The sequence below is a fragment of the Sciurus carolinensis genome, chromosome 9, assembly GCF_902686445.1.
Source record: "Sciurus carolinensis chromosome 9, mSciCar1.2, whole genome shotgun sequence".
Taxonomy (NCBI): domain Eukaryota; kingdom Metazoa; phylum Chordata; class Mammalia; order Rodentia; family Sciuridae; genus Sciurus; species Sciurus carolinensis.
The window spans coordinates 120,700,027-120,772,115 of record NC_062221.1 but is presented as its reverse complement, the minus strand read 5'-3'; positions in this window follow the sequence as shown (position 1 = coordinate 120,772,115).

Below are 72,089 nucleotides of genomic sequence, written 5' to 3'. Positions count from 1 at the left end.
AATGTAAGGTAAAAATCCCTTTTCAAATTTAGCAAAATAGGAAAACAGAATGTTCTATTTAATTTTTTTTAAAGTTGTTCTGATATATTGATACTACATAAATTACCTTTCAACGCTATGTAAAATTAGCCTGGTGCCTGGTGCAGTGGTGCACACCTGTAATCCCAGCAGATCCGGAGGCTAAGGCAAGAGGATCAGGAGTTCAAAGCCAGCCTCAGCAACAGTTAAGTAACTCAGTGAGACCATGTCTCTAAATAAAATACAAAATAGGACTGGGAATGTGGCTCAGTGGTTGAGTGCCAATGAGTTTAATCCCTATACCAAAAAAAAAAAAAAAAAAACAAGTAAAATTAAAATATGATTATTCTAAAATATTGTATGATTCTGGATAGTGCCTTATTTCTTTATCTTTTTTCTTTGCTAATCAAACTCGTGCTTTAAAAGTATTGCTTTTTCAAGGTATACTCATACATTGCTGGTGGGATTGTGAATTGTTGCAGCCACTGTGGAAAGCATTAGGGAACTTCCTTAGAAAACTGAAATGGAACCACCATTTGACCGCACTATCTCATTCCTTGGCCTATACCCAAAGCATTTAAAATCAGCATATTACAGTGACACAGCCACATCAATGTGGCTTAATTCTCAATAACTAGATTGTGGAACCAAATTAAATGCCCTTCAATAGATGAATGCATAAGGAAACTGTGGTATATATGTACAATGGCGTATTACTCAGCCATAAAGAAGAATAAAATGATAGCATTTACAGGTAAATGGATGGAGTTGGAAAAAATCACGCTAAGTGAGGAAGCCAATCCAAAAAAAACCAAAGGTCAAATGTTTTCTCTGAGAAGTGGATACTAATACATAATGGCGAGTGACAGGGTTAAGGGAAGAATGGGGGATCTTTGGATTGAGGGAAATAAGGGGAGTGGAGGGGGCGGGTGAAGGAAAGTTGGTGTAATGAGAAAAACATCATTTCCCTTCGTACATGTATGATTACACAAATGTTGTGACTCTACATCATATACAACCAGAGAAATGAAGTTGTATTTCATTTGTGTACAATGAATCAAAATATGCTCTGCTGTCATGTATAATTAAAAAGAATGAACAATAAAACAATAAAAAATAAAATTATTATTTTTTCAATCAGAATAGCACCAACTCATAATTCTGCAACAAATTGTACTTATTGTGGTTTTTGCTATGTTCTGTGACCCTTTGATAATACTTGTGTGTCTTGAAATACTTAGTTTCATTATTTATACTGCAGAAGAACAGAAATTCGATTCTTTAGTCTGAACTTAAGCTCGGAGAATATTTGGCATACAAGTGCTTTCAGAGTATATTTGTAGAAAAAAGAGATTAATGGCACTTTTCTAGGTTTCCTATGTCATGTATATATATTACTGGACAATGATTATACTAATTTTTTAAAAAATTCTTGTATTACCAATGCAATACTTCCTAGCCATATTAATTCATGAAATCATGTTTTATTATTGTTAAATTAATCTCTCCTTAGAATCTTTCTTAAAATTATTGAATATTAAATGGTTTAATTTGTTTAAATTACGAATGTGCTTGATTTAGAGATAAACTAATTCAGAGAAGTTATGTTGTAATTACATATGTATTAATAGGACTATACAGATAGAATGTGGTCATATAACTTGACAAAAAATATATGAGGCTTTTAATTTTCCTCTTTGATATTCTATTGTACATTACAGACACTGAGCATTCAGTATTATATTACTATCTAGTAATGTGAATTTTTAAATCAAGTATCGTCTCCATATATTTATGAAAAATAGCTTTTGATTAAAGACTGAGGTTAAAAAGTTTTTAACACTGTACTATGAAGCAAATGATGTGAAAAAGATTTGTACAATGATGAAAGAGTAATTAACCACATTTTCATATTCCACAAATAAGGGAAAAGGTAATTGATTTACTTATAATGATCTAGTACCTTCTTAATAGACATCAATTAGGTGTATTTTATTTCACATGCAGAAAAGTGTTATAATCTTATCTCTTCAACTCAAGACCTATATTTTCATATAGCTACCAAGAACACGGGCAACTTGCTATATAAATTAAGCCAAACAAGTTCCAGTAATTCAATGATTTGAATTTAATATTTTTAAAATTTTCTTCCCAGGAAACACAGTTTCTAATGGACACAATAATTAAAGAAATAAAAATCAAATATTAGTGACATGAATACATTTATTTCATAATTTGATGATAGTAATTTATTTAAGATTTAATAATCAGTGTGACAATGTAGAAATAGCAATATGTTATGCTGAGTAATATTCCTTCCTCTAAATTCATTTATTCACTCATTCACATTTTCATTCCACAAATATTGAACACATGTCATGTACTAGTACATTGCAATGATTTCCATATTTGTATAATAAATTAGTCAATCAGTGTAAAAATAAAACATAACAGTAAATTGTCATGTAATACATTTCATCATATTCTTTGTAAGCTGTTATGAGATTTTTCTTTCCATGCTTAGTTAGTTACCATTATAATTTATTTCAATATTTATATATTTAAATAGTCCACCTTTATACAATTAAAGTGTTATAAACTTTCAAAACTCAAACAGGTTTACCTTTTGTCTATATTACATTTACACACTTATTACATATTACACACTTCACTTAATGTACTGTCTGATGAAATTTTTGGTTCATCATTTATTTTGATAACAAAAGTAAATAAGTAAGGCAACAAAAGGGTTTTGGAATAAGGTGTCCTAAAACTTGTATACAGGTATTATTCATGGTTAACACTAAATTTTTTTCAAATATTAAAAATATAAATCAACTCAATGCTTACAGATGCTAATAAGATGTATGCTATAAATGGAAAATGTAGTCTCTCAAAAATTATTTCAACATAAATATTATGCATGCGTTAAAATTTATTTTATTTAGTACTCATATAAGGGGACAAATAGATGAGGATGGTGGGAACAAGAGGCTAAGGGAATAGTTCTATAAAATGAGCCCACTTTCCTGATTCCCCACGTTTTCTTTGTCAAAAAGTAATCTGTCTGCAGCTCTCCCTGCCCTGAGGGGACAGAATATATCACATTCCTCAACAAACTAAGTTGGGGGCAGAAGGCCTGGCAGTCAGTGTAGATAATAAGAGATGGGCGTACAGAGAGGATGATGGCTGGTTTTCCCTGGGTTGCTAACCACTAACTTCCTGGTTCACACTTTCCAGGTCCAGAATCACATTTCCCAACATAAGCAATTACCCACTGTGCTACTCCTCCCAGTCCTTAGGCACATAGACAAAGAAGAAAGAGAAGGTATGAGGTTCTGGGATCTGCAAAAGAGCAGGAGACACCCACTCCGACAGGCACCCAACTCTGGGCTCCCTTTTCTCTGGAGAAGTCTACCTCTTCCTCTGTTCCTCTCTTAAATAAAACTTGCTTTCCAGACTTACCTCTGTGCTTCTTGGAAGTTAATCTTCAACACTAGGGAAGGAGGACCCATTCCTGATCTTATTACTATATTTATACACATCAAAACATACTTTTTAAAAATTATTTGTTGTATTGTGGATTTATCCAGGGGCACTACGTCCCCAACCTTTCTTTTCTCTTTTTCCTTTTCTTATCTTTTTTTTTTTTTTTTTCCAATTCAGACAGTCTCTTGCTAAGTTGCTTAGGGACTCCCTAATTTGCTGAAGTTGGCCTCACACTTCAGATCCTTTTGTCTCAGACTCCTGAGGTTATAGATATGTATTATTGCACCTGGCTAAACCATTCTTTTAAAAGAAAAACTTTAATCAATGTTTAGAAGATCATATACAAAAAGCAAGTGCCAATCTTTCTTCAGGCTTTGCAAGTAAAGGGTTAATGGTTTTAAAAGTCATTAATGTACTAATGTAATGGTTTCTAATTAATAAGCTACATTTCACTATTATAGAATGTATTTATGAAGTGAGCTTATTGGTAATTTTATATTTACTTTACTGTAAACAGTCTTATAGAAACACTTCTGTCATATTTATTTACATAACAAATTTACTGAAATAAATATGGCAATCTCTGTACATTTCATTTGAATGAATCCAGTTACATGGCAGTAACAGTCTGGTTGTAATATAATTTAAGAGTGGTTTAAGTTTATGAGTGAACAATTCAAAATACCTTGGTAAATATTTGATATTGTGATTTGACTAATTTTAAATATCTATAATTTAAAATTAAATTTAAAATTTAATTGATATTACTCTATCAAAAAACATCTGGGCATTGAGGGTAAGAAAGAGTCAACTAGGGCAGAGGGATTCTGTGATTTGCCAATTAGCATCCCACCTAAAGACCTTTACCTGAGACTAGATAATAAGCCAAAAATTCCAAAATTTACTTTTTGCTTTTCCCTTCTGATCAAAAATCTAAATGTTACTCTCTATACCTGTATTTGACTCTGGCATAAATTACTAGTAATGACAATTTCTCAAGTATCCCATAATAAAGCACACTGTCCCCAATATGCAACTTTCAATGAACAAATACTATATTAGCAAAGAGAAGCAAATATGCCTTGGAATATTATCATTACTTCAGTTACTGGAAGAGTAAGAAATCTTTAAACTGTACCAGTGTCTCTCAAAAACACTTTATGACTGAAGTTATCATGTATGAATTAAATTTTTTGACAATATTAAATATGTGCATATTTACTTCTCTTGCTTTGAAATTGAGGGTTAAAACATTCAACATTTCTTTGGTCTTTTTCAGAAAGCCAACCCAATCCATTCCCATTGAGAAGCATCATATGCTACTTTTCTTTTCATGAAGTATTGATGAGTTTTTATTTTTGTAGAACAGAGTAGAACATACATACCACTTAAGTCGTCATGTCTTTCATATATTTATTTCTGCATTCTGTTTGGCACATACCTCCATATCTATGTGTTAAGGAGGAAACACTTGCCAAATATGACAGCATAAAGCTCGAATTATGTGGGGGAATTCACTTGGTGACAAGGACAAATGACACCAAAATGAAGACTGGGAAATCCAAGCCCTAGAGTTTATAATTATTTTAATGTGTGACTATAGAATATTTCTACATTTAAAAAATGACTTTAATACTATATAAACCAATGTAATTTATGTAGCAAATTATGATCAATGTGCAATTGTTGCTGTTCATATTTTATAATGATCTATAATTAGATCTGAGTCATTAGTATCAAAGAAGTAAAATATAGATAGGGCATCACAGTGGAATCATAAACTTTGAGCATATAAAATATATTGTAAGGAAAACATATTAATGAAAATAATACAAACCTGCAGAAGAAAAATAAAAGAATGTGTGTGATGGTGTGTGTGTGTGCGCACTTGGGTGTGTGATCAACCTCGTGCATTTGCATTACAATATGTCTATGTATCATATCTATAATATACCTAGTATTTACATCTCTGTGGATGATTATAGCTTAAGGCAGGCATAGGGAAAGAAACTGGAATCTATTAATCATTTTGAGTCAGATGGAAGATGTAGTATAAATTATTAACAGCTATCAATGCTTTTGAATGTTACTGAGTTGTCCAATGTTAAAAAAACTTCATCTAACATTCTTTCTCTCTAAATACATACATATATATACATATGCATATATATACATATATATATATAATTTTTTTCAAATTATTAAGTTTTCTGAGAAAATTCTTATCTGGTCTCTGTGAATGTGTTAAAACTACATATGAGAAGAGACTTGAAATCACAGAGAATTGCTTTCTTTAGCATATGCCATAAATAATACTGTAAGCTATCTTAATTTACTTACATTACCTACAGATTTAAATCTTTAATTTAATATCTAAAAGTACATTAATCACTTTTATTTACTCCCTCATGCCCACTTGATATAACTGAAAGTCCTGGACATTTCCTTTAATCTTATCTAAATTGTGGCTCAATCTTAGACATTTTTGTGTTAGCATTTAAAGTGCACCTACCTACATCTTTCAATCCAAATAGACAAATCTAATGTCTGCTAAAAATTGTGTACGTTTTAAATGGTTGTTTTCTCCATTACTAAAATTAGCCTGACTTATTCATCTACTCATCCTTCAATTTACTTTTTTATTCAGCAAACATCTAATGATTAAGAATATAACCAATACTGCATCTTGATCTTAAAAAGTTAAATAAAAGACTTCCCTTGTAGGATTTGGCCTCCTCATATCCTTCCTACTAAAATGCCTCAACTTCATGTCTTATGAAGTCCTCAAATGTAGTCATAAATCAAAGACATTCATTTGGAGTTTATTCCGTGTTCAGTCTATAATTTCCATGAATTAGGAATAAGTCAATGTAACATGCCTTTTATGTTTGCATTTTGGTAAAATTTTGATTAACTATCTATACTATCGTAATTGACCTCTACATCTATATCACTAAGTTATTAAGACTGTAACTTCTAATCCCCATGCACTCGTGTTGTAGTAATCTTATATTAAGCATATTTTCAATGCTAGTCTACTAAACAGGAATCTTTTGTGCAAATAATAAAAAATGACTCTGCCTTATTAAAACATAAAACTAAATATATCAAAAGAATAGTACAGGAGTTAATATTTGTGTGGGTAACTTCATATAGAAACTTAAACATCAGAAATTAACAAAAAACAAAACAAAGAACTGAATTTAAAACACAACATAAAAGCACAAAAGTTGAGTAGGAGGATTTTGAACACCAACACCAAAAATGTAAGATGCAGTCAGAATTTGGAGGAAACTGAAGATAAGTTTTTAAATAGTCACACTATGCATTTGCAAGGGACAAGGTACACCAACACTGATACCCTAGTACTGCTCCTCTTATAATTAGTTGCTGCCTTGAAATTACTATTTGTGTGTGCCCTTTTGTTATCATTGTTATATTAGGTCTGAATTTTAAGTATAAGTTATGTACATCGACTGTCTAAGCCTTTATATAGTTCCAGTATTCTAGCTCCAAGCAACTCAAGATAATGAATATTTTCCATATCTATAATGAGTACATTTTTAAGACCAAGAGTCATGAGATGAAAAAATATCTAAGAGAACTTGATTTAGGGAAAGTGCAATGGCCAGTGTTAATTAGGATTTTGAATAGAACTTTCTCTTCTTTATTTTTCTTGAATATGCCCTATTATAACTATCTTGCATAACTTGATGCCCAGTGCTGCCAAAAAAATTAAAAAACAAATTAAAAATACATATATGTATATATATTTTTTACTTTGATTATATATATGAAATTTTATATATATATATGCACATACATATATATATGTATTTTGTGTATATATGTGTATATGTATGCATTTTATTTTGTTTTTATATATAATATAAAACTTTATATATATAAAACTCTTTTTATACATTTTACTTTGTTTTTATATGCATATATGTATATGTGTATATGTGTATGTGTATATATATGTGTGTGTGTGTATATACATAGAAAGAGAAAATTTTAAAAAACACCCAAAGTAAAGAGAAACCCAAAAATTATTCTGATAAACTTGTTTCCACTGTAAGAATATGTTCTGCTTTCATTAACATGATAGACTTAATTTTTAGGCTTTTAAAATTTAACTTAAGCTGGGCAAGATGGGGCATGCTTGTAATCAGGAGACTAAGGCAGGAGGATTGCAAATTCTAAGCCAGTCTGAGGGCCTTAGCAAGACCCTGTCTGCAAATAAAATATAAAAAGATATAGGGTTGTAACTCAGTGATAAAGCATCCCTGATTCTCATTCCCCATACAAAAAGTTTTAGCTTAATACAGAAGAATTTTCTCAAATGAATAAAGAATATCTATAAAAAATTATAGCTGATATTCTACCTAATAGTAAGAAACTAGATTTTTTTTTTCCTACTAAGAGGACAATTGAAGTAAATATGTTCCTCTGACCATTTATGTTGAACATTGTACTGAAAATCCTACCTCCTGCAATAGGACAAGAAGAGAAAATAAAATGTACACAGATAGAAAAGGAAGAAATTTTCTTTCTGCATGTATGACATACTTATCTAGGGAGAAAAATCTCCAAGAATCAACAATAGCAAAAACAAAAACTCCACATTGGAACTAAAAGATTATAGGTAGCATTGCAATGTTGAAGACACACACACAAAAAACAAAGTGTTTTAAGTGGGTGGGATGGCATATGACTTTAATTGCAGCAGCTCAGGAGGCTGAGGCAGGAGAATCAAAAGTTCAAAGCCAGCCTCAATAATTTAGCAATTATTTGCTTCTAAATAAAACATAAAAAATCTGGGGATGTGGTTCAGTTGTTAAACATTCTTGGGCTTAATTAATCCTTGGTAACAAATCAAAAACAAACAAACAAAAAAATTCAACTGTTTTTCCATATAACATCAATGAACAGTTGGAGTTCAAAATTAAAATCACAGTGTCATTTCCAGTAGCATCAAGAAAATGTAATACTTAGGTATATATCTAAAAATGTATGTATAAGATTTATATAAAACTTTAAGATGTGAAAAAGAACTAAATAAATGGGGATATATTATTCTACTTGCATAGATAGGAAAACTCAATATTTTCAAGATGTCAGTTCTTCCAACTTGATGCATTGATTCAAAAGAATTTAAAAAAATCCTCAACAAGTTATTCTGTGGCTTTCAACAAATTGAAGAACAAGACCTAGAAGAGTCAATATTGACACAGAAGAACAATGTCTGGACTTACAATACCTAACTTCAAGAATTCTGTATCCCTACAAGTTTATAAAGAATGTACTCTTAGAGAAATAATAGGTTTTGCATGTATTTTCCCACAATGTTTTGTGATATATTTCCTAATGCTAAGTCAAAATTATAATTTAAGTGATTACTAATGTTAAAATAATTTGGTTTTACATTTCTATCATATTAAATGTTCACATATATCCTCAAGCTTTTTTTATGTTACTAAAATGAAATAAACATCTGAATAGCCAAGTAATCTATTATAGATAAACTACAGTTCACTTCTACAAAGATCCCTTCATGATTCTAATCGGTGAGCAGTTAATTTTTCTTAATTTTTACTAAAACCACCTCAAGACATTCTATTACTCAAGATGTTTCAATTTAAGTTATTTGTACTAATATTTTTTGTATTGATAGTTATAAAACTAACTTGTCTATTTTTCTTTTCTTCAATTTATTTCCCCAAGTTTTTAAATTTTTTCACAATTTTGGAAAGAAAAAAAAATTCTTCTTGACATTGCTTTTTTTTTAATAACTTTTTTTGTTAAGTAATACAAACTGGTCTTGCAAAGACTCATAAAATCATTTGAAAATTCAAGGTCAGATTTAAAATACTTTATATATCTATCAATAAATTTACTAACAACAATCTATATTTTTAAAGAATCATGGATCTTTATCTTTGCTGGCCAATCAGGACATAAGCAATGAGTAAAAGAGGGAGAGTGAAAATTTGAAAGTCCCATACTGGCTATTTACCCCTAGATCTTGGGTAAAGACCCATGATGGTCATGGGTGATACCTGGCTTAACCTGTCTTCTGAGATACATTTATAATCATTTTGTGATGGAACAGAATAATCTCTATTCATCTTGCCTCTCTTTAGGGGCCGAATAGTAGAGTATCTGTCAGGGCCACTCCAACTTTTTATGGTCATGAAAGTAATTCTTAGTACTTTCAGATTCACATCCAATTTTGTCTTACCTGATATTCCTTACATACCATTGCAGTGTTTAAAAGAATAACAGTAAGTGAGAATCACTAGGTGGTAAAAGTAAGAGAATAGAATATTGGTTGCTAGAGGTTAGCAACGGCAGGAGGAAGGAACCAAAAAAGGTGGGGTAATGGGGTGCCAAAGTGCAGTTGAAAGGACAGGAGAAATAAGTTATATGTCTTACAACACCACAGGTTACCTATGTCTTATAATGCATTATACATAATTTAGAGAACTAGGAGAGAGGAACATAAAGGTTCTCAGCACAAAGAAATGAAAAGTGTGTAAGGAGAGATAAATACTGCTGACCCTGATTTGATCATTAAACAGAGTATGCTTGCATGAAATTATCACACTTTACCCAACACATATGTGCACTTAAAAATGTAATCAATAATTTAAAATTTTTTTAAAAAATCAGGGAAAGGGAAAGACATTTAGAAATCACTTTAGCAAAGTGAAAATCAGGTCAGCCTCAGGAACAGGATATATCCAATGGCACAGGAAGGAAGAGTAAGATGTTATTTAACTCTCCTTTTTATTTTTGTTAGTGGAAAAATCGATCCTGACAATTCTTTGATTCAATACAGCACTTTCTATTCTGATACGTGGATTCCTAAATGACTATCTCCATGGGAATCTAAGGGTATATTGGTTTGCTCGGGCTGCCATAACACAGAGAGGGTGGCTTAACAATAGACATGATTTTCCCACATTTCTGGAAGCTGAAAATCCAAAGTCAAAGTAGGAGTACTTTTGATTTCTTCTGTAGTCTTTCTTTGCTTATTGATGTATAGTTGCCTTGCTTTTCCTCTCTGCACTCCTCTCTCTAGTGTTTATATGATTCAATTTCCTCTTCTTTTAGGGACACCTGTCACATTGGATGACCCCAATTTAAATGTCCTTCTTAAAGACACTATATCTAAATAGGGCGACATTCTCCTGTATAGGAGGGACAGTAGCACTGCCACAAGTGATTCAGCCAATAACAAGAAATAACTTTGAAATTTACCAGCATTTTTAATTACCATATTTTCCCCCTGCCATCTGTACCTTTTTATGGCCACCTTGGATTCGGATACTGTATCAGAAAATCAAGCAGGGCTTAGTTTCAAAAACTCATTTTCATACATTGCCATAATCTTGGCATTCTCCCTCTTTCCTGTAGCTTTATCAGTGTCTGCAGAAAGCCATTTCTTCCCCACTAAGCCTCATTAGCAAGGTTTTAAAAAACCATCAGATAGAGGAAATCAGACTGCATCTGAGCCTCTTTATGAGGCAAAACAATTCCTCATTTGAAACTTAGATGAGATAATTTTTAGATCAGAAACAATCACTGAAATGTTAAGAAACACATTCATCTGTTAAATTTTTTTCAAGATCCCGAATCTGTTTAAATCAGCTTACAAGTCTTCCTGTGTAAGATATGAACCTTACGATTTGTTATGAATAAGTGAAAAATCTATGGGACATAAGGAAGTAAAACAAGTTCATTAAATTTATTAAAAATATCCCAATTTCACTGGTTCTATAGTAAGTGTTTGTGTTCAATTTGGCACCTGATGTTTACAAATGGATGAAGAGTGATGTTTATTGGCAATACAAAATTAATTAAACCTAAGGCAATAATGGCAGATCCCAAGCCTTTCAAAAGAGAAAAAGTGGAGGACAGAGTAATTAGAAAACTCAGTAAACTGTGATTCAAACCGGCTATCATTGTAAATATAAATCACCACCTAAAACAGCACCTTAGGCTAACATTTTAAGTTAATGGTCTGCTATAGTTGATGGATTACTTTTCCTATTCTTAAGTCTCTTTTCTTTTTTCTCTTTTTCTCCCCTTTTCCTGATCTACTGTTTTTGTTTTTCAAATCCTTTTAAAAGATAATTATTTTGATCTCCAAGGTAATTTCCTTCTGCTCTTTAGAGTTCACCTTTTGGCAAGTAGTAAATTGGTGACTCATCTTCACAATAACATTAGACAATAACGCTACCATTAGTGAATTTTCAGCTTGTTTCAGAATTGCTGATAAGGCATTTGGCAAGCTTTGTCATGACCTTGGCGGATAATGTGGCAGTCTCAAAACCAATACTTTTATAAAAAAGAAAAAGTAGTTCTAAAGGAAGTTGTTTTATTCCCTGGAGAAAGAGAAAGAAATCAAACTGCATATATCGAACTTCAGGTTTTCTAATTAAATAATTAGTGTCCACCTACACTTCATGTTGTTTTCATGAAGATTCTTAATTATATTATTTCTAATATTGTATTACAGTCTTTATCATCACTATGAATATGGAACATTCAACCTTTCAAAAAAGGATAATTCTTGCTGTCAATATCTAAATATGAAATTTTCACTATATCATTACATGTCAAAATATTATCATTAGAGTCCAACTTTTGATCTTTTGTAGACACTCCAATATGTTGATTGCTTTACTTTGAGATTTCCAGGGTGATATTAAACACAATGTTTAACCAACAAGAACATCTTAGGAAATATTCTCTCAAAAATTAACAGATCTATTCCAGAGATAGCAGAAATAGGAACTCCTCCTCCTCGTGCATTCTTTGTATTTTATCATTTTATTGAGAATTTACTTTCAGTTGTTATCCATTTGTTTGGGTATTTGTTTTCCTATGTGAAAAAGTGGCAGTATTTTTATAGACTCTGTCTTGGTTTTAGTAGCAGTCACTCAAAATATGCTAGTTAGTTGAATAAATTATACATTTTTTTCTCAAGGTTTTGGGAAGCTAATTTCAGCAATTTGAGAAGACTTGATAGTACTCTTTTACGAGAGAGGTTTCCTACCATCTTGTTTTCCTGCCATCCTCAAAGACAGCCTCACAGACTTCTGATACAGCACATCAATGAAAGAAGAAGGGAAGATAAAAAACAACCCACTATCTGCCTCCTCACTTGTGTCCTATGTGGGGCACTGTCTGTTCAGCACAATGGGACATTTTTCCTTGATCCAACAAAAGGACATGCCTTTATTTTAATCATGTCTGGTGAGAGGAACAATGGTTCTCATTTCTATAGGACTGATCAGTGCAACCAGTGTCTGCTACCATGATGGTTTTATGTCTTTTATCAAGGGGTCACAAAAATCTTTATTCTACCTCTATTTCAGTTGATCTTGAAGATCACTGTTCATTCCCTATGGTCTACCCCAGGGTTTTACAAAGTTAATGAACAAGAAAGTCTTTTTTTATGAAAGTCAATTTTGGGAGCTTTTTTGGAATTTTCTAGAAAAAAAAATGTTTTCTAATAAAATTTCCAACTTTATTTTAAAGATTAAATCTAAAAAAATTAAATTAATGTATTGATGTATATTATATTCTGGAGCAACTTCATAATTCATATAAAACTTCAATAATTTTCAGAATTTAGAGGACAATACTTTATAACATACTTATAATGCAAAACTCAAAGCTCCCTGAGTCTCATTAATACTGAATCAAATTAGCAAATTTTGATTAATGTTTATAAATAATTTTACTCTTTTGAATTACACCAAATTCTGTTGATTTAATCTTTCTAATTTAGAATGAAACTTATGTTAACTTTCTCATTGAAAGTGTTTGCTTTTAAAAATTCATTAATTTTATATATAGAGTACATGTAAATATGCAATTATTTGAATATTCAGAAATGGACCAAATTACATAAATTGTCTCCTGATCAAGAAGCGGAAAGTTACTTCATTCCAGAACTTTCACTTTGCCTTTTTCTAGTCACTGGCCCAACTGTAACCAATATTTGAACTGTGATGCCTTTAAGAATACTTTTCTGATAAAAACCAAAATAATCATACAAGATATGTTTTAAAAATTAATATTTTATTGCTATTGTAATCATAAATAAAAGTGAGATCAATTGTGATATATTTGTACATGCACATAATTTGGTTGATTGATTCATCTTTCTTCCTTCTTTCTTCTCCCCTCCACCCTCACCAGCTTTCTCTATTCTACTGGTCTCGCTACTATTGTATGCAATCCTCATTTATTTCTATTTTCTCTGTAGTTTCCATGTATTAAAGAAAACATATGACTATTGAATTTCTGAGTTTGACTTCTTTCATTGAGCATGGTGCTTTGCAGTTCCATTTATTTACCAGCAAATGACATAATTTCATTCTTCTTCATGGGTGAGTAAAAATCCATTTCTTTGCCACATTTTTTATCACATTGTCTTTATCCATTCATCTATTGATGGATATCTAGGCTGGTTCTATAACTTGGTTGTTGTAAACTGTAATGTTACAAACATAAGTATGCATGTATTACTGTTGTATGCTAATTTTATTTCTTTGGGTTAAACAGCAAGGAGTGGTACATCTGGGTCATGTGGTAAGTCCATTTTTAGTCTTTTGAGGAATCCCCATACTGATTTCCATAGTGCTTGTACTCATATGCATTCCCACCAACAAGATATAAGTGTTCCTTTTTTCCCACATCCTGACAGCATTTATCATTATATTTATTCTTGATAATTGCCTATTCAAATGGAGTGAGATGAAATCTCACTGTACTTATGATTTGCAGTTCCATGATTGCTAAATGCATTGTATTGTTATTATATTTTGGTACTGAAGATTAAACCATAGTCACATTATCACCGTGTTACATCCCCAGAGTTTTAAAATTTTTGTTTTGATACAGGGTCTCACTAAGTTGCCAGTGCTAGCCTCAAGCTTGTAATCTTCCTGTCCCAGCTTCCTGAGGTGGTGGGAATAGAGGAGTGCAAAGTTGAACCTGGATGAACATATTTTTTTTCTATATCTATTGGCCGTTTGTATTTCTTCTTGTGAGTACTTTATTTTTAGATTGTTTTTCCATTTATTGATTGGGTTGTTTTGTTTTGGGTGTTAAGATTTGTGGGTTCTTTATATATTCTGAATATTAGTTATTTGTCAGAAGAGCAGATGGTAAAGATTTTCTCCTATAATGTACACTTTCTGTATGTACTCACATGTTTCTTTCTCCATGCAGAAATTTTTAAATGCAATGCCTGTCAATTTATTATTCTTGGCTTTACTTCTGAGCTGTGGGAATCATTAAGGAAGTGAATAGCTGTTTTGGAGTGTTAACCCCGTATTTTCTTCTGGCAGTTTCAGTGTTTCTGGCCTAATTTCCAGGTGTTTGAGCCACTTTGAATTAATTTTTGTGCATGGTAAGAGAGTATCTGGTTTCATTCTTCTACATACTAATACCCAATTTTCCCACCATTATTTGTTAAAAAGGTTATCTTTTCCCCAATGTATGTTTTAAACAGCTTTATTCAGGATCAGATAATTATTTATGTGTGTTTGTCTCTATATCTTGTGTTTTATTTCAGCGGTCTATGGTTCTGGTTTTATGTCAATACCATACTGTTTTTGTTAGTACAGGTCTATAGTATGATATATGATCATGTATTGTGGTAGCTTGAACATTGCTCTCACTGTTCAGAATTGCTTTGGATATCCTGATCTTTTATTCTTCCATATATATTTTAGGACTTCTTTTTCCTAGCTCTATGAAGAAAGCTATTCATATTTCAAGATGTACCTTTCTGTAACAAGTTTTTTATTCTACTTTACATTAGTATGACTCATTCATATTCTATATAGTTTATTAATTTATTCTAATTGTTGTAAGACAATCCATTGTGTGACTATACAACAACTTGTGTATCCGTATTGTGTTACTATATATTAGTTTTGTTTCTCAGGAGATCTTAAAATAATTATACAAAATTTGATTTTTAAATTTATTTTTAAAACTTAGCTTTAACTGATACATAAAAACACAAAAATTATACATATTAATAGAATATTATTTTAGTCAGTTTTATTATTGAGTCTAAAATATACTACAAAAACAAATTAGAGGAGAAAAAGTTTATTTGGTGTGCATGGTTTCAGAGGACACAGTCCAAAGACAGTCTAATCTGTTGATCTGGTCATAAGGTGAGGCAGTACACCATGGTTGAAGGGTGAAGTGGAAGAATACTCCTCCATTCATGGGAGCCAGGAAGTAGAGTGGGAAGGGGAAGGGGCCACATTGAAGGTCACCTTTTACAGTACATACCCCCAGTGACCTCTGGCTGTGCTCCCCAACCCAAGGCCATAGTTATTACCCAGTCAGTCAATTAATCAATCTTAGATGGACTGATTTGGTTAATGCTTCAACAATCTTATCAGTTTAACTCTGAACATTTATGCATTAACATAGGAGCTTTGGGGACACCTCATATGCATTTTACACTTGGTCCCCAAAAGCTCTTGTTCATCTATCAATGAAAAATGAATTTAGTTCATCTCTAAGAGTACCATAGTTTAATAGTGCCAGCATTGCCCAAAAGTTGAAGTCCAAAATCTCCTCTGAGACTCAGTGCAAACTCTTGGTGATGAGCCCCTCTAAAAATCAAAAACGGGTTACACCTTTTCAGTATACTGTGGAACATAGTAAATATTCCCATTCCAAAAGGGAGGAATAGGGATGTAGAAAGAAGAGATAAGGCCAAAGCAAGACTGAAATTCAACAGGCAATGAGGTAACATAACTACATTTGTAACTCTGCATTTAACATGTAGGACATGTGGCAGTGAGATGTTATTTATCAGAGACCTGGGAGGCCTTATCTCTTTGGCTTTGCCAAAGGATTCTCTCTTAGCCTGACTCTCTCCACAGCCAGATTTCCTCAGCAGACAGTCCATGTTACTGACATCTCTTAATTCCTGGGTTCTCCTTTTCTGCTCATTTTCATCTTCACAGATTCATGTATTGCCCTTTCAGGGACAACTCACAGGGACTTATACCCTGATATATTTTACCTTGACTCTTCCTTTAAAATCTTGGTGGAAGTCTCTCTGATCCCTTAACTCTAACTTCTTGCATTCCTGCAGAACCAGAAACACATGAATGACACTGTGGTCTACTGCCAGATCATGCCATGGTGAGATCCTGTTGTCATGGCTGCTCTGGTCTCTTTGCCTAGGTGACTGAGTATGAGATAACCTCCTAGGCATCCCTGTGAAAGCAGGGTTCCCCATGATTTTTCTAATGTAAGTTTTCTTCTACACCTTTGAGCCTACAATGGATGTGGTTTTACAAATTTGAGGTTCCCTCAAGCATCTTTCCTATTGTCTCTGTGAAAAGTATTTAGAATTTGATATTTAGCCTGAAATATTTAATAAAATTTTAGTAATTAATCAGGGTTATGACTTAAGTTCTAGATATTTATTGTCTGTACACTGTTTTCAATGAGTGCTGTAACATACTGGGTGGCTTAAAACCCCTTTTATCAAAATATTTGAGGTTAGAAGTCCAAGAGGAAAGTGCTATGAGGGTTGGTTCATTCTAAAAACGGTTAAAGAGAAATGTCTATTCTTCTCTCCTGGAATCTTGTGGTTTGCTGATAATTTTTGGTAGTCGTTTATTGCTGTTGAATCATCCCAATCTCTGCTGGCATCTTTGCATGGTGTGCTCCCTGTTTGCATGTCTGTCTTCAAATTTCTACCTTATATAACAGCATTGGCTATGTTTTTTAGGGTGAATTCTACTCTCCTGTGACCTTGTATTAAACTGCAAATAACTAATAGAATAGAGAATGACCTTTTTCCAAAAACACTTATAGTGTGAGGGACTGGGTGTTATAAGTTTACCACATGAATTTGAGGAATGTAAAATTCCAACCCATAAGTAATTACAACTCTTAAATACTTTTCATGCTATTTTAGAGTTGAAAATGATTGATCACATAATATGAGGAATGATTTTGAAAGGTGATAATAGCTGCAATTTACAAAGTGGATGGAAGTGCAGCAGGATTCCCATGTGAGTAAAAAATGAACTTAGTTATCTTGGGTCAGGATAGTGAAACAAGAAATGAATAAAAATGGATTGTGTGATGAACAGAATTTACTAACTATGAACCTCCTGATGAGAAGTTCCAGACCTGGAAAGTTAAACTGAAGTAAAGACAACAACTTACAAGTTTTGTGGAGGTGGTCACAGTGGTTTGTTCATTTGAACTTTCTTGCTTTTTTTTTTTTTTCTTTTTTTCTCTTTGGTTCCCTCCTCCTTCTCCTCCTCCCCTTCTTCTTCTTTCTCCTCCTCCCTCTCCTTCTCCTCCTCCCCTTCTTCTTCTTTCTCCTCCTCCCTCTCCTCCTCCTACTCCCTCTTCTTCTTCCTCCTCCTTTCCTCCTCCTCCTCCTCCTCCTCCTCCTCCTCCTCCTCCTCCTCCTCCTCCTCCTCCTCCTCCTCCTTCTTCTTCTTCTTCTTCTTCTTCTTCTTCTTCTTCTTCTTCTTCTTCTCTCTCTCTCTCTCTCTCCCCCTACCCTCTCTAAGTGGAATCAAAACTATTCACATTAAGAAAAATCTGGCCTGAAATATCAAGTTGGAGAAAGTGAAAATAAAATGACAATGAAGTGATGAAAATGAGGAACTTTGTTGAGAAATTCTGGATAAACTAGAAAGCCTGTGAGAGAACTCTGTAAAATGGGAAATATTTCAAATGGATGACTAAAGTGGCAAACCCCAAATCATGATATCACAGTGTAACAAAATGGAAAGTTTGATTTTCAGAAAGGAATGAGTGTGCAGTAGAATAATTCCTGAAAAGAATCCAAGAAAAGTAAGAACTATGATATGACTACTAGATTTAGAAATAAGAAGTGACATTTCATTCATTGTAAATGCAGGAAAGAGAAAGGATGAAAAGCACAGAAGAACTTTTTGGAAAATCATTCCTATAGTTTCTAACATATTCATGAAGAAGGAATTGAGATTATCTAAATAGAGCTTAACAAGGTGTGGTAGGGTAATAATTTGAAAGAGCTGACTTGGGAAGGATGAAAGATTTTCCTTGTAGTCTTACCAACTTAATGCAGCTTTGAGACCATAAACTTATAAAATGTTTGAAGGGTTTGTGTTCTTTTCTTTAAATATGAGCTTTTTTATTTTTTACAGATTGCATTTTGATTCATTATACACAAATGGGTATGAACTTTTTATGTTGCAAATATTGTAGAGAAATTTTGGATTGATATAGGCTAGTGTTTTCACCACCTCAGTGTGATTAAAGACCAATGAGATAAATGTTAACACATACTTTGTAAATAGTTGAAATCACTTATGTCCCATCTCAGCTAAACAAAGAAGAAAATTTAAATAGATTTGGCAGAGTGTGATAGAAAATATAGTCAGGAACTGGATATCTCTACAAAGTGAAATTGTAGAGAAAGAATCAAAATGAAGGAATTAAATAGTAGAAAATATTGATCAGAGAAATGGGTATCTCCATATACTATTTCGTAGGTTCAGTGCTCAAGATATTCATTGGTTTCTATGTATTCGGAACACTCGGGGACTTTTTTGAACTCATGTTTGATTTCTATTTCAAAAGCATGCATGTTGTAGTAGGACACTTTCATGAAGATTCACAAATGAAAAAGCTATTCTTATAGTAGCTGCTTTTAATATGTAATAAGTTCACTTCAGATTTTGGGCTTCAGAAATGATCGTGAGTTGCTGATGTGAATAACTATTACAGATATTGGTCTCTTTGTGTCCCTTTCTTCTCCCTCTTATTTTTTTTTAATTTGAGTTTATGTTTTTAAGATAAATAGCAAAAATACATTTACACATTTGCATTTAAGAAAAAGTAATGAAGCTTTCATTATTTATGGTGAACTAAAAGATTGGCAGAACAAATGCATATAAACGAGCTTATAAATAAACAAAATGAATAGAATGGCGACTGCTATTGTGAATGTCTGACAGGTTAATATTTTCATCTATATAAGTTCTGCTTACTGAGAAGACTGACTCCTGTTTTTGCACATCTCATGGAAAGAAACATAGAATATACCTTGTATACTAGAAATTGCAATCTTCAACAGGATCTGTGAAGAAAAATAAATAAAGGAAGGAAGAGAAGTATCCACCAATGCTATGAACCCTTGGGAAAGCTTTCAGTGATTAAATTTATGCAAACTCTTAAGCAAAACAAAAGCATAAAAGTTGATGGCCTGGGACACATTATTTAAAGTTAATGGGTATTATAAAGTAGGAAAAAAAACAGTAAAGATGAGATTAATTAAAAGCTACTACATTTTGAAACCAATTCAAGAGAATTCAACTGAAATACATTGCTTGGCATCAGCAAAGTGCATGAAAATGATTGTGAGTATCTTAGAGACATGCTCTTAAGTATAGCAAAAAAATAACATGGTTACAAATTCTATTCATTTCCAGATTTGTATTAAAAATAAATAGAAGAATAGCAGGATGAAAATGTTACCAATATGTGAAAATATTCAATAATATATTGAGAGGAAATGTGGTGGAAATGATAAAGAGCACAGTCTTTGCCAAGAGAAAGAACTGGTTTTATTCCCAGGTGCACTGCATGATAACTAGGTAAACCTCTGCTTCTTGGGTATTGCATTTGCAAAACTGCACAATGATGTTTGCCTGCTGTTCAAGAAAGCTGATCTAAATGAGGTATTTCCCGGAAAGCATTTGGCTAATGATATGTCAGGCCTGCAAACAGCAAACTTTCCTTAGATAAAACATGAAGAATAAAGTCTATTTATTAGCTATTTTTATCTGATTTCTTTTCAGTTACCATTGCTTATTTCATAACAATCAAATGATACATATGTGAAAAAAAGAGCAAGTCGATCAGGTATTTTATAGTGTTCATATATTCTAATATAATTTTTAACCATTGTCTCCAATGAGGCTCTACAACTGTTCAATATGTATTTTTTACTTCCTTGGACTTGAAATCTCATTGCTGTTGAATAACTGTTATACAAATGTAAACATCAATTCTATGAATATTTCACGAGAATACCTGGAAATATATTTATGCCTATGTAGAAACCAATACTTTAATAACTATTCATTCTATGCCTTCAATGCATAGAATATATTAGAATAAAAAATTAATAGCTAGAATAGGAAAGATGGCAAACTAACCAGCTTTCAGTGTAGCACAACCAATTTCTTTGAACTTCATTAGAAGAACAAATGTTATCAGGTATTTATACATTGCAAAGGAAAGATAGAAAGGTAGGAACGAAGAAATGAACAAAGTGTGGGAGTTAGAGCTTAGAAAAGAGAGCATGCTGAAATAGAGAACCCAATGAATAACTGATAAAAAACTGTCCTGGAATTTTGGAATCTAATAAGGATGGGAAGTTGAGACCCTTATTATTTCTTTTTGAGAACAAAATTTTCCCATTCACAAAGATAGTTATTTTCTCTAGATAAAAAACATATATAGATATATCATTATTTTAAATAATTTTAACTAAAAATTTAAACCCTCAAAAAATAGTCCTTTAAAGGTAATTGCTTGTGTGTATGCAGGCGTGGTCCAACAAACCACGATATCTCTTGTTGAAAAGTATGTTAACTATCACCCTTCACACATATGTATTATTATTGTAAGTTGGCATGTTAACTTCTTCTGAAATAATAGAAGATTGGAGGAAGTCAATTGGGGAATGGTCTTGTGATCAGTAACTACGAGACAAGTAAACGAAACAAAACTGGGCACAGAGAAAGGTGGAGGTGAGAGGAAATCCTTTGCAAAACCTGGAGACCATTCTGGAGCTGAGGTGTCCTTTCACGGTCTCCTGAAGTTGGAGAGAGTGGCCTGGATCTTTACAACTGAATGTCATCCTGGTAGTCATTATAATGTGCTCTTACGAAAGGAGATGTGGGTTTGGTTGTTAGTGGGCTATTCCAAAAGCTGAAGGAACAGCTCCTTCAGTTGCAGAAGGAGGATTAGAGCAGTGTAACACAGCACAAGTGAAGACTAAATAGACAAAGAAGAATGAGGAGATTATATGTGATGTAATCCCCAACCTCTGTAGCAACAAGCCTAAGAAGCCAAACCCTGACCTCTGCAGTTACTTGCTTAAAGATTCAGAACTTGGTTAACATAGTTAGGTTGCCATTGTTGTTTTGTTTTGCTTTTTGTTCTAGAACAAAAGAAAAAGGTACAAATACTACACCAGGCAAATAAAATAACCACTTCCTATTAGTCCACTTCAACTTCCCTATGCCTACATTCTCTAATGAGATCATGCCTGCCTTTTCCCTTTCTTTCCACTATAAAGCTTTTGCTTTCCTGACCCTGCTTCTCTGCAAAAAGGAAGTGATGGTGATCACTGACTGTAATGTTACAGCAAACTCTGAATACATACTCTTTATTTTAATTTAGGTGGTGTTTATTTGTATCTATGCTAAAAACTGCAATAGAGCATCCCTGAATTCTTTTATTCCTCCTTAAAAAATGTTCTCACACCTTGCCTGCCTTAGCGTCTTCAGCACACACAAATGATGGTAGCTGAATTACTTGCTATAGCAAGCTCTAAATAAAGTAGTTTCCACCTGTCCTTTTTCAGATGGTCTTTGTTTATCTCCTGTAGTTAATTTTGAATGGAGGTCACACTGAGGGTGAGGACAATGATATCACCCAAAGAACACAGACATCGGAGACCAGGCTCGGAAGGCACAGATCCAATTTTGTTTAGGCTTGTACAAGACATTATATAGGCATATTATCCAATCAGGTTAAGATACTTGTTAAAACATAACAGAATCAACCTATAGGTAAGCTATACTTCATACTAATATAAACAAACCAAGTATCCCTAAGTGATTCTGTCTAGCAACAAGTCTGAGACAAAGTACTGGGGAAGGGTAAGCTCCAGCACACAGCATGAGGGGAAGCAGCACTGGAAACTCACATCACAGCTTGCCGTGATGCCTGCTGAGCAAGGCTTCCCCTCAGATAGGAGCTCAGCCTCAGTAACTGCAGTCCATGGTGAGTCTTTACCACTTCCTCAGTTTCCCCGTCCAGACTGTTGGATTTATTTAATCCATTGTACCAGTAACTGCTGTCAAATAAGCTTAAGGAATGTTCCCTATAATCTCCATAGTTTTCCTTGATTCTACCAAGACAGTCTATATTACACTTAAATGACTGCACTATGTTATCTAGTTTGTCCTTCTACCTAATAAAAGAATTTCTCCTACAGGAACCTCATTGAACTCACTAGAGCTTCTCTTTAATCCTTAACTTACTCTTTTTGTTTGAAGTCATTAGTAACCACCTAAGTACTAAGTATGTTCATGTGTTTGCAAGGACAATATTTACTTGATACTTTAGATGCAGTTACATGACTGAACACACACATTTTTCCCCAGATTTTTACAACAGCTCTTTATTCTTTTTTAATTTATTGGGTCTTTGTAATTATACATGACAGTAGAATCCATTCGGATGAACTTATGTATGATCTTACTTTAATTAGAACCCCAGTCCTATGGATGTAGGTGATGGACAGATTCACTGTGGTGTACTCATTTATAAGCATATAGAAATTATGTCAAAGTCATTCCACTGTCTTTTCTATTCCCATTCCCTTCCCTTCATTCCACATTGACTAATCCACTGAACTTCTATTCTCCCTCACCCCTTCTTGTGGGTTAGCTTCCCAAAGAAAACATTCTTCCTTTGATTTTGGGGGGATCAACTCATTTCACTTAGCATGATGGTTCTCTATTTTTTAATCTTCCTGCAGAGCATCTTTAAATATGATTTTATATCTTTTTGTGGGGAGAAGAGTTTCTTTCTCCCAGTGAGGAACTATATCTGCTTTACTCCCCCACCACATCTCTAGAACTCAGAATATTATGTGAATCTTAGAAATTCCAAAAAAATCATGGAAATCTAAAAATATCACATAAAATAAGTACATTTCAAAATAAGACAATAGAATGAATCAGACACAATTCTCCTGTGTTCATATATGAATACATGACCAGTATAACTTCACATCATGTACAACCTCAAGAATGGGAGGTTATACTCCATGTATGTATATGTCAAAACACACTCTACTGTAACGTATGACCAAAAAGAACAAATAAAAAAACAAAATATGTACTTTGAAAGAACAAGTTAATTTATGAATCATTTGTAACACCTTAAATTAATTTTTCTTTTTTTTTCCAAACCATTCATGTTATGTCATTCTTGGTGAGTGGAATTCTCATTCAGGCAATTATTCAAATAAAAAAAATTTAAACTGTCCTTAGCATCTTTATTTCTACCAATAGTAATTAATCATCAACTACTTTAGTTTCCATTTCTTAATTAATTATTGAATTTGTCTTCTTGTGTACAAGCTGAGATCAGACTTCACACAGCTAGCTGTCTGTTCTTAACTCATCTGGACCAAGTTTCAAGACACAGCAGAATAAATTTTCTTACACCTAAATTATGTGCATAATTGAAATGACATATAAGATGCTCTTGAGTATAACCTGAAATTCAAGTTTTTTGGTTTGTCAGTTCATTAAGCTTCTATTAAGAAAATGCAGAAGTATGGAAATGATTGAATGCAGGGAGCAACTTACAGGGTGTAGGATGTGAATGAACAGATTATACTCACACTGATAAACATTATTACACTTCAGAGCATACTTAGTAATTATTGGTTGATTTTTTTTGTTACATATAATTTGCATGATTGGTTTTACTTATTTTATGGAAATTGTATTGGAATTTGATTTACTTTTTCCATTGTGAAGAAAGTTTCAGAAAAGACCTTAAACACATTTCAGGAAGAAATTATGCAAAATGAGTATGCAAAGAGACAACATGTATTTTGTGACAAAATTTTGAGCCCAGGATACACTTGAATATGGATTATTTTCCCCTACTGCAAATCAAACTACTTCTGTAGTATCTACCCAGCACCAGGATCTTTTATTTTTAAAATAGATTAATTATTATATCGTAACATTTATTACTTTATCTGGTTGATTATAAGAACTATATTGCCATCATTTTAAATGTTAAAAAATATGTACATACAGAAGCTTTGAGTAATATTTCTCCTCATTTCAAAATTACTTTTCACCAATACTTCAATCTCAAATGAGACAAACATCATTATCCTATGTACATGTATGATTACACAAATGGTATGATGCTACTTCATGTACAACCAGAGAAATGATAGTTGTACCCCATTTGTGTACAATAAATCAAAATAAAACAAAATTTGGACAAAATTCATTTTATTCTTACAAGTCTATATTTCCTTTCATGCATTGCAGTATAGTCAAACAATTCTTTCTCTCTCTCTCTTTACATCTGTTGTTTTGGGGGAGGAAAGGGATGAAGTACAGTGAAGTTTGAACCCAGGGATACTTTTGCCACTGAGTTATTTCCCAGACCTTTATATTTTTAATTTGAGACAGAGTCTCACCAAATTGCTCAGGGTCTTACTAAATTGCTGAGATTGACCTTTAACTTAGATTCTCCTGCCTCAGTCTTTCCAAACACTGGTATTATAAGCATGTGCCACTATGTCTGTCTATAATAATCATTTTCTTTAAGCAGCTCCTTTCTTTTTCAATTCTAAAATGTCAAATTTTTAATTCTATGTAATTACTGATTTTCAAAACACCTCTATCTTTTTTTTTCTTCAAAAAGGAAAAAAAAAACTAGTAAGTATACTGGTTTTGGTGCCTCAATTTCACTTACATCTCAATGGTAAATAAGTATCAATTTTCATTTGGAGAATAAGCTCTCTCCCTCTCATTTTGTATGATCTGATGAAACTGACTCTGTCCATTCTTGGGAAATAAAGGAATTAATTCCTATTTAAGATTGTCAGTGCAGAATTATGAATTAAAATGTTATAATGAAAATGAAAAATGTCTGACATATTCTATATTCTGAGAATAACTGGTATAGATAAAATAATGTGGTGAAAAATAATTAATAACAAAATAAGAATTCTTAAAGGATCCATATTAAAACCATAAAATAATTATGCTTTTAGTTTACAATAGTAGTTAAGGGATACTTGATCATATAGTTTACCTATTAAATGCTTAACAGATGTGCTATATGGTCATTTTTAATATGTCTTATTAATATAATTTATGTTTACTTTGTTGAATAGATTACAGATATGCTCAGGGGTATAGGAATTGACAGATTATAGTGATAAAATTTATTCACATAATCTATTACAGGATAAATTCATTAAAAATTTAAAATTTAAATATCTTTTTCAGGAGCTGCTCATAACCATTGGGCCATGATGTACTTTTCATCTGAGACACTACTTAAATATTAATGGCAACCATTGTGAAACATCTATATTAGGGAATGTGTAATCACATACTTGTGAAACTTTTCACAAAATTCTCATTAAAAGTACATGAAAATACTGTATTTTACCTATTGTCCCGGTTATGATTTTCCTATTGTATATATTTACAAAAATAATAACAAAACACTATTTAAAACTTGCATTAAGAAATACTTTCTGCCATTAACAAATTCTAAGTCATTTATTATTTATGAATTATCTTCATGTTTAGAACTAATAAAAATTCACTAGTGAAATAGAATATTATTTCCTCTATTGACAATTTGTTTACAGATACTTTTTAGTTGCAGAGATAAGTTTGATGATTTTCTATTGTCATTTTATTTGATGTCATCTTAAAATAGTATCTTCAGCTAGGCAGACAGTAAAAGGATTACTTCCAATACTCTAAGTAGCTAATGGAAGTGTCCAGATGTAAAATATCTCATCATTTTGCCCTTTTGTTCTACGGAATCATTGATTTTAAATAGACAGTTTTGTGAGTAGTCTGTAGCAATAGAAAATATGCTGAATAATTTATCCATGCATTCTTCTTTTTAAAATATAAGCCCTAGGACACACAAACAAATATTAAACAACTTTATAGATCTTTTTCCATCTGAGGAAAAAAATATTTTTATACATAAGTACACACAAACAAACACACACAATTAAAAAGAAAGACCTCTGGTGGTACGAAGACAGTTATCAGTCAAGATCACTCCACTACTGTAGTGGGAAAAAAACAGCTGGAAATTTTATAAGCACACAAAAAACTAAATGTCTCCCATTTGAGTACAATGAATAGCTACGTCTTTATCAATTGAAACTCCATTCTTAATATAATTTTCCTCAATTAAAAAATATCAATATGTCAAGTTATCTACTTATCTTTCATTTAAATTCAGCATCCAGTCTACAACTGGCCTCATTTTCTACATACCCTCTTTAGAATCAACTCTAAAAAAGGCCCATTTATTAATAAGGTCCTGGTAACACTTCTAACACTATGGTCCATTGCTCCTCCACTGTATCTTCTTCTTTGCTGTAAGCTTAAATAAATATAATGTCATAGGTGAGTGGTTGTTTAACAAATGTGGAAGTTCTACATGGTTTGGCTGAGATTTTCACTTCTGTTACTGATTTCATCTGAGACTTATTGAATTTTCATACACTGTATATCATCCTGTTTTGAGTGCTAAGTTCAGTATTGGTCTCATGGGCTGTGACCATTGTCATTATATAGGACTTCAATATAGGGAGAAATTATTCTTCGGAATGTGAATTAATAGTATGCAGGAGTCAACTTGGAAATCTTAATTGTTTTACATCAGGAAGTTCATTTTTATAGTACAATATCTGATGGGACATGGGGCATATGTTTGATTAGAGAAGATATATGTAATATATATGTCCAGCATTCCCATATAAGGGAGAGAGATGAGATTGTGTTCTGAACTCAACTGTGCTAGAGGAAGAAGAAGGGAAGAAGAAGAAGAAGAAGAAGAAGAAGAAGAAGAAGAAGAAGAAGAAGAAGAAGAAGAAGAAGAAGAAGGAGGAGGAAGAGGAGGAGGAGGAGGAGGAGGAGGAGGAGGAGGAGGAGGAGGAGGAAAAGAAGAAAGAGAAAGTAGAACAGTATTTTTTAAAGCTAGGTTGGGAAGAATTTTGTGGATCATCCGTATTTATTTATTCATCTTACCCAGAGGAAAACTAAGCATTTTTATACCTTCATGGCAATGGATTGTTTTAAAACTTGTATCAAGGAACCCACCATAGTTATACTCTTTTTCTAGGAGCACTATTTTCTTTCATGATTATTTTCAAAGGAATGACTTCTCCATGCTTGATAAAGCTGGGTCAGGGTTGTAATTTGAAAAAGGCATTTTAAAAGATTTATATCTCAATGGGGAAGAATCAAACTTAAAATTAAGAATTTTCTAAAAAACTAAATACTCAGAAAAGAGTGGTTGATTGGATCCCTGGAATCAGAAAAGGCTTCATAGTTATGTGTTACTTCTAAGATTATGTGCAGGTGCTGACAACTCAGAAGGTCAAAACATGGACTTGAAATAGCAGGTTGTTTCTTAGCATAGAAGAAAAACAATTGTATTTGGAGAACCTCTAATTAAATAAGGAACTTAATCAAATTCCTTCTTTCTCATCTTTTTTCTGTAAATTAACCAACCATATACCCAAAGTGTTGTTGCAGAAGGAATGGGAAAGACAGACAACCCATAGTTCCTTTTCCTTTCAGTCCTAACTTGATCATTGGTAGGTCAATCACAGTGTTGGTAATGTCTACTTATCAAGAAGTGAAATGACGAACAGTTGGGTAAGTTTTTTGCGTCATCACCACTACTATAGTAAGAACATATGCATCTACTAACTGTGGATGTGAGCGGTGTAGTTAGGCTAATCCTGCATGCAAGCTAATAGTTTTATATTGCCATATGCTGTGAAGTGAATCATTTGCCTCCAAAATCCAAGCTAATGTCCTAATTCTATGTAGGTAACTTTATCTGGGGAAAGGGTCTTCCCAAGGTCATATGAAGGCATTAGGATGGGGCATTGATCTGATTAGTTATGGCCTTTAAAGAATAGGAAGATCTCTGTCTCTCTACCTATCTCTGTCTCTCTCTCCATGTGAGGGTACAATCAGAAGTTGGTCATCTAAATGTCAGTGAGAGAGTTCTCTCCAGTAGTGCACTATGCTGACATCCCTACCTTAGACTCCCAGCCTCCAAACTGAAAAAATAATTTGCTTAAGCCACTCAGTTTATGGTATCTTGTTTTCGCAACTTAAACTGGTAAAACATATAAGATTTATATATATATATATATATATATACACACACCATATAATGTAAATACAAATTGGAAAATTTAGACTAAAAATTTAAAGTTTCAATTTTTATTTAATTGGGATGACGTTAGCACCATGACAAGCCAAGAGGAGAGAGAGAGAGAGAGAGAGAGAGAGAGAGAGAGAAAGAGAGAGAGATTGCAATGCTTCTAAGGACACATATTTTCTGGTTTATGAACAAAAGCCCCTGGATTTTCATTTTACACTAAGTCCCACAAACTGTGGAGTTGGATCTTAAAATAGGTAGTTTTCTTTTTCTGAATCTAGGATCTGAATATCATTAGTGATAGGCTTATATTTAGCTCCTAATACCTTGAATTCTTCTGGCTGTATTATTCTTTGGTGAAATTTGGCATCTGGCCTTCTAACATAGAATTTTGATTACCTATCTGCTTTTTTGGTGTCTATATGCTGCTCAGTGTCTTGAATGATCAACTTCAAGACAGGAGTCTGTGGAAAAGAAATAAGCATAGGCTGAACTGATTAAATCTTTGTTTTTTTCTAATGACTGATAAATTCAAGGTACTCCAGAGCAACATACTTGTGACAAACTTAGGACAAATTTTGTTTCAATTTCCTGAAAAGCATCACCCCCCTTTCCCCCTCCCCCATCTCTCTCTCTCTCTCTCTCTCTCTCTCTCTCTCTATATATATATATATATATATATATATATATATATATATATATATTTATATATATATGCACACACACACACACACACACACATACATATATATACACACATACATATTTGCCTCTAAGAAATATATTTTTGTAGTGTCATCTGCTCAGAATTATGAATTTAAGGAGGATCAAATTTGAGGGTAATTGGTATTTGGTCCCATTCCAGCATTAAATGGTTGCATAAGCAACCTTCTTACTGACTACTGTAGTTCTCATTAGATCATCTCTAAATCTGCATTCCCACTAGGACTGATGTACATATCCTTTAAGTCTTCATAGTATAATTTGAATGCATATATTCATCTTCCTGAGTTACTTAAAAATAACGCTTTAGATTTGTCATATTAGGTGAGTACTTATGTGAACAATTTAGTTCTTCAATTGACTTTAGACCTTCCTTAGAACGAAAATGAAACATAATCCCAAATATCCAAGGCATGTATGGAGTCACAATTTTTTCATGTTTAAAATAGAGATTATTGTTTTTTTTTTTTTTTTTAACATTAGGACACCATTATCCTTGGTTTCCATACATCTGGGATGGAAGAATTTTAATTATGTAATATTGAGGAACTGTATTGTCAAGGGCCTAAAATATTTGCATAATATTGGTTATAATGACCCTTGACTTTCTGTTTGTTAAAAAGGGGTTTTTCTAAATTCAGACTTACTATATTTCATACAGAAAAGAAAATCAGGCTTTTATAGTTATCATTTTATATGTATTTCAAGCCAGCTACCTCTCACTTTTTTTCCTGACATTTTTATTATATTCAATAACGTTAAATATTTGTTATCTTTCTTTCATACTAGTATATATTATGAATTTCTCTAGGCATATAATAGTCAATAATTTTCAAAAGACATAAAAATAAAATGTTTTAAATTAAATATCCTCTGAATTAAAAAAAATTCTGCTCAGTTTATAACACAAAAGAAAAATTCCAACAATATATTTGAATGATGACTTTGATTACTCTATTGCTAATAAATCAAATGATCTTGGTCGTTAGATTGGAAGATGAGAAGAAGAGATATGTTATGGTTTGGATGTGAGGTGCCCCCAGAAAATTCCTGTGTGAGATAATGCAAGAAGGTTCAGAGGAGAAATGATTGGGTTGTGAGAGCCTTAATCCAATCAGTGAATTAATCTCTGATGAGATTAACCGAGTGGTAATTGGAGGCAGGTGGGCTGTGGCTGGAGTGAGTAGTTCTTTGGGGTGTGGTTATGGGGTACATATTTTGTATCTGGAGAGTAGATTCTCTTTCTCTGCTTTCTGGTCACCCTGATGTAAGCTGCTTCCTTCTGCCACACTCTTCCACCATGATGGAAGAGTGGAACCTTACCTCGATCCCCATGGAACGGAGCCTGGCTTCTATGGACTAACAGCTCTGAAATAAACTGTGAGCCCTAAATAAACTTTTCTTCCTCTATGATTGTGCTTGTCAGGTCATTTAGTCACAGAAGTAAAATAGCTGACTAAAACAGGGTATAATATGTTACTTACAGAATTTTGTAGATTTTAAGCTAATATGAAGATTACCAATAATGATAGATAATTGATAGATAGATTTGTAAAAGTGATGTAAAATGTGTTTCATGGAAAATGTAGTATTTTATTTCTATCTTCCTTTTTTCTCATCTTACTCTTATCATCTTACAGTATTTCTGAGTTAAATTTAATTTTTTTGATCTTGATCATACTACAAGAGTATATAGATTTATTTTGATTTAACATCTTACAATTATTTTGATCTAACTCCTTACAAAATTACAATTTTTCCAAGTAAAACATCTGACTACAGCAGAGAAAAATAAACATGTTATAGATTCCTTTGTATCTATTCAAATACTCAAGCAGGAATGAGATGGACTCTTCACATACCAATCACGGACTCCCATCCATCCCTCTTTTTATTCAACATGTAATTAATACTTATTGTATATCAGGAAGTTCAGTGATTCAAACTGAATTTCATGTTTGTATAGTTACATTTTATAATATAATTATGTTAGCTAGCATGTGAACTGAAAAAATTGTACATAAAAATAAATAGAATAGAGCAAGCTGAAGAAACCTGAAGTTCCAAGAAAGGGAATAAAATTCATAGAATATTAGTGTAGCCCTTATTGAGAAAATGACCTTTGAGAAAAAATTAGAAAATATAAGACAGCTTAGCTCATATCTTGGAGAAATTTACCAGAATGAGGGAACAGCCAGTAAAAAAGTTTCTAAGTAAGAATACACTAGGGATGAATGAGGAATCATTAATTGGCAAGCAAGGCTGGGACAGAGCCTACCAGTAAGAGCTGCAGGGAACAAGGTCATAGAATTAATTTGGGAGAGAAATCTATAGCCTTGTATGACATCATGGAAAGAGGAGGATTTGCACAGTTTGGGCAACAAAATTAGGTGATCTAAGAGCTCTTGAAAAATAACAACAAAAAACCTGGTTTCTTTGTTAAGAATAGACTTTAAGTAAGCAGTTGTGGAAACAAGAAACAGTTTTCTACAAAATGCTTGTCTTTTGCAATAATCTATGTGAAATAATTTGGAGGTTCATATAGTAAGGCTATAGTAAGGATAACAACAGCGATGGTGAATATTTTTTAATATCATCAAAAGATGGTATTTTATCTCTTGGTCATAGTGAGAAATATCTGATGCTTAAGGAGTAACCCACATAGAGTATTAATACGTGGGTCCTTGTTAATGAGTATAGGTAAGATATCTTCCAGCCTCTTTTCATCCCTGTTCGATATTATATTGTTTGTGCCAATAATTTAAGTTACTGTATTCCATGCTCAATCCTCTTTAAGTAATTCAGTTATCAAAAAACTTGTCAAATTGTTAGCTGTCCAATTCATCAACAACCTGATATGACATTGACCTTGGTCAGTCTTTAGGGAAGAGTTAACTCTGTAATAGCAAGAGAATATTTTAATTCATGTATGTAAAAGAAAATATTATTTAAGATTTATGTACATAAAAGTAATTGTGCATTGATAAAATGAAGTACCATTAAAGAAAGTTTAGTTTCTCATTTGATTATTTAAATTAGCAAATTGAGACAAAGAGATTTAACTCATTATTGCTTAAAATTCATATAGCTTTTTAGCAAAATTTCATATTATGATGGTTCCTGTGTTTATTTCCAATAAAGTGATGGGTCATAGAAATGGTGTTTACATTAAAAAACTCTTAAATATTATTTAGTTATGCTTGACTTTTACAAAAGTAATGATATGTATATATTTTGAATATAAGATTTAAAATAATTTTGATGAAATATCTTAAAGAAAAAGGTAAAATAATTTATGTCAATAATTTAACTTTTCCTATTTTAAACAAGAATATTGAACTGCACATTAAATGATTCTAAGTGCTGTTTCTGGCATAATGCTCTACAAATAAATTGCCATCTGTTCCATTTGCAATCATCATAAAAATAAGGCATAAAGTAAGTCTCATTTCTGAATCATATTTAAGGTATTTGCAAGAAAATTTTTCAAGATATTTTGTAGATTGGAAAAGTATGCATAAACAGTAATAATGAACAATAATAGTGACTTAATACAGGAAAACTGTTTTTATCCCTTTCTTCAAAGTAAAAAGCAGAATATTTTGTGTTAATGTAACTATCTTAGATTCAGTGTCATATCCTAGAGTCTAATAATGTTCTTAACATCTTCCTAAACTATGTATTGAGTATATTTATATAGTCTTTTCTTTCTTTAAAGGTATATTTATTCTTAATATTTGTTCAAAGAGTACAAAATAATAAAAAAAAGTATAATACAAAAAACTAGGTGAGGAAATCCTGCAAAATGTACACGCTAATTTCAGAGTCTACAAATAAATGCCTTCACAATTTTTGTCACAGAGAAAAATTAATATCTGCCATCCTAGAGATATATCTTTGGGTCTTATGAGTGAAAACTTAAGTTAAAATTCAGATAATGTTAAAGAAATTGAAAATTAAATAAAGAATTTGTAGTTCTTTTACTATTCAAATTTGTGCTTCCTATTTATAATCTATTAATCTCAATACCTATATTGGTTTCCATACAGTTGTAATATTTTTCTAACAGTTTATTATATATTTACATACATTTATAGATAAATACAATTATCATTGCATGAATAATAAACTATGTCTATTTCTATATGATGTACATCTCCTAAGGTTTCACACACTTCTATTTGTATGCATAAACACAGATGTGCACTTTTGTATATACATAGGCTTATATCTGTATGCGCAGGTAGGTGTGCTTACATTTAGACAAATGTTTACACAGTAGATTTTCCTGTTACTATGAGAAGCTCGTGACAGAACAATTCACACAGAACCATGATATCAAGCCTTTTTCTGTCCAAGTAGTAAAAAGTTTCCAATTTAGTCTTAATTTTTTGTTACTGGCTCCCTTTTGGCACTCCAGGTAATCTTTCTCAGGAAATAGCAAAGTAGGGGAGTGATTACAAGTGGACTTTGAATGCAGAGTTCATGGTGTATTCTACAAAGAGATTCAATTTTTAAATAACTCAGAAATGATATGAAAAGCATCATCTCACAATGTGGAGACGCAAATGTTTCAATAAAGACACATGATGCATTGGACTCCAAAGGGACGGATGGAATTCAGGAATCTATTATTCACTCAGGGAGAAAATTGAATGCAACATTCTTTAATGTCATGAAGGTCTAAGCCCCACTTTGATTTCTCTTGAAGTCCAGGCCTGGAGTTCTAACACTAGCATGTGTAACAATTCAGGTCCTCACCCAATCTAAATATTTTAATACAATCCAATATAATTGAAACACAATATATACCTAAATAAATATCTAATATGAGAAATTTTTGTGTGTTTGTTTGTTTTTGGTAAGAGGAATCAAACCCAGGGTCAATTAACAACTGAGCCACATCCCCAGGTTTTTTAAGTTTTAGTTTGAGATGGGATCTCACTAAGTTTCTTAGGTCCTCTCTAAGTTGCTGAGACTGGCTTTGAGCTTGTGATCTTTTGCTTCAGTCTCCCCAGCTGCTGGGATTATGGACATGCATCACCATGCCTAGCTAATATGAGGAGTTTTTAGAAGTTCACGTTTCAAATTGTAGCTGGAGTTTCATGTTTGAATTTTTGCATTGATTAAAAAAGTGATAGGGCAGGCATTTCAAAGACTAACAAATATTGATTAATTCTTTTTTTTGTGTGTGTGTGTTTGTATCCTTCTTTTTCTTTCTTTTTAAATTCATTTTTATTGTAAACAAATGGGATACATTTTGTTTCTCTGTTTGTACATGAAGTAGAGGCATACCATTTGTGTAATCATACATTTACCTACGGTAATAGTTTTTGATTCATTCTGTTTTTTTTTCTTCCCCCCCACCCCTCCCACCCCTCTTATCTTTCTATACAGTTCCTCCTTCCTCCATTCTTCCCCCCTCCCAAACCCCATTATGTGTCATCATTCGCTTATCAGCAATATCATTCATCCTTTGGTTTTTTGAGATTGGCTTATCTCACTTAGCATTATATTTTCCAGTTTCATCCATTTGATTGCAAATGCCATAAATTTATTATTTTTTATGGCTGAGTAATATTCCTTTGTGGGTGTGTGTGTGTATATGTGTATGTGTATATACACATATACACATTACAGTTTCTTTATCCATTCATCAATTGAAGGGCATCTAGGTTGGTTCCACAATCTGACTATTGTGAATTGAGCGGCTATGAACATTATTGTGGCTGCATCTCTGTAGCATGCTGATTTTAAGTCCTTTGGATATAGACCAAGGAGTGGGATAGCTGGGTCAAATGGTGGTGCCATACCAAGTTTTCTAAGGAATCTCCACACTGCTTTCCAGAGTGGCTGCACTAATTTGCAGCCCCACCAGCAATGTATGAGTATACCTTTTTCTCCACATCCTCGCCAACACCTATTGTCCCTAGTATTCTTGATAATGGCTATTCTAATTGGGGTGAGATGGAATCTTAGAGTAGTTTTGATTTGCATTTATCTTATTACTAAAGATGTTGAACTTTTTTTTATATATCTGTTGATTGCTTGTACATCTTCTTCTGTGAAGTGTCTGTTCAGTTCCTTATCCCATTTGTTGATTGGGTTATTTGTATTCTTGGTGTAGAGGTTTTTGTGTTCTTTATATATTCTGGAAATTAGTGCTGTATCTGAAGTATGAGTGGCAAAGATTTTCTCCCACTCTGTAGGTTCTCTCTTCACATTGCTGATTGTTTCCTTTGCTGAGAGAATGCTATTTAGTTTGAATTTATCCCAGTTATTGATTTTTGCTTTTATTTCTTGTGCAATGGGACTCCTGTTAAGGAAGTCTGATCCTATGCCGACATGTTGAAGATTTGGACCTACTTTTTCTTCTATAAGATGCAGGGTCTCTGGTCTGATTCCAAGGTCCTTGATCCATTTTGAGTTGATTTTTTGTGCAGGGTGAGAGATAGAGGTTTAGTTTCATTCTGTTGCATATAGATTTCCAGTTTTCCCAGCACCATTTGTTGAAGAGGCTATGTTTTCTCCATTGCATATTTTTTGCACTTTCGTCTAGTATGAGAAAATTGTATTTATTTGGTTTTGTGTCTGTGTCCTCTATTCTGTAAAATTCATCTACCTGTTTATTTTGGTGCTAATACCATGCTGTTTTTGTTACTGTTGCTTTGTAGTAGAGTTGAAGATCTGGTATTGCAATACCCCCTGCTTCACTCTTCCTGCTAAGGATTGCTTTAGCTATTCTAGGTTTCTTATACTTACAAATGAATTTCATGATTGCTTGCTCTGTTTCTGTAAGGTAAGTCATTGGGATTTTAATTGGAATTGCATTGAATCTGTATAGCACTTTTGGTAGTATGGCCATTTTGACAATATTGGTTCTGCCTATCCAAGAACATGGGAGATCTTTGCATCTTTGAAGGTTTTCTCTAACTTCTTTCTTTAGTGTTCTGTAGTTCTCATTGTAGAGACCTTTCACCTCTTTTGTGAGATTGATACCCAAGTATTTTATTTTTTTCGAGGCTACTGTGAATGGGGTAGTTTTCCTAACTTCTCTTTCTGAAAATTCATCACTATGTATAAAAATGCATTTGATTTGTGAGCATTGATCTTATATCCTGCTACTTTACTGAATTCGCTTATGAGTTCTTAAAGTTTTCTGGTGGAATTTCCTGGTTTCTTTCTATATATAATCATGTCATCAGCATATAGGGATAGTTTGAGTTCTTCTTTTCCTACTCGTATCCCTTTAATTTCCTTGGTCTGTCTAATTGCTGTGGCTAGAGTTTCAGGGACAGTGTTGAATAGAAGTGATGAAAGAGGGCATCCCTGCCTCATTCCAGTTTTTAGGGGGAATGCTTTCAGTTTTTCACCATTTAGAATGATATTGGCCATGGGCTTAGCATACATGGCCTTTACAATGTTAAGAAATTTTCCCACTATCCCTATTTTTTCTAGTGTTTTGAGCATGAAGAGTTGCTGTATTTTATCAAATGCTTTTTCTGCATCTATCAAAATAATCATGTGATTTTTGACTTGAAGTCTGTTGATATGGTGAATTACAATTATTGATTTCCGAAAGTTGAACCAGCCTTGCATCCCTGGGATAAAACCCAGTTTATCGTGGTGCACAATCATTTTAATATATTTTTGTTTGTAATTTGCTAAGATTTTGTTGAGAATTTTTGCATCAATATTCATTAAGGATATTGGTCTGAAATTTTCTTTCCTCAATGTGTCTCTTTCTGGTTTAGGCATCAGGGTGATATTGGCTTCATAGAATGAGTTTGGGAGGGTTCCCTCCTTTTCTATTTCATGGAATACTTTGAGGAATATTGGAATGAGCTCTTCTTTAAAGGTTTCGTAGAATTTGGCTGAGAACCCATCTGGTCCCAGACTTTTCTTTGTTGGTAGGCTTTTGATGACTTCTTCTCTTTCATTACTTGAAATTGATCTATTTAAATTGTGTATGTCCTCCTGGTTCAGTTTAGGTAATTCATATGTCTATAGAAACCTGTTGATGTCTTTGAGATTTTCTATTTTGTTGGAGTATAGATTTTCAAAATAGCTTTTAATTATGTTTTGTATTTCCATTGTGTCTGTTGTGATATTTTCTTGTTCATTCTGAGTTTTAGTAATTTGGGTTTTCTCTCTCCTTCTCTTTGTTGGTGTGGCTAAGGGTTTATCAATTTTGTTAATTTTTTTCAAAGAACCAATTTTTTATTTTGTCAATATTTTCAATTGTTTCTTTTGTTTTAATTTTGTTGATTTCGGCTCTGATTTTAACTATTTCCTGTCTTCTACTACTTTTGGTGTTGGTCCACTCTTCTTTTTCTAGGACTTTGATCTGCAGTGTTAGGTCATTAATTTGTTGATTTTTTTTCTTCTTTTATTGAATGCAGTCCATGAAATAAATTTTCCTCTAAGTACTGTTTTCATTCTTGGTTGGCATCCGTTTTCTTTCAGGGCTTGAAATTGTTGTTCCAGGTCCTTCTACATTTTGGGGTCTGAACTGAAAAATCTGCTGATATCCATATTGGTTTCCCCCTAAATGTAATTTGAATCTTTTCTCTCGCAGCCTTTAAAATTCTGTCTTTTTTTTGTATGTTAGGTATTTTCATTATAATGTGTCTTGGTGTGGGTCTGTTGTAATTTTGTGTATTTGGAGTTCTATAAGCCTCTTGTACTTGATTTTCCATTTCATCCTTCATATTTGGGAAATTTTCTGATATTATTTCATTGAATAGATTGTTCATTCCTTTGGTTTGTTTTTCTAAGTCTTCCTCAATCCCAATAATCCTTAAATTTGGCCTTTTCATGATATCCCAAAATTCTTGTAGATTCAGTTCATGATTTCTTACCATCTTCTCTGTTTGATCAACTTGGTTTTCAAGATTAAATATTTTTTCTTCAATATCTGAGGTTCTGTCTTCCAGGTGTTCTAGTCTATTGGTTATGCTTTCTATGGAATTTTTAATTTGCTTTATTGTTTTCTTCATTTCAAGGATTTTTGTTTGTTTGTTTTTTTCAGTAGCTCTAACTCTTTATTGAAATGATCTTTTGCTTCCTGTATTTGTTCTTTTAACTATTGATTGGTGCGATCATTCAATGTCTGCATTTGCTCTTTTATCTCGTTTGCTTCCCTGATTGTTTTAATTATGTACATTCTGAACTCCCTTTCCGACATCTGCAATCTTCTACCATGTTGTCATTGAATTTTATTGCTATACCATCTAGGTTTGTTTGGGACATTTTCTTCCCTTGTTTTCTCATATTGGTCAGGTATCTACCCCTCTAGTAGTGAAACTCTGGGACATTGCAGATTTCCTCTATTGACTAATATTGTCTCTGTAGATTTCCAATAACTCACCTCTTAGCCTTCAGAAGCCTGAAGTCTTGGAGGAACTTGATAATGCGGTGCTCCACTAGGAAGCTGCCACTCTAGGGGTGGTGGCCTTCAAGTGGGGTATATTCCCTGTCAGTGGGCAAAGGCACCTCCACTTGTTGATGATGGTCAGCCAAAGGGAGACTAGACTGCAGACTGGGGCACGTCTGATCTGGGCCTGTGTCTCTGGTTCTATTGCCCTGGTGGGAAAGCCTCGCCCAGTGTGGAAGACTCACCCAGTGGGTAAATTTCGCTGGGCAGCTCTCCTCTGAGCAGTTCCCTTTGGTCCAGAACTACCACCTGGACAGGGAAGCCCTCCTCTGTGATGTTCCCAGGGGTCTTGATCTACTGTTTGGGCTGGGAAGCCTGTCCCTGTTAGGGACTCCCTTGCCGAGCAGCCCTCTTCTGCTACGTTCCCTGGGGACTGGAGCTACTGCCTGTGACTAGGACCCTCACTCTGCGTCCAAGCCTCTCACTGTGGGGCCCTCCTCTGCAATGCTCCTGGTTGACTGGGTTCTCGGCTCCAGCAGGGAAGTCTTACTGGGCCACTCTACTCCACGAAGTTCCCTGTGTTTTAGGACTACTGCCCCATCTGGGGAGCCTGACCAGTGGGAGAGACTCACCCGGTGGCTCTGAGTTGATCCCAAGTCTCTCAATACCTCCTCACTCCTAGGTCTTGACAAAGGTCCTCTAGCCTCCTGTAGCTGTCTCAGGAAGGGAGCTGCCCTTCCAATGATGATGGCCATGACCGCAGGAATAATTTGAAATGCCTGCACCAGACTATGAAGAAGCCTCTGGCTAGCTCAGCGATGCAGTCGGGCTGGCTGGTCTGCGGGCTTGCCCTGCAATGGCAACAGACCTTGGCGTGTTGGTCAGGTGGGGTCCCTCAGTGATGGTGTCTGTCCTTGGCCTGGTGTTTGGGCTCTATTAATTCATTCTTAACAATATAAAGTCATCATTTAAACATTTAAAAATACTGAAGTAATTACATAGCAATTTCTATATGATTATATAATTTTGTAATTCTGCATAATTACCATTATATAAATAAATATAAGTCAAATACAATACACTATCAAGACAGACACTTAATTTGCAAGTGTAAGTTATTTAATGTTTACCTAATTCTTCTTTCTTTTTTTTTTTTCTCTTTTCTTTTTTCTTTTTCTTTTTCTATTTTATTTTTAGTACTGAGGATTGAACCCAGGGGCTCTTAACCACTGAGCCACATCCTCAGCCCTTTCCATATTCTGAGAAAGAGTCTCCCTAAATTTCTTAGGTCCTTCCTAAGTTATTGAAACTGGTTTTGAACTGGTGATCTTCCTGCTTCAGCCTCCTGAGCTGCTGGAATTACAGTCATGAGCTGTGGTGCCCAGCTTCCTTTTTATTTATTACCTTTGCATGCTTTCCTTTTTTATTGCTTTATAAATATTAGATTTTCTGGATTAAGGATATCCAAATTAATTAAGACATTATTAATTAAAAGTATATAAGTGAAAATAGGTCATTATTTTAAAGTATTCACTTATTTAATAAACTGGTATTATGTATATTATAAGCTTGTAATGCTATCACAAACTTATGCAAAATGGATGACTCAAGAAACAAATAAAGCCAGTGACATAATATAATCTTCCAGTGACCTGCTTCCTCCAGGCACACTCCACTTGCCTAAATTTATTACCTAGTAATCTTTTCAAGTTATTAAATCCATCAAATGGATTAGCTCATTGATCACTTTATCATAATCTGACCATTTCACCATGGACCATTGCTCCATCGGATGACACATGAGCTTCTTGGGGGACACCTCAGATCCAACCATATCACCTCTCTTAATAATAACAGAGTTCATTGTTATTTTAATAACATAGATTCTAGTTTTCATTAGAATGTGACTTATTTTGCATTTTAATTTTGTATCATCAGTACGTTGTTCTCCTCTTAAAATTGGCAAGAAAATACATTTATTAATTAATTGGCAAATTGTATTATATTTATTTAAATCCTGACTAAGGGCTAGCTTCAGTGGTCACCCCAAAGTGAGTCTGAGTTCAAGCAAAAGGGGAATTATGGGTGATAACCATATTTATGAATAAGTGTAATGAAAATATTGTGAGGCTAATAGATATGCAAAAGATATGTGTAGAAATCTGTATTAAGTTAGTGTTTTATGAGCTTTAAAGTCACATGGAGCCAGGTGTGGTGGTATATATCTGTAACTTCAGCTACTGGGGAGGCTGAGGCAAGAGTATCAAAAGTTTGAGGTCAGTTTGAACAACTTAATGAGATACTGTCTCAAAAATTAAAAAAATAAATAAATAAAAATAGCAAGGTCTGAGAATACAGCAGAGTTGCATCTGAGTTTGATATACAGTATAAAAAACAAAGCAAAACATCAGGATATTAGTGCTAGCAGACAAGGCAGGCACATTAAGCTTTCTACATATAAAAATTAACAAAATGAGTAAATAAGTCAGACTGAGAAGAGAAAATCTGGTATTAGCTGGAATGACAATTATACATTTAAATGAAAGTGTATCAAACAGGAGAGATGTATACTAATGTTTACCATAAAAAGCAAAATACAATAAGAGGGAGAAAAGGGACAGAAAATACTAAAAGTCAAAAGGACTGAAAACTTTCTCAGTTTAATGAAAAATAGTAACTATTATCACTAAATCAATTTCAAGTAATATATAAATGAAAAAATGCACACACAAAGGGATATCATTATCAAAGTCCAAAAAGTCAAGAATAAAGAAGAATGTAATGAAAGTAGTAATAAAAAGTGACTGATCACTGAAGAAAAATGCATTTACACCAGCAACTACTGACTTGGTTTTAGGAAAGAAATAATAAGAGCAATGCAGTGGGCTAAAATATTCAAAATACTGAAAAAGGAAAAACTAAAATTGTCAATCAAGAATCTGAAGATCTGGAAGTATAACACAGTGAATCCACTGCTCCATAGGGAAGAAGAAAACCTTCAAAAAAGAAATAAAAATACAATAATTGTCACATTAACAAAAGTTGAAGATGTTTGGTACCAGCATACTTGCTTATAAACATTTTTAAAAGAAGTCCTTCAAACTGGGAGCAAGTAAAACCAAACATTAATTTGAGTATATAGGGGAAAAAAAAAAGAGATTTGATGATAATTTTATGGATAATTATAAAACAAATATAATTACATATTTCCTTTTCTTTTTATCTCAAATGATTAAAACCAAATACATAGGAAAGTTCATACACAATTATTGGTATTATAACATGAAAATGTAACAGAAGCAGAAATGGTCAGTGTGTGTACATGTAGGGTTTACATGTGTGAATGTGAGCACTCAGGTGTGAGTGTTAATGTGCAGTCTATGCAGCGATTGCAGATGTTTAGCATTTCTAAATGGCACAGAAATTCAGTTAATAAAGAAACAAGGGTGTCTTTCACAGGTTAAGAGATTTAAGCCTTAGATCAACCATAAAACACATTTTAAAAATAAATTAAAATTCATTAAGGATATTAACATGATGCCACGTTCATTTTATTTAAGAGAAGATCAGTAAGTGAAGAATGAATCAACAAAAAGACATGAAAAATAAAAATTAAAATTAAGAAACAGCTGTAAATCCTATCATATTAATAATAATTATGAATGGAATGAGAAATCCACCTAGAGGTGGAGATTGCTACTTAGGATTTTAAAATACGATGACAATTCAATGTTAACTACAAGACTCATGTTAGATGAAAAGATACAAATAAGCTAAATGTATAAAAATGTAAAAGGGATTTATCAAGACCATTGGGGTGGCTTTAGGAATATCCTATGGAAATACAATTTGAAAGTTCTTGTAGAGATTAAAAGAAGTAATTCATCATGATAGTTAATCAGTCAGAAAAATATAAACTTTATAAACATGTATATATCAATAAATTTCTCCAAGACACCTGTAGCAAAGTTGATGCAATTAAAAGAAGAGATAAACAGTTCAATAATAACAGTTGAAGCCTTTAGTATCCCAATTTTGAGAATGTATAGAACAACAGGTAAAAAGATGAATAAAGAATATTTGAACAACATCATAAACCTACAAAATCTAACAGAAATCTATAAGCATTTAATCCAACCACGGACATACACAATTCCTCTCAAGCATTAATGGAACCTTCCAGAAGATATAACAATCCCAGTGTATAATACAAATCACTATATATTTAAAATGACACAATTATAGAAAAATACTCTTCTATCATAAAAGAAAGAAATTAAAATTCACTAAGACATTAGGGAATGTCTTTATGACATTAGGGAAATAAATATATGGAGATTAAGGCAACATATTCATAAATAACCACTGGGACAAAATATAAATGATGAGGGAGTAACACCAGCAATGATGGACTAGGAAGCCCAGACTCTCTTCTGCATCCTGTGGAGACTCTAATTTAAGAATAACACACAGCCCAGTTGTCTTTGCAAGTTTTCTGCTGAGTAGTTAAGAGGGTTCCACTTTCCTTGTTAATACAAAGCACAAGAGAAGTGGCACAGAAATTCATGGCACTTTCTCCCTATGATCTCTTACCCAGACATCCTATCATATGATCTGGAAGAAAGTTTTCAACGTTGTTTAGGGAGTGAAGGAGACCACTGGAATATTATGTTTTGGAAAGACTAAAACATTATATTTTGGAAAGACCACCTGAAGAGATGATTTATCCCATATCTCTCTCAGAGTGCTCCAGGGGTCCAATATATTCTAAATACCTTGGGGAACAGAGGTCATAAAAGACCTGGGCAGCATACTGTTGCCCCAAAGAACTTATGGCAAAAAAAGGTAAAGACCAATACAACTCAGCAGTTGCTCACTCACGGGAAAAGAGGAATGGATCATTTGCCAATGTCCCAGGTTTTCAGTGGGACTCGTTTCTTTCTCATCTTTCTCAGAGCAAGAACAAGACCTGGCGTATCTTAGATGTCTAGTGAGAAAAAACAACAAAATCATTCTATGGCATTTGCTACCCTAGAGGGCCTTCAGTGGAGCAGGGAGAGGCTGATTTAGCCCAGGAATGCCCACGGAAAAGGAAAAGAGGACAGTGTGCAATGTTTTATTTTGGGGAACAAAGGGGGCTACATGTGGAAATTATTTATATATAAAATACCTGAGAAACTAACAAGATCTGATATACTCTTAATGCTTGAGGTTTGGTAATAACAATAAAAAGAACTTGGTATTGGGTTGCTGCTTCCAAGGACCCATGATTCAGCTGATATAAAGCAAAATGAGCAAGAAATCATGTTCTCTTTTAGGAAGTCATTAATTCCCTGTAATTAGGAATTTGCATGCACAGCCCCAAATAAGACACACTTACAGAAAATAATTGGGGGTCCCATAGAATCACTACTTAGGGTAGTTGTTGGAAATTTTTCTCAGCATGAAACCAGTACAAAAACACTCGAAGTTGGGCTGGGGATATGACTAAGGGATAAAGTGTTGCCTGGGTTCAAATCCCCCAGCACACACACACACAAAAAAAAAAAAAAAAAAAAAAAAAAAAACAAGGGAAGTGTTTATTTCCAATGTGTGGATACCAACACTGTGTTACCAGGAACACAAAGATAGAGAAATATACAGTGGAAAGGCAATCTCGTTAATAAAATGTGTTAGGAAAAGTGAATATCCAATTCAAAAGAATCACGTTGTATCTTAATATGATACTATATGTTAAAATGAATTCCAAAAGACTTAAAGTCCTAAGCATGGGACCCAAAAGGTGTAGAACTTCTAGAATAAAATATAGTGACTTTGTTACACTGACTTTGACAAGATTTCTTAGATATGATAGTTGATAAAAGCAAAATTAGAAGAATGTGATCCTATCAAACTAAAAAGACTCTGCCAAGCAGAGGTGCAGGAAGTCACAGAGAGATTGACCTTAACAAAACCAGCTCACTCTCTGCCTCCCTGCAGTTGTAGAATATGCCCCAACAATGCAGTATCCTAAGATAAAGGAAAATCTCCTCAACAACCCAGCCTTTTCCTCATATCTGCTAGAACAGGGTATTGGCAAAACTCAGTCTCAGTAAGTCAAGTTATATGTGAGATAGAAACACAAAAGAGTGCTTTTGGGATCCTTCAGCTGTGAAGAGAAGTAGGGTATATGCTGACAAAGATTCCATCTATTCTGTATAGTTTTATTAGCCAGGTTTCTTTACTGTAATGAAATACTTGAGATAATCAACTTAGAAAGAGAGCACTGCTGTATATTTGCTGTTTTGGAGATTCCAGTTCATGATCAGTTGGTTCTAATGCCTAGGGACTGTGACAAGACAGCACATAATTGTAGAAGTCTGTGGTGAAACAAAACTACTCATCTCATGACCAGGAAGCAAAAGAAAAAGGGGGAAAGACCAAGTTTCCACAATCCCTGAGGGAATGCCCTTGATAATCAAAGGATCTCTCATAAGGCTTCACCTCCCAAAATTTCCATTATCACCAAGGATTTCTTCTCTGGGATTAATGTCTTTACCACAGGAACATTTAAGAGATATTCATCATCCAAACCATAGCAACATAATTCCTGAGACAAGATGGACTGGCTCACAATGGTTCCTAGTCAGCTGTTGATTCTTGCTGGTTTTCTGTGAGTAACACAGTTGCTTTGTATAACTTATTGCTTGAGTATTCCCTTTCAGTGGTCTCATACTTTGCCACATCTTCCTGACAGGCCTAAGAACTCCTGCAGAAATTGGTGCAGTATTTAGTGTTCCCCCAAATCTTTCCCCAATTACTAAGCAGTGGACAGAACTCCCCTTTCTGAGGTTAATACTGGTGCAAAATATTCTGCTACACAAAAGAAAACAACAGTGTAAAAATTAATGAAAATAAATAGAAGAAGTTATTTGCAATTTATATATCTGATATTAATTTCCAAAATACACAAGGGACTCCTTCACTCACTAGCAAACAACAACATCAACCACCAATTAAAAATGAACAAAGGAATCAAAATGCAGTCTGCAAAAACTAAAAAAAATAAATGAATAATTTTTAAAAATGGACAAAGACAAGAATAGATACTTCTTGAACAAGCTATACAAATGAACCAACATGTATACTGAAAGATACTCAACATTACTAATCATCAGAGAAATACAAATAAGAAATACAAATAAGTCAAAATTAAAATAAGATAGCTCACACCTGTTAGGATGGCAATTATTGAAACCAAAAGCAATGTGTAATTACCAAATCAGGATAATAAGCATATACATTGCTTTATATATCTATCATTTCTTTGTGATGAGAGCATTCAGAATCCTGCCTTCTTATTATTTTGAATTACACAAAGCCTTATTTTAAATATAGTCATCTTACCGTGCAAAACACCAGAAATAAAACAAATCAACAGAAAGTAAGTGTGGGAAAGAATGAGAAGGAAGTCGAACCATTATGCAATGTTTTGAAGACTCTTTAACTGGTGAAGCTGGTTTGGATTAGTGTAAACTTTTCTTGAAAATTTAAAAATAGAAATAATATATGATCCAACAATCTCAGCCTTTAGTGTTTCTTCAAAAAAACTGAAATCATATCGTGAATAGCTACTTACACTCCTGTGCACTACAACATTAATCCCAGTAGCCTAGAGGTAGAAATAACCTAAATGCCCATATATGGTTGAATGGATAAAGAGATTAAGGCATATGCATATGATAAATATTATTCAACCAAAAAAGCAAGGTCTGTCAGATGTTGAAAGAAGAATTAACCTTGAGAACTATATACTAAATGAAATAAACCAACCACAGTAGGATTTTACTTACATAAGGAAAGTCAAACTCATCGATTCACAAAGTTGAATGATTATTTTCAGGGAAGGAGAGAGAGGAAATAAGGAAGTGCTGTTTAATCCATAAAAAGTAATAACCATGCAAGATGAGAAACTCCTGGGAGTTTTCTATACAAAATCATGCATATAGTTGGCAATACTGTGTTGTACACTTACAAAAGTTTCAAGTGTGGAAGTCATATTTTTAATTTCATAATTTAGAGATATTACGAATATAACTTCTTGCAAAACGGCCTAATAATACCCAAAATAAAATGCCATTACACAATTCTTGTGTGATGATCACTGAGTTAGTCACTACTGTCTTCTCACACATAAATTCACAATAATAGTATGCATCTAATTAGCCATTGTGTCAAGAAGTGAGGTAAATAATACATGTAAAATGACTGTCATTGAGGAAAAAAAATCAACATTGGCATTTGAAGAGATTTTTCAAAAAGGGCCTGATGATGGGTGCACTGTTATGGTGGGTCTATTAATTTTCATCCCCTGAACTTTATTCACATGTGAATTTTCCTTCCCTTCAGTGTTTCCTGTACCTGTAACCTCCTTCTGAGTAATAATGCATGGCAATAGGACATGCATGATTATTTGTACCTGAGTATAGAGTGATATTGCATAGAAACACTGCATCTGTGTTCCTGGAGTCTCTCATTCCCTTACAACCTTTGATAAAACAAAGAACCTTTCCAAGATTCTAATGACAAGGTACTAATGACAAGGAACTAAAGTAGTCTCCAGGAGGTACAGGTGGCTCCCTACAAACAGACAAGTGATACTGCCAACAACAATGCAAGTAAAAGCACATTTCCTTCATTTGAGTCTACAGAAAAGAACCTACCTGTAGCCAACATTTTGATTGCAGTTTTACAGAGCATTCAAATAACCCATTGCCAGGAACATGACCTACTGAAATTATGAGATATTACAATGTGTTGTTTTAAGTGCTAAGCGTGTGATAATTTGCTATAAAGCAAAATAAAACTAATACAAATTCTGATTCATGGAGGTGGGATATTGCTAAAATATAAATAAAAATGTGTGAGTGACTTTGGAAATGGGCAGTGGATGGAGACAGGTAAGTTTGTGAAGAGCATGATTGACAAAGCAAAAACACCTTGGACACACTGTTAAAAATCGGTATGTTAAGTCTGCAATTAAGGCAAGACTCACTGACTCCTTGTATCTGAATTTTGAGGATGCTACAGGTGAAAATCCCAATGGAAATAAAAGACATAGTATTAGAAACGAAAATTTTAGAAACACTATTGTCTACGATATTGTTGAAAGTTGAAATTATGCCTAATGAGTGTAAGATTTACAAATGAGTGGAAAAATATTGTCTGGTTTCTTTGGGTACTTGTAGAAAAATATAACAGGAGCGAGATAAATTTCAGGAAGTTTGTAAAACAGCAACAACAGCATGTGATGATTTGGGATATTCTCAGTTTCTCCAGATGGGGAATGATGCTAAAATTTACAGGTGTCTTTTGAAAACACCCAACAATGCATGTTTAGAGAAAAGGACCAGAGGATGATGTTACAAACTTTCTCTTAATCCTTAGAGAGATTGAAATATGACAGTGTTTAACCATTCGTATTGCTTCATTAAGAGATTAAAGGTGTGCAAAAACTTGTTGTCAAACTGTAACTTGTCTGGTCAACCTCAGTTGTTTTCCCTTAGCCAGAACTCCAGATAGAGAAGACTTTATCTTGAAATTATTATGGATAGGGGTTTTGTGTAATGGAGCAAAAGTTAGTTAATTCCTTGGGAGAAATATAAAGTTCTTAAAAAAATTATTTTAGTAGAAACATTGTTAATTAAGACTGGAGACCACACAAAAGAAAATAAGAGAGAGAGAACTTGTCAAATGATCCAAATTCTATTTACGAGAAGCAGGGTGATAAGCCTTCTCATTTATAATCTCGGAGATGAGGTCTAGACTTTGAGCATACATTATATTGGATCAAAACTCTTGGAACATGAGAGTGACTATATTTTACATGTGGAACAGATGTGAATCTTTGAGGACAGAGGACTATCTATGATGGTCAGTTTTTAGAGTAGCTCCTATAATCTAAACTTGTTGGTGTCCATGATCTTGCAGGACAGCTTCTGAGTGTGGGCAGGCCCTGTCTAACAATAGCATATGTCTAAAGTAACAAGAATGGCTAAGATCACATGATTAATTTATATGAGATTGTATCACCCATTTTGTTGGAGTCTCTCACCACATTGCCGTACTCTTTAAGTTAGCAACCTTATTGGTGGGTACATATGGCCAAGAATTAAGGGCATCCAACAATTCATTGCCAGTCACAAACTAAAACAATTATTACAAAGCAGCAAAGAAGTGAATGCTGACCAAAAGGGTGTAAGCTGATTTCTCTCCAGTGACTCTATTAGCAAATGTAGTGTAACCTTGAGTACAGCATTGTAGAGGAAGGAGCTGAAACTTGCACAAGAATCTTACAGAAATTTTGAGATAATTAATGTATGTTTTGTGAAACTACTAAATTTATAGATTTTAAAAAAAATAATTCATCAAAAATTAATACAATTTGAAATAACCTTTTTCTTTGTAAGTCCTATGGTGATAGGGTAGAAGAGGGCAGAGTGAGGGGAAAGGAAGCTACTTAGGTTGTTCTTTGTTAATCCTCTGACATTCCTCCAGAAATGTCTGCAACATGGCAACTTCCTAATGTTTTTATACTATAAATATAGCCATTAGATTATTACCTTAGCTATTGTTTCAGACTCTTTTGTTCCAAAAGTGGAAATTCTGGACTATTGAACTCTATTAACTTACCTGATTTAGGAGAGAATTAGTAAAGGAGATGCAAAGCAAAGTTAAAATGTCTTATTAAAGAAGGGAGAGAAAGTTTAGAATGATCATATCCTTAAAATAGTTACAAGGGTAAAAACGAAAGCACATTTTAAAGAGTTAGTTGTATAAGTTGTAATTATAATGTTATTTTTCATAATTTAAATATAATTGAAAACAAGAAGGAACATTTTCCACAGATGTTGTATATTTTGTTTACAAGTCATAAAAGTATCTGTATTTTTTTGTTCTTCCTGAAATTGTTCTATACAGATCTAGAAATCAGATCTGTTCTGAGTTTTACTAATATTTTATTTACTCTGATACATAATGAGTTGCTTCTAAAACTTATGATGAATCCAATCAATCCTCCCATATGTACGAGCCACCATAACCATGCAATCAATTTCAGCAGTATCTTCTTTCTACTCTGCATCCAATCATTTTCCCACGGAGGTCACAATGAACTCTCTCTGTTCAACACTTTATTAAAGTGAAAAATTCTACAAAATGTGCACAAATCATAGGTGTGTAAATAGATGAGTTCCTTCGAATTATATCTGCCTATTACACTAGTCAGCCTTCCATCACTCTGAGAAAATGAAACAAGGAGAGATTGGTCTTGGCACATAGTTTCAGAAGTTTCTGTTCATGATCATTTTCAATTTACCTCATTACTTTAGGCCTTTGGAAGCATAGGACATCATGGTCATCCTGTATGGTAGAGAAAATTGCTTACCTCATGTCAGTTGGGAATTAAAATGTGTGTGTGTGTGTGTGTGTGTGTGTGTGTGTGAGAGAGAGAGAAAGAGAGAGAGAGAGAGAGAGAGAGAGAGAGGAGAGAGAGAGAGAGAGAGAGAGAGAGAGAGAGACAGGGAGAAGGGGTCAGGGTCTCAAATATAGTCTAAGAACATAACTCCAATGACCAAATTTCCTTTTCTAGCACCTGCCTTCAAAATTTTCCACCATCTTCCAATTGAATTTTCAGCTGGGGTCCCTGCCTTCAACACATGACCTACAGGGGGAGATTTAAACTTCAAACTATAATTCCTATCTAGTCACATCCTTGTCAAGAGATAAAATACTGACATAATCTCAGATGTAGTCAATATTGCAGGAGAAAGTCTCCCCTCATCTCTAATTATTCTCTAAGTTTATGTTGTAACCAGCTTCTTTCACACAACTTTCTTTGTGAGCATGATGCCAAATGTGGTAGGTATACTTACAGTTTCTTCTTTTCATTGCATTATTATTGTATAACTGAGGAATCGACTCGTTTTTTTCCAAGCCAACTTCATCCAGCTTTTTAAAGATACTTTTTTATAAGTAGTCATGGTATTTCAGGCAGGACGTGGGTAGACAGTAATTGACAGTATATAGCAACTTCCAAGCTCTGTTCTTGCCTGGACTACCCAAATCAGAAAGCCACCGTAAAGCCCAATGAAGTCTTCATTTGGTGCTCTGAATAGGGAAGGCTTAGAGTGAGGGTTGATATTTCACAATTAGGATGCTGTTTAACAACTGGCTTTCAGGAAATGAAATGAAACTGGCAGAGTCATCAATCTAAAGATCCACAATCTAGAAAAATAACTGCTGCTCCTTTGAGGAATTCCATCTCAGTGATGTCAGTGGAAAGTCCAGATTGCCTGACATATTGGTAAAAATCAATTTTGGAGAATCAGGTTCCAACATATCTCTGAATTAGGGGAATTAACTCTATGCTGATGGCAGACAGGGAGAGAATATAAAGATGAATTTGATTTTTTCCATGCCACAAGGCATTTGTGCCAAGGTGACTATGTGTGCCAAGGTTAGGGGATCCCTCCTCCTGAGACCCAAGAGAAGACACTGAAAGCTAGCAGGGAAATCATTTTTCCATATAGAAATCCAGCTATGGAGATATTCCATTAGTGACATAAACTCCTTTCTCCAAAACAACAATGAAGTATTCTGTGTGCTTGCAATGTAGTTTAAAAAAAAATCTCCATTTTCATAAGTTCTATATAAGTACTAATTTAAACTGTGCAGTAACCAAAAGTACACACTCAAAATGCACACACTTAGCTGGACACAGTGGTGCAAGCCTGTAATCCTAGCTACCTGGGGGATCTGAGGCAGGAGGATAGCATATTTAAGGTTAGCCTAGGCAATTTAATGAGATATTGTCTCAAAAATAAAAAAAAATAAAAAAAAAGAGCTGGGACTAGGAATTTAGTTCAGTGGTAAAGTGCCCCTGGGTTCAATTCCCAGTACTAAAAAAGCAAAGCATATAGAAAAATGCACACACCACTAGGCATCTGCAGCAGCTTCAACTTTCTGTGCCCAACCTGTTTTGGCTTTCCCTGCCAATATTGTCAGCTCTTCCCACTTTCCCTGTGGGTTCCTTCTCTCTTTACAGGGTCCATTTCAGGTTTGGGCTTTGACTTTGGAGGATCAGGTTTAATGGAAAACCTTGTGTATCTTCTTTTTGTTTTGTCCTTTATCTTGCCTTTATCTTCTTTATCTTTTCTTTCAGCCTTTCTTTTTGGCATGGGGTCAACTAAGGTGGGACTTAGTTGCAAGGTGAGGCAACAGAACATGGTTCTGGATTGTCTGGGATAGGAGGTTTGTTCTCAACTCTTCTTCACACTGCTCCTATTTTACCGTGGATGAACATGGAGGTAGATTTTAGATAGGATTTGCTTTGAGTATGGATGTTTTGAATATTCATGAATGTCAACAGATGTATCTATGTGCTTGCTTTTTTGAGCATGTAAGTAATGTAAGTAGGTGTAGTTTCTTGCCAAGGTATAGGTTTAGTAAATGAGCAGTGTTAATATACAGTGGTAGTTTTGCAAACTGCTTGAACTGAATTATGATCCCACTAAAATTTTCATCTTCTTTATAGCTAAAATTGCTATACATCTTTCATAACTTTCTTGGCAATTTGGATATATCATAATGTTAGTAGTTGGCAATTGTTTCTTAAATATTAACTGATTTTTTTTCAATTTGTAATAAGAAATGGTGTTTTTAACCCTACCCCAAGTATTGGCTCAAACTTGCTTAGAAAAATAGGCAATAAAATGAAAAATTCCAAACTTTTGCCTCTTTTGTTCATAGCATAAACCCTACATCCTTAATGTGGTCTCAAATTTACAAAATGCTATCATCGTTTTTCTATTCTGCTTCACACATTCTGTTTCTATTGCTATCTTTAGACTTCTTAATATTTTTATAGATTTCTTTTTTTACTCAATAGAGAGTCATTCTTGTTTAATTTTCTGATTACAATCACATAAATCACCTGTCTTGTATAAATGAGGAAATGCTTTGCCTGACTAAACTAGTATTGTCTCACTTTGGTTTTAGTCTGGCTAATTGTCAACTTATTTCATAACAGTTCACTTCACATTATCTGAAATTATCATACTTTTAAATGTCCTTCAGTGTTTTATCAATAGTATCTAAATCTTTATCAAGCACATAACTAATTTATAAATTCTTATGCATAAATGACAACTGCACAAGTAAAAATTTTCATGAATTATTTTCTGCTGATCCATTTTTAGTTGATGCTGTGTCCAAAAATAGAAAAATATTCTTGTTTAAACTTCTGAAATTTTTATTGCACTAGTACCTTAATGTACCATCAACATAAGATTGGGAACTGGAAAATTTCCTGTAACAATTGAGTTGTTAGTAACTGAAAAAACCATGCAGTGGAAATGAGAAATGACTCATCTAAGTATCTACTTGCAAAGATAATTAAGGAAAGTATGACATTATCTCTGCAAAATGTATAGAGCTGATTCAAATGCTAGAAATCGTGTCTTCATTAATTACTTGTGGATCATGGAAAAGACATTTAATTTTTCTTCATGTGTCAGCTGCAACAGATCTATAAAAGTAGAATATTAAATTATTTGGCCATGCCCTTTCTAGCTCTGAAATTTCATAACTCTATTATCTAATTAACTGTGTTCTCAGTCTATCATACAAAGACTGCTGAAAAATTAATGAAAAGGAGAAACTCATATCAATTATTTAGATCTACTTTCCATAGTTTCCAAATATTTTCTTTTCTATGTATTATTTTTCCTTAATATCACCTTAGATTTAGTATTTACTGATTTCTCAGTATAGTAAAATTCAACTTTTATGAGTTCCAAGTTAATTCTTTATCACTTTACCAAAATGGAGTCATATTTAACAGTGACCAACCACACTGCTTTGTGGGGGTTGTTGCAGTCACCTCTCCCATGTTGGCCCAGTTTGGTTCCTACCGTCATTAAGGCCAATTTCCAACCACATTAGACACTTTTAAGCCCACTGCTCAACAGCCTGGAGGACTGACCCCAGGGTTGACACTAATGATTTGTTGAATTTGTACTTCTCAGAGATATTTATCTCATTTTTTCTCAATTGATGAATGTTTACATTTTTATCAAATTGTTCCCTATTTTATGTGCCTGAATTTAGAAGCCATCATATGATTTAATCATTAACACATTCCTTTCCCAAATGGAAATAACAGAGTTTGTTTTATTTCCTAATTAAACTAGGTAAATCCATGTAAATAAAGAGCAGTTATGCATGGACCTCAGTTTTGTCCAGAAATGCCAGTACCGTGTATAAGGTAGTTGATAAAAGTGCTGATGATGACAATGAGATTGTGAGGAAAATTAGATATTTGTGAATAGACTTTTTACCAAGTAGACTAGGATACTTGGGCAGAAAAAAAGTAACATATTTTTCAAAACAAAATGTGCACTTCAGACATATAAGGAATGAAACAAATTATGAAAGAAACAAATTTTTTTCTCAGAATTCAAGAGTGTTCTTATTATATTTTACTGAGCTCAATCTTAAGTTTTGTTCTTTAAATTCTTTTTATGTCTTTTAATAAAAATGTAAGTTCCTATGAAATTTTAACTCAATGGCTCACTCACAACTTTGTGCTAATCAGGGTATCACATGAAGCAGACAACACAGATCACTGGAGAAATTTTAGAAAGGATTAATAAACACACTACACATAGCCATATAAATGGAATGTGGTGAAACAGAAACAGATGCTATACAATACTCAAGATGACAATACAACTCCATTAGTAGCCCTGTGTTTCAAGAATCAAAGACAATGAGGAATTAATGAATGCAAAAGGCCACATCCACCTTCAGGTGGTAACATAGACAATGAAATGAAGGAAACAGGGAGAAAATTCTCCCTCTTGTACTTTCTTGCCAGGACTCCTTGCTGGCCAAGACCAACTCAAAGCCAGAAGAGCAGTAAAGATAGATGGTAAAGTCCATGTAAGTCAGATTTCAGGGCAAAGTGATGGGTAAATAAGAAGAGAGGATAGTGCTAAAAGCAGGGTGAACTAAAGAGCCAGGATGGGCCCATGATCACTTATGAGGTATTTTAAAAGCTCAAATAACTTATGGTTTTTATCAGGATCTATTTCAGTCAAGATGGCAGATTTCATTATTCACAATTACCAGCAGTAGTGTATATCACCAGTATCAAACTACCACTATCCCCACCACCAACTTTTCCCTTTCTTTCCACACCTATCACTTCTTCAAAACTGAGGTTTATGTGATTATTTTTTAATTGGTTCAGTTGTTTTGGTTTCTTCTGGAAAATATAGACATGAAGTATATATTTATAGCAATACTAGCATTTCCTTTATTTCCAACATAATAAAAACCCTTGTATTTTTCTTCTCAAATTTAGTCTCCAATTTTTAAGATTTAATCAGGCTTTTGGAACTTTCATCAAACATATTCACTTCAGTAAAACTCACCATGTTCTTGAGTTTGCATCTACTCTTTTTGTACAATCAAAAATATATCCCTGCCTCTCTGAATCCATGTACTTGTATTTCTGTTAGCCTCCTTCATTTTTCAGTATTGGGAACATGTTTATTTTCTTAAATATATGCACTGATTCATTTTCCTACTCCAGTGATCTTCTCTTAGAGAAAGTTAACTGATTTATCGTCCACTCATTTACTTCTTAAAACTCTGAAGCATTTATCTATTTTCCTTCCATGTACATTATAGCTTCTTCATTATGTTTTTCCCCTGTTTCATTTGAATCAATAGTATTTACAAATTGTGCTTTTCAGAGTTTGAGAATGGGTCTCTATTATGAAGAAGACTGGAAATGAACCTTTTCTTTCGGGTTCATAAAATTCTCAATAGTTGCCCAGTTTTCTATCTGAGGAATGGGTTGTTACTATAACCCTGTACTCATACTATAATAGTTGCAAACAAGTATTTATCTCAGTTCTGCCAATATTTTAGAAGGTTGACAAATATTAAAACCATACTACTTTCCTAGACTTATAATCTAATTATATAATCTAAAGTAATGCATTTATTTTCAATAGAAATTACTTGACTGTGGAGAGACAGAGATATTGAGGGTTTTGGTTTCAGACCATCAAAATAAAGTGACTATGACAATAAATGACTCATGCAATATTTTTGTTTCCCCAGTATATATAAAAGCTTTGGTTGTCCTATAATATTGACTACTAAGTAAGCAATATCTTTATGTCTGAACAAATATACATAATTTAAGAATGTTTTATTGCTTAAAAATGCTCACTGTCATCTCTGCCTTTAGTAAGTTGTAAACCTTTTGCTTATAAAGGGTCTTGTCTCAATGTTGATGTCTGATGCTTGTTCAGAATGAAGATGATGATTATTGGAGAATTGTAAAATAAAGCAACAGTGACTTTTGAGATATCAATTGATTCTTTCCTTAAAGATGATTGTAACATATGATGTCATTTGATAATTTAAGCAAAATATTTTTCAAATTTGTATTTAATTCTCTCAAACATCATGGCTGCTTTACTAGCTAAGTTTATGTAGTATTATGAATGCTTTTCATGTTGGTTCAACATTATTCACAGATCTTCACCACAAGTAGATTCTATATCAAGAAAATAATTTCTTTCCTAATCTATTGGAAGCAGCTCTTTGACCAGTAAAGTGTTAACAAGAAATTGCAAGAATTTAATCACTTATTTAGACTCCACTACTAGCTCTAGTGCTGACTACTGTTACCACATTAGCAGTTATTTCCTCCACTAAAGTCTTAAATTCCTTGGAGTCTTCCATGAGGGTTGGTATTTTTGTCAGCTTTTTTATTGCTGGAAGGAAAAACTTGACAAGAAAATATAGAGAGGAAATATTTATTTTGGTTTATGCTTTCAGAAGTCTCAGTCAATAGTTGGCCAACACCATAGCTCTAGGCACCAGATGACGCAGAACATCACAGTGGAAGGACATAGTAGAGGAAAACAGCTTAGGTCATAGAAACAGGAAAAGATAAAGCTCCCTTTGTTAATGGCAAAAGATAAATGCCAAAGGCATTATCCCAGTAACTTCCTTACTTTGGCTACAACCTTCCTGCCTATATTTACCACTTAGTTAATCCATAACAGTGAATTAATCCACTGATTAATTTGCAACTGTCATAATCTAATCATTTCACCTGTAAATGGTCTTGCACTGTCTCACACATGAACTATTAGGGACACCTTATATCTAAAGCATAACAATCGAAATAACTTTCTTCAAACTGCTGTCAATGTCACTATTTCACATTTACTCAAGATTCATGAATGTTCATGACATACTGAATTCAGTTTACTTTGCTTGGATTCATCAGAGAATCATTACTTATTTCAACTATAACCTTACTAAATGTATATTAAATAGTAATACTCAAAATTCAAATTTACACCTTGACCCTTATTGTGTTCACAGATATGAAAACAACAATAACATCATCATACCTCTTTCAGAGTTCTTGAGTTCCCGGGCAGATGGACAGTTATCAGTAATATTTTGAAAGGAACTTTTCCTTTTACCTAATTTTTCCTAAGCACTACATCTCAACAATGGGCTTAAAATTTTTAGTAAACCACAAGATAAGTATATGTGCTGTCATCCAGGTTTTGTTGTTTAATTTATAGAAAATAGGTAGAGTAGATTTAGTATGATTCTTAAAAGACAAAAATTTTTAGAATTTAATGAGCATCAACTTCAAATTAAAAGTCACCAATTGCATTAGCCACCAAAATGAGTATCAGTCTGTCATTTGAATCCTTCTTTCTAGCTATGAATATCTTTGGGGGTCTCTCAGTCACTACCAGCATGGATGAGAAAAGGGTTAACTGCTGGAGGATGATGTTGGCTATAAATCAATCAATTACCCATAAACTTATATAATCAATAAACATACAAGAGTCAATAATCTTTTTAAATGAGACGGGGGCATGATGGGTTTGGCCATTCCAGCTCTGGCCTCTAAGAAAATGGAGTAACCTAACTCTCCTTTATTTTATAGTCTCACAGGTAAAGGGGTTTGAACTAGGAGGGGCTTCTTCTGTGATAAAAAGGATGGGGTGAAGTTAGGGAAGCCATTTCCTCAGGGAAACTAGAGAAGATACCACTCCCACACAGTGCTACATACTTCCTGGCAATCTGGGACAGACCTCTGTTGCTATTAGTTCCTGGAAGTCAGGACTCTGTGTTCCATGGCTCAGCCTCATCTGATTCTACTAAATAAGGATGGCTCCCCACAAACATCCTATATGGAATCTTCTTCCAATATAAGACTATCTCATGTAAATTGAAAATCTGTAGTTTAATATAAACACCTTAATCAATGATCCTAGTTAGGCCGTCCAGATAATTGACATCTATACCAGCATTTGCTTCTTCACCTGCACTTTGATGCTATAAAGGTGGCTTCTTTCCTTAAATCTCATGAACCAATTTGTTAGATTCAAGCATTTCTTCTGCAGTTTCCTTACCTCTCTCAGTCTTTATAGAATGGAAAAGATTTAGAACTTTGGTCTGAATTAACTTAGACTTAAAGGAGTATTGTAGTTGGTTTGACCATACACTGATATGACTAAAACTTACTGTATATTAGCCATATTGTCTTGATTTCTTATCATTCATATGTTCAGAGGTACTACTTTTAATTTCCTTCAAGAACTTCTTTTTGCCTTCAATACTTTATTAACTATTTGGTGCAAGAGAATTTGCTTGAAGCATATCTTTGCTTTTGACATACCTTTCTCAGTAAGTTTAATCATTTCTATCTTTTAAAGAGAGCTACAAGTGACTTTCACTTGAACATTTAAAGGCCACTGTAGATTAACCAACTGGTCTAATTGCAATATCGTGTCCCACAGAATGAGGAGATATGAGGAGAGGGAGACAGATGGAGGAACAGCTGATCAGTGGAATTGTCAGAACAAGCATAATATTTATTGATTAAAGTTTCCATCTTCTATGGATGCAATGTACAGTGTCCCAAAATAATTATAATAGTAACATTAAAGATTACTGACTCAGATCCTCATAACAAATATAATAAAAATGAAAAACTTTAGAAAATTTGGAGAATGACAAAAATGTGACACACATATGAAGAGAGCACAAGCAAATGGAATAAGGGGTGCCAGTAATCTTGCTCAACAAGGCTGCCATGAAATTGATAAATCATAGAATAACATATAAGTTAAGCCTGCACTTTATGTAATTTTGTTCAAACTATACTGGCTTTACAAGACTTTTCCCTCAATTTTTTTTTTTACCGTTCATCCTTAAAGTGACTTTACATACTTGCATAACTATACATAACAGTCAAAGGTATGGTGACTTGGTGAAAGTCATGATTTTTCAACCAGCAGGTTGAAATAGCACTACAATTACAATGTTAGAATCTATTCTTTTCACCATGAAATTGTGCTCAGTTACATTGTTATGGATTGTTACTTAATTAAGGATTAAATGCCCTTCCTGGATTCCTGCATTTTTGTCTATGTGTATGATTCTCATGTATTGAAATAAATAATATACTTTGAAATGAATTTAATTATATGACATATAGAGTTTATACCAGGTCAATATTAAATTATGACTCAATATTAAAGACAAAATAAGAAAAAAATTTTTAAAGATGTTGATGTGTTTAAATCATTTAGTCAGTTATAAATAAAACATTTTATTAGATATTAGACACAAAATAAATGAGTCAATATAAAGATACTGAGGCCAAGATGGGGATGTGGATTTAGAAAAATAAAACACAATACAACACTAAATTACTAATGCTGAAATACATGTGGAATTCTGAGGAATATTGAGGAGGACATAAATTATATGAGTCTTGATGATTTTTTGACTTAAGTATGAATCTAAAAACTAAAATCTGAACCAAGTTTTGATGAATCCTCATAGAAAGACATATGAAAATGGGGTTGGTAGTGGAATAAAAACATCCCAATCTGTAAGGATGACCCATTCCATTAACAAACATTTATATATAACCAATTATGTGCCAGTAGATAATTTTAGACACTTGGAATGTGAAGATTACAAAATTAATATCATCTTTGTTTCCAAAGATCTTCCTGGCTTTGTTTAACATTAGCAGTAGACTTATGACAAGCCACTTAGGTTTTATATCTGTAAAATAGCTATACTAGTTCCAATAACATCATTTAAAAAACTTTATATTAATTGTATTAATTTGTGGGATAAAGTATGATAATTTGATATGTACATATTGTGTTGAATGATAAAATCAGGGTAGCTAACATTTCTGCCTCAAATATTTTTAAGGAAAATCTGATTAATATATAATTGTACATTGTTATGGGGTAAAAGATGACATTCAAATATAAGTGTACAACATGTACTTATAAAAAGGGTACCCCATTCCCTTAAGATTGTATTGTATTTTGAGACTCTAAGTTCACCTCTTCATAAGCTAAATGAAAGTCTGTTTTGAACTATAGTACTCACTGTCCTGCAGACTATTGAAACATACCTGGGTACCTGATTTTCAACCTGCTAGTATCACACCTACACCACCCTTCCCCACCTATGGTAATCACTAGTAAATAATCTGCTTAAATTTTCTTAATCTATATGAGGAAGGAAATGCAATACTTTTATTTCTATATCTGCCTTGTTTTATTTGACATGATGTTCTCCAATACCATCCATTTTGCTGCTAACAGTGGGTTATTATTCTTTCACAGATGAGTAATACTTTTTAGCGATCAATCTATCAAACACTTTTTAAATTCATCCATTAATAAGTACCCAAAGTTATTTTGCATCAGTATTAAAATGTTCATGTATGTGTATATATGTGTAACCTTTGCTTACCATATTATATGTACTAGTTAATTGATAATTATTGTAATTTTAAATCAAAGACAAACATCTTCTTTTTCTCCTCTTCCATCTTTTTTATTAACTTTTCTTTCATTTTAATTTTTTTCCTTTTTATGACAATTGACTATACTTACAGGAAGATTCTTAGATTCTTAGGCTATATATAACTTGCTTTCTTTAAAAATCATGAAATATGATTTCTGTGAAAATAACTTCTTTCTCATTTTCTTATTTTGCATTTATTTTCTGAATGTATGAGCCATTGAATGTTATCTGTTTTAGTCAGCTTTTGTATCACTGTGACCAAAATACCCAAGAAAAATGACTTACAGAAGGAAGAGTTTCTTTGGGGTACATAATTTCAGAGATCTTGGTCCACATATGGTCAGCTCCATAACTCTGAACCCAAGGTGAAGCTGCACATAATGGAGGAAAGACCCATGAAGGAAAATGTCTCAGTTCATGGCGTGGTCAGAAAGAACGGAAGGCTGAGACCACAAAGAAGGTGCATCCTTCCAAGGCATGCTGCCAGTGACCCACCTCCTCCAGCCATACTCTACCTGCTGACAATTACTACTAGTCAGTTCATTCAAATTAAGGATGGATTGATTAGGATACTGTTATTACAATCCAATCAAGTTACATTCCTGCATTAAATCAGGGACTTTTGGGAGACATCTTAAATCTAAAAACAACACCAACTTATAGTAATAATACTTGAGCAAATTGTGTAGATGTACAGCTAAAAATCAAGGGCTTTGCTATACTGTGTCAAAGTATACCTGACTTAAGGCATTCAGGATGCCATAACAGAACACCATTTACTAGATGGCTTACACAATGAGGGAAGTTTAACTCAAAATTCTGAAAACTTGAAAGACTAAGAGCAAGAAAGTTACATATTTAGTATCTGATGAGGGCTGCTTCCTTGATTATAGATAATTATCTTCCTTCTGTGTTTTCAAGTGGTAGATGGGGCCAGGTAGCTCTCCGGAATCTCCTTCATAAAAGCGCTAACTTCATTCAGAAGGGCCTCATGACCCTCACGTATTTCCCACCTCCATTTACCATCTATTATACTTTGGTGGAAATCATGCCCTCCAAAATTCACTTCAAATCATAATCTCCAAAGAAGCTGTTTTAAAAAGTTTTCCACTTGGGAAATGACTAAATCATGAGTGTTCCATCTTTACGAATGGGGTTAGCAACCACATAGAAGGGTTAAGATGAAAGGGAGCACTCTCTTTACCTTGCACCTTCTGTCATGTGAGGACACCCCAGCAAGGTGTCATACTGGAAGTAGAAAGAAGCTCTCACGAGGTACCAATAGCAGCTCCTTGATGTTGGACATCCCAGCCTCCATAGTTGCCAGAAAAAGAATTCTGCTCTTTATAAATTATCCAGTCCTTAATGTTTTGTTACTGAAATGCAAACAAACTAAGATTCCATTACATTGGGGATTAAATGTCAACGTACAAATATTGGCAGGGGCTAATACAGTTAATAACTGTAACATTTCAAGGCAATTACTAATTGATATTTGAAATTCTAATTTCTAGAAAGTTTTGCTTTGGGGGGCGATCCAAGATGGCGGCCTAGAGGGAGACTGCATCCCCTGTCGCTCCAGAACACAGGAGTTAAGAAGGGGAGGCAGTGAGAGACTCGGACTGAAATAGAGCCACGGGTGAGTCTGCCCACTGGGTAAAGCGCGGCCCAGGTGGCAGGCCCAGATAGAGGTGGCTTATCGGAGCCGGGCAGGGCAGCTAGAGTCATCCACAGGCAGCCCTGCGCACTCCGGCGGTGGGCCCCGCCCACACAGCCAGCTTCTCCAGGTTCTCGGAACGGAACTGGCTCGCTAGTGAGAGCCTTTCTGACCAGAACAAGCTCCGAGTCCTGGAGCCAGCCCATCGCACGTACTCCGGAACGCAAGCAGATTCAGGGACTAGATAGGGCAGCCAGAGACTTCCCCAAGTAGTCTGGACCCCTGCGGTGGGAGGTGCCGTTCAAGGCTAGTTTCTCGGAGCTGACCGCCCAGTGAGAGACTTTCTACTTGTGGCTGCACAAGCCCCCGAACCAACGGAGAGCCTCGATCCGCAAGCTGCCACTGGGATCAGGGCAGGGCAGCCAGAGACCTCTTCAGGCGGCTCTGCCCACTCCTGCTGCAGGCTCTCTTCACGGGGCGATCCAAGATGGCGGCCTAGAGGGAGACTGCACCCCCAGTCACTCCAGAACCCAGGAGTTAAGAAGGGGAGGCATTGAGAGACTCGGACTGAAATAGAGCCACGGGTGAGTCTGCCCACTGGGTAAAGCTCGGCCCCGGGTGGCAGGCCCAGATAGAGGTGGCTTATTGGAGCCAGGCAGGGCAGCTAGAGTATTCCCAAGGTAGCCTTCCACACTCCGGCAGTGGACTCCTCCCACACGGCCAGCTGCACGGTGCAGGCCCACAGTGAGAGCATTTCAGCACAGAGCCAGTTCCAAACCGTGGAACCAGTAGGGGGCTAGGGGCAGTTTTCTTCGGATGCGCTGCTTTATCAGATTCCTCCAAGACATCAGGCTACTGAAGGCTGGGAGGTGATACACTGGAAATCTACTGGGACACTATAAGCCAATAGCGGAAAACTGCAATGTCTCAGGGTCCCACTGACAACTGACCAATATGAGAAAACGAGGGAAGAAAATGTCCCAAACAAACCGAGATACTACATCAATAAAACCCAATGACAGCACAGCAGAAGAAATGTCAGAAAGGGAGTTCAGAATGTACGTAATTAAAACGATCAGGGAAGCTAATGAGGAAATGAAAGAGCAAATGCAGGCATTGAAGGAGGAGATGAAAGAGCAAATGCAGGCATTACATGATCGCACCAATCAACAGTTAAAAGACCAAATACGGGATGCAAGAGATCATTTCAATAAAGAGTTAGAGATACTGAAAAAAAAACAAACTGAAATACTTGAAATGAAGGAAACAATAAACCAAGTTAAAAACTCCATAAAAAGCATAACCAATAGGACAGAACACCTGAAAGACAGAACCTCAGACATTGAAGAAAAATTATTTAATCTTGAAAGCAAAGTTGGCCAAACAGAAAAGATGGTAAGAAATCATGAACAGAATCTACAAGAATTATGGGATATCATGAAAAGGCCAAATTTAAGAATTATTGGGATTGAGGAAGGCGTAGAGAAACAAACCAAAGGAATGAACAATCTATTCAATGAAATAATAACAGAAAATTTCCCAAATCTGAAGAATGAAATGGAAAACCAAGTACAAGAGGCTTATAGAACTCCAAACATACAAAATTACAACAGACCCACACCAAGGCACATTATTATGAAAATACCTAACATACAAAATAAAGACAGAATTTTAAAGGCCGTGAGAGAATAGAATCAAATTACATTCAGAGGGAAACCAATAAGAATATCAGCAGATTTTTCAAACCAGACCCTAAAAACCAGAAGGGCCTGGAACAACATATACCAAGCCCTGAAAGAAAACGGATGCCAACCAAGAATCTTATACCCAGTAAAACTTACCTTCAAATTTGACGATGAAATAAGATCCTTCCATGATAAACAAAAGCTAAAGGAATTTACAAAAAGAAAGCCAGCATTGCAGAACATTCTCAGCAAAATATTCCATGAGGAAGAGATGAAAAACAACGATGCAAATCAGCAACAGGAGGTGCTAGCCTAAAGAAATAGCCAAATAAAGGAGAAACCAAATCATGTCAAAAACAAATATGAGTCAATTGACTGGGAATACAAATCATATCACAATAATAACCCTGAATGTTAATGGCCTGAATTCATCAATCAAAAGACACAGACTGGCAGATTGGATTAAAAAGAAAAATCCAACAATATGCTGCCTGCAAGAGACTCATCTCATAGAAAGAGACACCCATAGACTAAAGGTGAAAGGATGGGGAAAAACATACCATGCACACGGACACAGCAAAAAAGCTGGAGTATCCATCCTCATCTCAGAAAATGTGGACTTCAAACCAAAACTAGTCAGAAGGGATAAAGAAGGATATTACATGCTGCTTAAGGGAAGCATAAATCAGCAAGACATAACAATCATAAATATCTATGCCCCGAACATTGGCTCATCCACGTACGTCAAACAAATCCTTCTCAATTCCAAAAATCAAATAGACCACAACACAATAATACTAGGCGATTTTAACACACCTCTCTCACCACTGGATAGATCGTCCAAACAAAAATTGAATAAAGAAACTATAGATCTCGACAACACAATCAGCAATTTAGACTTAACAGACATATAGAGAATATACCATCCAACACAGAATGAATACACTTTCTTCTCAGCAGCACATGGATCCTTCTCTAAAATAGACCATATTTTATACCACAAAGCTACTGTTAGCAAATACAAGAAGATAGAGATAATACCTTGTACTCTATCAGATCATAATGGATTGAAATTAGAAATAAATGACAGAATAAAAAACAGAAACTTCTCCAATACCTGGAGATTAAATAATACACTATTATATGATGAATGGATAACAGAAGACATCAGGAGGGAAATAAAAAAATTCTTAGAAGTAAACGAGAACAAAGACACATCATATCAAAATTTCTGGGACACTATGAAAGCAGTACTTAGAGGAAGATTTATTTCATGGGGTGCATTCAAAAAAAGAAGTAGAAATCAACAAATAAATGACTTAACACTACAGCTCAAAGCACTAGAAAAAGAAGAGCAGATCAATACCAAAAGTAGTAGAAGACAGGAAATAGTTAAAATCAGAGCCGAAATCAACGAAATCGAAACAAAAGAAACAATCGGAAAAATTAACAAAATAAATAGTTGGTTCTTTGAAAAAATAAATAAAATTGATAAACCCTTAGCCACACTAACAAAGAGAAAGAGGGAGAAAACTCAAATTACTAAAATTCGGAATGAACAAGGAAACATCACAACAGACACGAGTGACATACAAAACATAATTAGAAGCTATTTCGAAAATCTATACTCCAACAAAACAGAAAACCTCGAAGACATCAGCAAGTTTCTAGAGACATATGAATTACCTAAACTGAACGAGGAGGACATACACAACTTAAATAAACCAATTTCAAGCAATGAAATAGAAGAGGTCATCAAAAGCCTACCAACAAAGAAAAGTCCAGGACCAGATGGGTTCTCAGCCGAGTTCTACAAAACCTTTAAAGAAGAGCTCATTCCAATACTCCTCAAACTATTCCATGAAATAGAAGAGGAGGGAACCCTCCCAAACTCGTTCTATGAAGACAATATCACCCTGATACCTAAACCAGACAGAGACACATCGAGGAAAGAAAATTTCAGACCAATATCCTTAATGAACATCGACGCAAAAATTCTCAACAAAATTTTAGCAAATCGCATACAAATATATATTAAAAAGATAGTGCACCACGATCAAGTGGGTTTTATCCCAGGGATGCAAGGTTGGTTCAACATCAGGAAATCAATAAATGTCATTCACCATATCAACAGACTTAAAGTTAAGAATCACATGATTATTTCAATAGATGCAGAAAAAGCATTCGATAAAATACAGCATCACTTCATGCTCAAAACACTAGAAAAAATTGGGGTAGTGGGAACATTCCTAAACATTATAAAGGCAATCTACGCTAAGCCCATGGCTAATATCATTCTAAATGGTGAAAAACTGAAAGCGTTCCCCCTAAAAACTGGAACAAGGCAGGGATGCCCTCTTTCACCGCTTCTATTCAACATCGTCCTTGAGACTCTAGCCAGAGCAATCAGACAAACCAAAGAAATTAAAGGGATACGAATAGGAAAAGAAGAACTCAAACTATCCCTGTTCGCTGATGACATGATTATATATTTAGAGGAACCTGGAAATTCCACCAGAAAACTTTTAGAACTCATAAGTGAATTCAGTAAAGTAGCAGGTTACAAGATCAATGCTCATAAATCCAATGCATTTTTATACATAAGTGATGAATCTTCAGAAAGAGAAATTAGGAAAACTACCCCATTCACAATAGCATGGAAAAAAATAAAATACTTTGGAATCAATCTCACAAAAGAGGTGAAAGACCTCTACAATGAGAACTACAGAACACTAAAGAAAGAAATTCAAGAAAACCTTAGAAGATGGAAAGATCTCCCATGTTCCTGGATAGGCAGAGTTAATATTGTCAAAATGGCTATACTACCTAAAGTGCTATAGAGATTCAATGCAATTCCAATTAAAATCCCAATGATGTACCTTGCAGAAATAGAGCAAGCAATTATGAAATTCATCTGGAAGAATAAAAAACCTAGAATAGCTAAAGTAATCCTCAGTAGCAAGAGCGAAGCAGGGGGTATTGCAATACCAGATCTTCAACTCTACTACAAAGCAATAGTAACAAAAACGGCATGGTATTGGTACCAAAATAGACAGGTAGATCAATGGTACAGAATAGAGGACATGGACACAAACCCAAATAAATACAATTTTCTCATACTAGACAAAGGTCCCAACAATATGCAATGGAGAAAAGATAGCCTCTTCAACAAATGGTGCTGGGAAAACTGGAAAACCATATGCAATAGAATGAAATTAAACCCTATCTCTCACCCTACACAAAACTCAACTCAAAATGGATCAAGGACCTTGGAATCAGACCAGAGACCCTGCATCTTATAGAAGAAAAAGTAGGTCCAAATCTTCAACTTGTTGGCTTAGGATCAGACTTCCTTAACAGGACTCCCATAGCACAAGAAATAAAATCAAGAATCAACAACTGGGATAGATTCAAACTAAAAAGCTTTCTCTCAGCAAAGGAAACTATCAGAAATGTGAAGAGAGAGCCTACAGAGTGGGAGAATATTTTTGCCAACCATACCTCAGATAGAGCGCTAATTTCCAGAATCTATAAAGAACTCAAAAAACTCTACACGAAGAATACAAATAATCCAATCAACAAATGGGCTAAGGAAATGAACAGACACTTCACAGAAGAAGATGTACAAGCAATCAACAGATAAATGAAAAAATGTTCAACATCCCTAGTAATAAGGGAAATGCAAATCAAAACTACCCTAAGATTTCATCTCACCCCAATTAGAATGGCGATTATGAAGAACACAAGCAACAATAGGTGTTGGCGAGGATGTGGTGAAAAAGGAACACTCATACATTGCTGGTGGAGTTGCAAATTAGTGCAGCCACGCTGGAAAGCAGTGTGGAGATTCCTCAGAAAGCTTGGAATGGAAACACCATTTAACCCAGCTATCCCACTCCTTGGCCTATACCCAAAGGACTTAAAATCAGCATACTACAGAGATACAGCCACATCAATGTTCATTGCTGCTCAATTCACCATAGCCAGATTGTGGAACCAACCTAGATGCCCTTCAGTTGATGAATGGATAAAGAAACTGTGGCATATTTATGGAATGGAATATTACTCCGCAACGAAGAATGATAAAATTATGGCATTTGTAGGCAAATGGACGAAATTGGAGAATATCATGCTAAGTGAGATAAGCCAATCTCAAAAAACTAAAGGACGAATGATCTCGCTGATAAGCGGATGAGGACATATAATGGGGGTTGGGAGGGGTTAGCATTAGGTTTAGGGTTAGGTTTAGAGTTCGGCTAATGAGAGCGGTAAGAATGAAGGAAAGAAGGACTGTATAGAGGGAAAAGAGGGGTGGGAGGGGTGGGGGGAAGGGAAAAAAATAAACATCATTACCCTATGTAAATGTTAAAAATAAATAAATAAACAAAAAAAAATAATAAAAATTAAAAAAAAAAATGACACACCTCAAAAAAAGAGACAAAATTTAATTAGCCATTAAAAAAATCTTTATTTTCAAAAGAACTTTTAATAGTCAAAGTCCATCAGTGGTGTTATTATGGCATCCCAAGTATTTTTGTGCACATTTTTTCATGCTGCTAATAAACTTTGTGTCTATACCAAAAAAAAAAAAAAAATAGAAAGTTTTGCTTTTTTTTTTTTTTTTTGCGGCGAAAGTTTTGCTTTGTATTGTCACAAAAAGGTATTTTTATTACAGTTTATATCCACTTTATTCCAATGCTAATAATAAGTTATATACTATGAATTAGAATTTCATGATTTATATTATCATTTGAAGTGTTTTTCACACTAATTCAACAGTAAGTATAATAATTGATTCCCTCTTACTTGATAGACACTATCCAAACTAATAGCACTATTTGGTTTCATAATAAAGTTATGGTAATAGACTTTATTTTCAATGTACTTTGCAGTCTATAAATAACTTCCTTTTGCATTATTTCATTTTATTTGACTCATAACAATTATCTGTAATGTTTCCTATGCATTCAAGAGGACAATAAGCTTTTCTTCCAGATTTAAAAATACTGCCATCAGAAAGCAATACTGTGAAAACAATTCATAATGGAAGAAAATGCTCAGTCCTAAATGTACCAATCTACATAATAAGTGGCAAATGTGTAAAAAATGTTGTGTTAATTTTGCCTTGCTGATCTATATTGGGATTCAGTATTTTGACATAAAATATATTGAAGCATATGTAAAAAGGTGGAAGGGGAATCTATCAAGAAAGGATGGAAATACCTGTGGAAAAATTTTCAGGTGGAATATTTCATGTGAACATCAAAGAACTTTTGTGAGAACATAGAACACCCCCAAATAGATGATACTATCAATTTTCTTTCCAAACATGAAATATAATAGAGGAAGTCTTTTCTTGTTTTTTTTTTTTTTTTTTTTTTTTCCCAATCCCACGGTGCTGGGCATTTGAACTTCGGCCTTTCCTCTTGCAAAGCCAGCCCCTATAGAATGGGCTATATCATCAGCACGATAGAGGAAGTCTTAATCAACTTTTGTGACTGGAGAAATTCTTAGTGACAAAATATGGAAAAAAATTAAAACCCAAATAATAAACACAAAATGAAATCTAAAGTATTTGTAATTTTAACCAAATATATTTAACTACTAGTTAACTTCCTAATTCACCAGAATTTTTAGCAAGATGTTGAAATAATTATGTAGACTTGATGTATTCTGTATTCAACCATAATTTCACAATGAAAATTGATTAATGTTTTTCTCATTACATTTTGCAATGACAAAAACTAGGTATTATGTACCAAATAATACATACTTAAAGATATCTCTTGGGTAAGCAGAGATTATAGAAATTATGAATATTATCCAGAGAGCATAGCTACTGCCTAGCTTTATAGGGCTATTTGTTGATAACCCTACTATTACATTCATATCAAAATTAATAAATAATATGAATCCACTTTTACAGATGAATGATAGTCAAGATTTTTGTTTAAAAATCCACCATAGTGTTGCTTTTTAAATTAAAAAAGTATTATCACTTACATGCAGAGGCCTTGAGGCAAAATGTTGATATGAAATTTTATAGAACTTGAGACATGAAAGGAAGCCTAGAGATGATATGACTCATCTTTAAAATTTATATATAAAGAAAATGTTATAAATAAATTTTGAGGGATTTTTCAAATGATGGATATAGGACAAAACTGTCTATTCATAAAATATCTACTAAATGAAAACTAAAATTTAGAAGTGGTTACAGATATGTTATCAGTGAATAAAAGTGTGTTCAATAAAAGGAAACTTAAGGTGACTTCTACATAACAAGTCTAATACACTAGGTACAAAGGAATGTTTTTAGGTGGGGTAAGAGGCAAAGAGGGGAAGATAGCTAAAGAGCAAAAATGAAGAAAGAAAGAAAAGATGTGTTATAGGTAGAAATGCTTTTTTACAGAGCTAAAACATGAAACATAAGCACATTGTATTTTCTGGACAGTGCAGTTTGTACAATTGTTGCTTTATGAAAATAGGCCATCTTCTAAGATGGTACTAGTGAAAATGATGGCTGACAGAGTTTGTCACCATAAACTACATCACTTTGCTATACAGATTTTGAGATAAAGGCATTTGAAAACCAGCAGATAAAAAATGGGCTCTCTAACTTACCCCCTCTTTCTTATTCGTTCTTTTGAGATATACATGATTGTACAGTATATTTTGACATTTATACAAACACAGAGTGTATGTTATTCTAATTCGGATGCCAGTCTTGTGGTCGTACACCATGTGAAGATTCATTGTGAACATGATGTGGATATTCATATATGAACATAGGAAAGTTGTGTGAGGTTCATTCCACTATCTTTCCTATTTCTGTCCCCCCTCCCTCCCCTCTCTTACCCTTTGTTTAATCCACTGAACTGTGTGAGCATCCACATATCAGAGATAACATTCAACCTAAAAACTCCCATGTGAAAGATACCCTCCTTGTAGCCAGAGAAAACAGACTATTCAATAGGAAAGAATAGTTGAGTAAATTCTGTAAAAACAAATCTTGCTTAAAATATTTTCTTCCTTTAGCCTCCCCAAATACTTTGGTTTCATTTCCAAAATCGCTTCTTTTATTTCATATTAACATAAAAACCTTCAGATTTTTCACTTTGGTTCTTCATTTCCTTGTGATGGTTCTCAAGCCATACAAAATCTAAATAAATATGTATATATTTCCTTTGTTAATCCATTTTATGTCACTTTCTTAGGCTCAATTTAATTCTTAGACTCAATCAAAAACTGTAGAAGAAGGAAGTAATATTTTATTTCCCCTACAAGACAAAAATAAGAGAATAGTCTTGTCTAATAAAAAATTTCACATTTTTTTATTAGTTTGGGAAATGAAATGTGGTTATGTTCCAAAACATTTGATTGGATATGATAGGTTGATTCACAAATGAAAACCAGGACAGAAGGAACTAAATAAGCACACTGGATCATATTTTGCTTACCCTTGTATAAATGTTACACTCTTAAAGTGGTTCTAATAACAAACCTAAATAACCATTTTATTTCCATGTCTTTATATTTTTTATCTTGTTTTTTTCAAACTATGAATCATGAAATCCTATATCATAATTTCTTAAGTTATTTATGTAATTTTTTTGAAGATAGGTTCCTCAGGTGCTATTTCAGACCTACTGTTTCAGAATTAGTAGATCAAGACTTGCAAAACTTTGCTCTTTCAAAGTCCCTCTCATGCTATTTAAGGACAACAAAGCTTCCAATCTACATAGAACCAAAGAATGGGTCAGTAAGTATTGCAGTGTGCCTTGAAGCTGACCAAGGCTAGATGCAGGAGGTTATAAAAGGAAATTAATATTTAAATTCCCCATAGGTTCAGAACTTTTAGACTTTTATTTACATGTAAGATTAAGGACCACATAACTTCTTTGTGTTTTAAATCTTGCAT